At 37.3% G+C, this 72,089-nt stretch overlaps 3 protein-coding genes across 6 annotated transcripts; 1 reads left to right on the top strand and 2 right to left on the bottom strand.

Moving 5' to 3' along the window:
- Positions 1 to 9,288: 9,288 nt before the first annotated feature.
- LOC109048779 (geminin coiled-coil domain-containing protein 1-like) lies at positions 9,289 to 13,232 on the top strand. Its single transcript, XM_042771518.1, has 5 exons — positions 9,289 to 9,676; positions 10,790 to 10,961; positions 11,259 to 11,344; positions 11,454 to 11,570; positions 12,128 to 13,232. The coding sequence occupies exons 2-5, from the start codon at positions 10,796 to 10,798 to the stop codon at positions 12,926 to 12,928; spliced, it is 1,170 nt and encodes a 389-aa protein (XP_042627452.1). The 5' UTR covers positions 9,289 to 9,676; positions 10,790 to 10,795; the 3' UTR covers positions 12,929 to 13,232.
- A 5,304-nt stretch (positions 13,233 to 18,536) lies between these two features.
- si:dkey-23k10.5 (GTPase IMAP family member 8) lies at positions 18,537 to 25,630 on the bottom strand. Of its 2 annotated transcripts, XM_042771524.1 has the most exons (6): positions 23,345 to 25,630; positions 22,248 to 22,339; positions 21,072 to 21,737; positions 20,009 to 20,710; positions 19,265 to 19,933; positions 18,537 to 19,182 (listed from the first exon to the last, which is right to left on the bottom strand). In XM_042771524.1, the coding sequence occupies exons 2-6, from the start codon at positions 22,276 to 22,278 to the stop codon at positions 19,046 to 19,048; spliced, it is 2,205 nt and encodes a 734-aa protein (XP_042627458.1). In that variant the 5' UTR covers positions 22,279 to 22,339; positions 23,345 to 25,630; the 3' UTR covers positions 18,537 to 19,045. The 2 variants fall into 2 exon arrangements, with proteins under 2 accessions (XP_042627458.1, XP_042627457.1); XM_042771523.1 differs by lacking the exon at positions 23,345 to 25,630 and having other exon boundaries at positions 22,248 to 22,811.
- Positions 25,631 to 27,902: 2,272 nt separating this feature from the next.
- On the bottom strand, positions 27,903 to 36,939 carry LOC109048593 (NACHT, LRR and PYD domains-containing protein 12-like). 3 transcript variants are annotated; one of them, XM_042771520.1, is made up of 13 exons: positions 36,679 to 36,939; positions 35,644 to 35,733; positions 35,424 to 35,540; positions 35,034 to 35,270; positions 33,102 to 34,901; positions 32,378 to 32,551; positions 32,005 to 32,178; positions 31,010 to 31,183; positions 30,412 to 30,585; positions 30,184 to 30,336; positions 29,852 to 30,025; positions 29,303 to 29,476; positions 27,903 to 29,017 (listed from the first exon to the last, which is right to left on the bottom strand). In XM_042771520.1, exons 2-13 carry the CDS (start codon positions 35,685 to 35,687, stop codon positions 29,008 to 29,010), a joined length of 3,405 nt encoding a protein of 1,134 aa, XP_042627454.1. In that variant the 5' UTR covers positions 35,688 to 35,733; positions 36,679 to 36,939; the 3' UTR covers positions 27,903 to 29,007. The 3 variants fall into 3 exon arrangements, with proteins under 3 accessions (XP_042627454.1, XP_042627455.1, XP_042627453.1); XM_042771521.1 differs by lacking the exon at positions 36,679 to 36,939 and adding an exon at positions 36,121 to 36,652 and having other exon boundaries at positions 32,378 to 32,473; XM_042771519.1 differs by lacking the exon at positions 36,679 to 36,939 and adding an exon at positions 36,121 to 36,652.
- Positions 36,940 to 72,089: the final 35,150 nt, after the last annotated feature.

Consider the following 72,089-nt stretch of genomic DNA (forward strand, 5'->3'; position numbering starts at 1 on the left):
GTAAGTACATTTTCATATTTAAAGAATTTGCCAGTGATGATTCAAACATGAGTTCTGAGTACATCAGTGTAGAGTAGCGCTTGTTGTATGTCATTTCTCCGATCACAGATGCAGACATGGTTTTATGTATAACACAGCATGTAAAAAGACAGCATAAGTCATTATAATCAGTAATTATGTCCCCACTGGATGCTACAAATGCCTCGTTTGTAATGGGTTGTATTGGTTTTGTCTCGTCGCGCCGGAATACACAGCATTACAGTATGTTAAGGGCCGTAACATTTCCGTCACACACTTGAGGCATTCGGCCAATCACAACGCACTGGATAGCTGGCCAATCAGAGCACACCTCGCTTTTCAGAACGATGAGCTTTGTAAAAATCGATGTGTTTCAGAAGGCGGAGCATAGAGGAGAAACAATAATGTACAGTATGTAGAAAATAATGTGTTTTTTAACCTTAAACCACATAAACACATTTCTTTACACCAAATACACAAAATAATGTTCTTTTTTAACAACCTCATATGACCCCTTTAATGTCCTGAAAACCTCCCATTTAGGCACTTGTCAGCAACAACCTTTTCAAGAAAATTAAAAGCTTTAAAAAAAATCAAAAGGGGGTGTTACTGATGTATTTATGTCATGGAATAAAATGTGAAAATATTTCAAGCTTTTGTGAACCACATACCTTATTCCAGACAAAAAAAAAAAAAAAAAAAAAAACCTTCAGGAAGATTGAACCAGAAGTGCTAAAATGTGAACAGATTTCTGGGTTTTGGCCTGCAAAAATATATAACCACATATGTAACCACATTTCTGGGTTTTGGCCTGCAAAAATATGTAATTCCTGCTGCACTCTATTACAGCTTATTTTTGGTAAGAAGTGTCCGCTTTTTTATATGTTTTTACAATACTGGCATGGAAAAGATCATTAAATAATGGCGTGAACAGTTGACTTGCATCATAAAAAAGGAAATAAATGTGTATAGCATACTTTGCAATTTTAGGCAGCAAAGCATAATATACAATTCTGTTTAATGTTATTTAGTTTGTTTGATACTAAATGTAAAACTCTAAAGCCACTAACAAACTTTTGACAAATGTATTGGACACTCTCTCCCCAAAAGCACACATCAGCCTGTCAGGCCAGTACAAATGAGGCCTACAACATCTGCTAAACTGCAGTGTGTTTGCAGCTGAAGTGATATGAACTGAATGAATGATATCGCTCATTTTTCATACCAGTCAGTGTTCCTTTAGTGTTTTTTTTTAACAGTCAGAACATTATGCTCCTTCATTTAATTTAGTAGTATATCTTTGGCTAACCTACATCCACATATTTTTGACTAAATGCCCAGATGAATGACCCTAGAAGAGGAACACCATAACCCGAACACACGCATGCACACACACACACACACACTGGCACACACCCTCAGTAGTAGATTAAAGACAAAGACATCACTCTGGTCGTGCTCTGCTGCCTATCAAGTCATCCAGGAACTTTTCTATTCCTCACGCTCTGCTGCTCCTGTAGAACACTTTGTCTAGCAAAAATTTCAACCTGCAACCTTCTCTCTTATCTACATCATATGATCCGCCCGGCAGCCAATCAGAAGCCGAGGAGAGGATTAGGTCATGGTTAGGCGGCAGGCCCATTGTGTTCGAGGGGAACCGAGTGGGCGAGCGGAGGTGTTGTCGGGCGCTGGGTGTCACCTGAGATCAGGTGTGTTCTCTGTGAAGTTTATGTTGTAGGTGCCAGACTGGGGGAAGGTATTAGGCATTCCACCATAATCTGTCTTTTCACTGATCATCTAATAGTTTCATTAGAATAAAGAGAACAAATGAAACACAAGCACATAATCCAAGGCAGTGCACAGAGGTGGGTTGTGTTTCAGTAATGCTCACATTCCACACTTAAACACCCGGCCTACACACATCTATACCTGCCGGAAGCCAAGAGTGACTGAGTTATGCAACAAAGGTGAAGTGAGTTAATGAAAGTGGGTTAGAAATGCATTTTTTTGCATTTTGATTTTACACTGGGTCTAAAAACGTGCGACATGTCCTGTACATTACTATTCAAAAGTTTGTAAGATTTTTTTATGTTTTTAGAAAGAAAGAAGTCTTTTATGCTTACCAAGGCTGCATTTGTTTGATCAGAATGCAGGCAAAAAGGTTATACTGTGAAATATTATTATGATTTAAAATAACCGTTTTCTATTTAAATATATTTTAAATATATTTTATGATGATTTATTTTTCAAGAAACATTTCTTATTATTATCAATGTATTAAAAACTGTGCTGCTTAATATTTATTTATTTTGTTGTATACATTTTTTTTTCAGGTTTTTTTGATTAATATAAAAGTTTAAAAAAAAACAGCATTTATTTTAAATAATCTTTTGTAACATTATAAATGTCTTTAATGTCACTTTTTGAACTCTTTTCACTTGTTTTATAAAAGTATTAATTTCCTTAAAAAAAACAACAGAGAAAGAGAGAGAGAGACTGGTCCCAATCTTTTGAACGGTAGTGGTGTATCTTGTTTGAGATTAGTAATTTGACTCTTTAAGGCTAAATATGTTTAATTGGCAGACTTCAGCCTCATTGTCTGTATAATGTGTTTAACCTTTAATGAATGTATTGTAAAGTCAATATATATTATTTAGCACCAGCAAAACAAGTTTGTCTAATGATATGCATTACTCAGATAGATGAAATCTCAGATTCCAATTTATGAATCATTTTATTTCTGATGCTAAAAGGCTGTTATGGTGTGCACGTGACACATGGTTGCACAAGAGGCTTCAGTCTATACCCTCAGAAATGAGATCTACATTACTGAAGTAGCATATGTAATGTAAAAAACACATTACATATGCCATAATAACAACATAACAGCAGCATGATAACACTGTAGTGAAAAACTCCTTCCCTTGTTGTACTCTCACATCAAAATCTACCAGAATATGTTTAGAACTGTTTTGGACTGGTTTTGCTTGTAAATGGTGCTTGACTTCTTCTGATTTAGACAAGATGACTTTCACGAGAGAAGCAGTATTATGAATAAAGGACTCATATTTTAGTCAGACGTAACAGTTTGAAGTTGAAAAGGTCTTGATGCATTTGTTTATTACAAACATGCAGCTATTTACTCTCAAAAGATGTTATGTAATTCCTGAACTGGTGTTATGTGGATCACTTATGGATTATTTTGGATTATTACTTATGGATTATTTTTATCAACTATTTGGACTCTCGTTCTGACGGCACCCATTTACTGCAGAGGATCCATTGGTGAGCAAGTGATGTAATGCTAAATTTTTTGCCATAACTGTTCCTATTACCAAGCAAACTCATCTACTGTACCTCTTGGATGGCCTGAATGTGAGGAAATTTTCACCATTTTCAGATTTGTTAGCTCTGATGCAACATTTCATTTACTAAGAACCAGTAAATGTAGTGAATAAATAGAAAAATAGTAACTCAGGTATTGTGGTTTACATACAAAAAGTGACATATTACTTTACTTGTTGATTTAAAAAAATGTGATTATGCAAATTCTGTTTCTCCAGCACACAAGCAACACTGCACACAAGTACTTTAGCAACTTTTTGACTACAGACTATAACTCTCTAAACTGAGTTTTACATCACATGGGAGCTTTTATAAATCATGTTTTGGGTTAAAACAACTAAACTGGCAACAACTTCTAAAAACTAGAAGTACTTCAAAATGGAAGGAGTGGAAGCACCACGGATGAAGTCAGGCCTGGAAATGGGAAAAGAGGGTGTACCATAAAACGGATGTTAGCGGAGCAAAGGGACGCTGCGGCACAGACATGAGCGGTACTTTTATCTACACGACGTGTATATCCTGCTGAAACCAATATGGCTTTGCTCATGCCACACAAAAGGACCCCTGCTTATGGCTGCCCTACATGTCCTTGTAGTGAGGGAAGGGGTGTTCGAGTCGGGCCGGAACATGGGCAGCCGAGGCGGGCGGAGTGAGAGCCCTGGGCTTAATTGGCAGCGTGTGCTCGGCTGGAGACTATTGTTTAGGTAAAAGAGGCTTAGCATCGCAGCACGTTAACAGCGCACAGAGTCTGCTTTGACACGCGTATGGAGTTTAATCTCGATGGAAGGGGGGCAGCTTTCTCTGAGGGAGGGGGCAGGTAATAATGAGATAGGGTGAAGCGGGGAGGGGATGGAGGACCCCTGTGAAGAAGTCAGGGGCTCTGTTAACTTTGTTTTGACTTTATATTGATGTGTGATTCTCAGTTAATTGGCCCATCAGTGTTCCACAGGTCTGAGGACCCTTAGCTTAGAAGAAAGAAGCCACTGCTCTTACTTACTGTACAGTAAGTTTTATATCACAACTGTACTTTACAAACAAATTGATTTCCTGAACTCCATCACACTGGAAATCACAAATGAGGCCTCTTAAACATCGTAGTTATTTATTCTAGACAGCACTGATTTTAAATGGAGAGCAAATAGAGACTTTTAATCTGTTTCCCATTTCTTAGTTTCTTCTGTGGAAAAAAACTTGGTAATCTCAAATGTGTCTTATCTAGATGTTATCTCAATAATGTCATACAAACACAAGAAAAAACAAATTGGAAAATAGACTAAAACATTACATAATGACTAGTCCCAAAATCCCTATAAAAAGTTCTGAGTACAATAAAAGACCAACTTAAAGACATTTTAACTAAAAATGTAACATTCTAAAATAAACAGCTAAAATATTCACCAGTTCAAAGGTTTAGGCTTAGTACGATTTTTTTTTTTTTAAATTAATACTTTTATTCAGCAAGGATGCATTAAATTGATCAAACATGACAATCAAAAATATTTATAATGTTAAAAGAAAATTGTTTTTTATTTTTATTTTAAATAAACGCTGTATTTTAAACTTTTCATTCATCAAATAATCCTGAAAAGAGTATCACGGTTTCCACAAAAATATGGAGCAGCGCAACTGTTTTCAACATTGATAATAATAAAACAAAATTTTCCTGAGCAACAAATCAACATATTAGAATGATTTATGAAGGATGAAACTGAAGACTGGAGCAATGGCTGCCTAAAATTCAGCTTGGTATCACAGGAGTAAATTACATTTTACAATATATTAAAACAGAAAATAGTTATTTTGAATTGTAAACATATTTTAAACCGTTTTTACTGTATTTTTAATCAACTAAATGTGACCTTGATGAACATGTAAGTGACTTCTTTCAGAAACATTAAAAAGTGACAGAATGTGCTCAGATTAGCAAACATACCAAAGTCTGAAATCAAAAGTAATAGATCTCATTATTTCTATGAAATTTATCCAAGACAAGTATTAGGAAAATCATTTGAGCCAAAAAAAGATCTCATTAAACATTTCCTTTTGTATGATATTTTACTGTCTAGCATATTGTATATATAGGTAGTTTTATACTATGCTATTAACTTATGGTATCATGGTATTCTTCCCTTGCACATTGTTAATAGCTTTTAATATTTTGGTGAGTTTCAAAACTTAGCCTTCATGTATATGGGTCACAAAAAACTATCACACACAAGCATTTAGCCTAACTAGTTTAGCGACCACTTAACATTTCTAACAGGTTGCAAGCCCCATGAGTCCAGTTTGTTGGCCAACACATCCTGAGCAGCAGTGGCTGGTTATTAGAGCCCTCGGTGGGGAGCTGCACAAGAAAAAAGGGCCGGGACCCAGAGACAGCTGGGCCGGGGGCAGAGGGGTTAGAGGCCCAGGTATCTCCACCTGTACCGTCATCACTGATCCTGAGAGAAGGCAATTATTTCTCCAACTAGTGAAAGAGTGAGGGAGGGAGAGAACGGTGTGTATGGGGGTGGTGGTGGGGTGGGGGGTCAGATGGTGTATAAGTAAACAGAAAGGGCCTGAATTATTATATTCGAGAGTTTAAGGAAGTGAATTTCTATGCATGCATAAACTTAAGGGTCTTTAATGTGTTTGACTGAGCCAAAATTGGTTTTGTGTACTGGGCTAAAGTCACCGCCTGACCCTCCTCTTCACTCCCACTGTCTGCAGTGTGTCAGCAGGGGTCATACACACACACACACACACACACACACACACACACACACACACACACACACACACACACACACACACACACTCTTTGCTCCAATACATGCTCCTCTTATACAGTACATTAACATATATTCAGCAGACACTTTTATCCAAAGCTACATGCAAACGGGAAATGCAACAAACATTAATACAATCCATCATAAAATCAATACAAACTTCCATCATTGCACTCAAAAGTGCAAGCTAGTTAATCTGGAAGCTGCCATACCCATAAAAACTATTTTAAACATAATTTTGCATATTTTTATTGCAAAAAAAAAAAATATATACAATCTGTTCTCAAACTGTCATATTCACTCTCAGGTTAGCAAACAACCAAAAAACAATCTACAGAAACAGAGCTGTAAAATCAGACCTGCAAAAAAAAATAAAAAATAAAAAAAAAATCTGCTCTGCCAGCAGACAGATTGATAAACAGTCAGAGCAGCTGACAGCAAAGGACAGAGGCTGTTTAATAGAGGTAGGACGAGAGTGACAAACCGCCATTCATGTCATAATGAGGCACCTGACAACAGCTCCACTCTTAATTACCCAAGCTGCCACCTCTTTTTTTTTAGTTTAGTTACCACATAGAGGGGTGCACCAACACACACACTCATTTCACACTCCTCAAGAGTGGACTTTCTTCAATAGACTCCCATCTCCCACATATTCTACCATGCACTTTAACTAATATATTCTGTGGTTTGTATTAAAATTTTATATATGCATTGACAAGTGTTCTTTCCAAGTCATAGTATGTACATGAATGTTACTTCATAGGATGTTTGACAACCTAACAGTCCACGTCCTGAAGCAGCATTCACATGAAAGGGTGATCAAAATGCAGGTTCACAGCACTTACTGTATACCATTCAAAAGTTTGGGGTCTGTAAGATTTTTAATGGTTTTGAAAGTGTTATACTCACCAAGGCTGCATTTATATGATCAAAAATACAGTAATATTGTAAAATATTATAACAATTTAAAAATAACTGTTTTCTGTTTTAAAATAGTTTAAAATGTAATTTATTTTTATTATTAAAATAGAAATCCTTAACATTATAAATTGCTTTACTGTCACTTTTGATTAATTTAATGCATCCTTATACTGATTTGTTTGGAACTATAAATTCATTAACTGACCATAAAGTGTTCGCAGGTTTTGTAGGACTGTTTAGGAAAAGTTGTACATATAAGTTCCGACATCATTATTTGTGATCATGAGCACATTCTGTTTGTTTCTATAATCTTATTTATAATCACAAATACCCATAGCTCACATACAAAGATTAGTGCACACTTCTGCAGAATTTGAGCTACTGGTTTTCTGCCTCTCTGGTATCAGGACTATTAGAGAAAGACAGAGTGTGAATGAGGCTGGACAGAGGTTTCAGATGAAATGACAGAGCTTTTAGCCTGTTTAATTGGCAGTTACAGTTAGTGAATTAAACACTTTCACCATGTCCCTCCTCTCCTGCCTCCGCCTCTCAGCTCCTTTCTACACACAGGCAAAGCTGCTCACGAAACCTGCATAAAGTCATTCTAAAACCCTGCAATTAGTGCCCACAGACGCCTATACATCTAAATGGGGACATACCACAGACTTCTATTGTTTTTATATAAAGCTGATAACAATTATTATTATACACTAAACCTAATCCAAAAATCTACTTCTAAAAGAAAAAAAAAATGTATGAATCTTTTTTTTTTTTTTCAGTTAAACATACCAAAGGAAGTAGTTGAAAAACACAGTCAAAAAAATCAGTCAAAATATAACAGATTAGTTATATTGTACTCTTATAGAAGAGTAACAGATAAAAGGCTATGGCTTTCACTATCAAAGATGCAAAAAACTCATTATGACTATCCTGTAAATTAGCTCATAATCACAAAAACTAATGCATTCTACAAAAAGATATTTGATATCTGTCCCTGTAACATACACATGTGAAATACTGTTAAAGTGTGTTAGAAAAAAACTAAAAATACCCCTTTACCAAAAACAGGTAAAGAAAAAATACAATAAAAATCCCCCTAAAAATCAGTCGCAGGATGCAAATATCACCCCTTAATTAAGTTAATTTCGGACATGTGACAATTATACAGTTTAACATATAACTTGAATATTATAATATTGATTAATATTATCTTAATGTTTAAATAAATAAATAGCCTATATTTCATTTAGGAGTGATTTTTTGCATCCTGGAATTCCAGGATACATATAGGCCTATGTACACTCTAAACAAAAATAGTGCTAAATAGCACTAAAAGTGGTCCACTGGCTTGTAATCATAGGGCAATCACTTTAAGTGCTATACAGCACCAATGGTCGTCAAAGGGTGCTATATAGAACCATAAGAAGAACCCCATTCTCCTCCTTTGATTTAAGATATGCTACTCCACTCTCATATGTTTGCTATATGGGAACTTGCTGCAATGACAAAACCTGTTTTGAATCACTTTTATGCTTTCCTAGGTCAAAAAGTCTTGTGTGGGGGCCCTGGAATATTTCCTCGGGTAGAAGGGGGGCCTTGGGGGCAAAAAGGTTGAGAACCACTTTGTCTTCAGGAAATACACTGTATTTTAATGTAGTTTTTTAAATCCTTCCCCCAACTAAACTAAGAGTCTAAGACAGAGTTAGAGAACCTTTAAAGAACTATACAGGGGCTGAACTGGTTCCTTGTATGGCAGTGGTGCTATATAGCACCTCAACCAACCCAAAGTGGGGTATTACATATACAGTAGTCAACATTTGAAGTGGATCAAAAAAGTTCATCAAAGCTGTCCTAAGACAAGAACACATTTTGGTTTTAAGTTTTAGGACAACTTTGATGAAAGGTTTTGCTCCACATCAAATGTTGACTAGTTGTGTGCGTGTGTGTGTGTGTGTGTGTGTGTGTGTGTGTGTGTGTGTGTGTGTGTGTGTGTGTGTGTGTATCAATATACAGTTTAATCAGTAAATCTATTTTTCTAGCCATAGCTTAATTTGGTGATGTCTTCCAAATCAGGTGCAAAGTACAAAACCCACGTGAGCATTAAAATTATAATCTTTCTGTTCTTTGGAATAAAACAAAAAACAAAAACAAAGACTGACAGAAATGCTCAAAAGTATGTTAATGTGTCACTCTGTGGTATGCACCTTTCATTTAACTCTGTGAGAGGGGGTCATGAACATGTCCTTTAGCTCGTTTGGTTAAATTAATTCATCATGCTTCTAAACTATCAGTTGAGCAATTATACATTAACCCACTGGACAGCGCGCAGCACTCAGATGCGCAGAGGATCCATCTACCTCTCCATCCCAAAGCAATAAAACCTTGCGCGTGGTGCATTAGCACAATCACGCATCGCCTTCTGCTCGAGCACTCACTAATTGCACATCTGCGATCCAACAGTTGAACGCGTGACGTCATCAGCTTGACAGCTTCACACCGAATCAGGTTGCCGCTGCGCTCTGGAGAGAGTGTCAAAGCAATCTGAATGAAGTTTTGCGCGCTTGCTTCTCTAGGTCTTTGGAAAGCTCGCACCTACCCGTGCCGTCCTGCCCCAATAATTGGTAAGTGCTTCTGATTATTTATTCACCTGTTAATGTAAAACAATTGGTGGGCTGGCTTTACGCGCACCTGTGAGTTGGTTTTTAATTGGGTCTCCGAGTGCCATATACATGTATCTTGATGTTTACATGCGTCTGATACATTGACAGTTATTTGAGATGCATAATTATCGCACAAAAACAATGCCAACGCTAATAATAATCCAATACAAGGAGAGCTGGCTGCTGGAGTCAGTGCAACACGTGGGTACTGTAGGGGGCATAAACATGGAATGGATGTCAATTTTAATAAATCATTGAATAATAACTCTTCCTCTTTGTTAATTTGAGTTTTTGGAATGTCAATTTTATTTTATTTTTTTGCAGTTGCAGTTGCAGATGCACGTTTTTGTCAATATAACATCCTTTCCCTATTCATTTATCGTGACAGAATAATTTGTCATTTCTATTATGTTTAATTATTTTTAAAAATAAATTAAACTGTATTAATCAGATAGGCCTATTAAATAAACATATATATATAAAAAAGCAAAGAACTTTTCACTGCAGGTTGTAACTTTGGCACCATTTTGCAGATTGACGTTTATACAGTGTAAAAACAAATAGCCTAACCTATATGTGTTTCAGCAGCGTTTCAAACTACAGTTACAACAGTAAACACAAAATTTAGATTACTAGTCAGTCAAAGCGAACTAGAGGCACTATAAAGTCACGCAACAGTAGCTAGTGCACGTTGCTCGTTATTTTTCGGTGCACTGACAAAACAAAAAAATACTGTCACTGTTTATCACTTATGATTAATTTCACATCGCAAGTAATTAGGCTAATAACGCAAATGTAATTTTAAAAGTTTAGATAGCTGACGTTTAGGTGCCCAGGCGCCAAAAGACAAATCGGTTGTGCAAGACAAGCAGATGGAGAAATTGACAAAAAGTCCCTTAAAATGTCAACAGCCATGAAAGTCATCAAATAACGCGACGAGTTGAATATATAATTGAGTTTTTAAATGGTTTTGCAAAACGTAGGTAATGAAATTAGTTATGTCTCGTAATGCCTAGTTTGAATTACTTTTCGGTGTTTGTGTCCATTTTAAACCTCTTATGATGGATTTTGTAGAGAACCATGCTGTCCTGCCAAGACCTGAGCTTTGCAGGAGGGCAGCGCTACGACTACTCCACCTCGACGTCAGCTGACGGTAGTGTTGACGTTTCCACAGCAACGCTCGTCTCCCTCTGGGACGCCGGTCCCCTGGACAACGCTGCCCGCCAGCACGAGCCGCCGCGGCGGGGTAAGTCCTGCAATATGCCGGGACCAGCGGCGCGAGAGGCTTCCCGCCTTGACAAACTGGAATTTTTCCATCTGGGATTTTTTTCTTCATGTTTTGTTAGAGTAGAAATGGACTGTGGAGTATCTGGCTACATCCAAAGTGTTAGTTCTTTTGGGCTCTTTCTTTTGTTTTTAAATAGCCTATTTATTTCATTGATGCTTTTTTTTATTATATTTTTCTTATTTTCTTTATGTCACATTGCAAGACCACTGCTAATCAGGATAATGACCTGTGTTTCAAATTTACTGTTTGTTTTAGATTTACTGCCTGTGTCTGAGCATGGATTGGGTCACCGGTCCACCTGGCCTGACCAACTGTCACCTCAACTTCAACGAAACAAACAGGTATTTAAATAGATTGAAAACAGATTATAATATACTAATTACTTAACCAAAGCTGTTAACATATTGTTAATAACTGTGTTAAAAAAAAAAAAAAAAAATCCCCTTAAAGCTCCAAGATACCCTAATGCAAAGAGAAGAAGAGCTGGCCAGACTGCAAGAAGAGAACAACAAGCTCAAAGAGTTTTTAAACTCATCATATGTTAAATCTTTAGAGGAAAAAACAAAGGTAAGAAATCTCACAACTTATCAAATATCTTTACACTATTAAATAGTGTGTATCATGTTGTGTGTCAATTTTTTCTATAATGAAATACTCTTATTCCAACATAAAGTTTACAGAGAAGGATTATCTATAAAACTATACTGTATATATATATATATATATATATATAGGACAAGCAAAGATGGATGGATAAACATGGATGGATAGATACTTTTAAATGGCCATCATTTAAGGGCCATTTCACACCAAGGATGATAACTAAAACACTAACTAGTATAACGTTTTAATAATCTACTTCAAATTTTGTGAGAATATGGATGTCCACACCACTACTATAACGATAATGACACAGAGGAACAATATTGTTGGAATCACTTTTGGAATATTTTTTTTTTCCAGTTGATAAACAATTAAAAAACACAGACAGCCAATCAGAATCCATTATCGTGTGTTGGTGTGGACGGCCCTTTACTGTCGCTCCTGTCAGATCTTTCCTTAAAATACATTTTTAATCAACTCTTACATTCTTTTTCCCACTTTCTCCCTTCTTCAAATCACAGAGACTCCTTTCTAACTGCAAGGTTCCAGATGGTCCAAGACATCGAAAGAGAACTTATGATGATTTCCGGAACCTGAGCCAGTTGCTTCATAGCGGAGAGGGGAAGCAGACCTGCCGCAATCTCTCTTTGGAATTTTGCTCCACTGAAGAGTTGGCGGCCACCCCACCTCTAGACTCATGGATACTAGAAACTCTAGGCCTGCGAGACGAGAACACCGTTGACCCAGAACACAGTTTCAACACCCCTTCTTTCAGATGTCCCCTCCCTACAGAAGATCCTTACAGTACGACAAATGTGGACAAAGCAGTCGGCCCCAAACCTAAAGACAAGACACGATTACATCACAACAACATCGTAGACTCATCCAGAAACTGCAGTCTGGACACTTCCAGTGGCTACAGCACCTCCCAGAGCTTGGGTTCAGATTATTCAACCCTTGACCCCTCAACTCTATACACCATCACAACTACAGGTTCACTGGTCAGCTCTCCACCAGTGACGACCACCGCTCAACACTTCACACCACCACGAGCTGCCTCGACTCCGTTTCATCCCCAGGACGTAAGCCCTGGCCCATACTACAACACACCAAGCTGTGATTCCTCCAGTCCACCAGGGGGCAACAGTCAACTTTTCTCCACACCTCGTATGTCCCGTAGCAGGACAGACTTGGCATTTAGCATGTCACTTAGTCCACAAAACAGTGTGAAGACACACAGTTTCCCTCAAGGGCAAGCTTTCACACGCCGAGACGCACAAGGGGGATGGAACTTCACCTGGGTTCCTAAACAATGTTCTTAGAGACATTTTTGAGGATTGAAAAACTGCCTTTTTTTAAAGACATTTTTGAGGATTGATAAACCAACTTGCTCCATATTGACAAGAAACACAACAACTCTTCACTTTTACAGGTGATATATTATACATTTTGATAGCTTTGTGATATTATATCATGAATTTGTAGATAGTGTTTTTTATTCATCATGATTGAAAGGCTTTGATATTAGATGCAGGATTGTGACTGAATTTATTAAAATCACACCTTTTTTTCAAAGTAAATGTTTTTTTTTTTTTTTTTTACGTTTTTGGTACTTTCAAATCGTAAAAGAAAACATTACAATTCGTCCCATGAATTAACATTGTCACCACCCTTGATTTTACAACACTAACTAATACACAAATACAGCATATGTCACTAGCTTTAAGACACCTGGATCAAATACATTTCGCATATGTCTTCTATTGAAAATAATAGCTCACCGTAACAGAACAAATGTCTCTTTAATTGTGAACCGACGCATTACAAGTATCAAGGTTGTGAGTCTCAAATCTTCTCGTGCTACACTATTAGCCCTAACCTGTCATTCCCACAGCTGTCCCGCTTTCCTTCCCTCCTTCCCCTATCACTTTCCCTCCCTCTGTTACTCTCCGGTACGTCTTCTCCATTCTCCTGCCACTACGAGACAAAAGAGAGGGCCGGCTGGTCTCAAGGGAGACTTCCTCCCCGATCCGCCCCGCAAGTCTGAGACCCCCATGGGGGTCTAACACGGGATACTTACACCCCTATATCCCTCCCCTCTGCCCAGTCTCTTACTCTCTGCTCTGCCCTCGGGGAGCTGGAGACGGTAGGGAAAGTTTGGGCCTTGAGTTAGCCATGGAGAAGCCAGGGTGAGTGGTCTATCTCTAATGACATGGTTAAGCCCCCTGCAGATGGCCTCCAGATTGAGAGGTTGACTGGAAAGAGCACCTTGAGGAGCCTGGAAAATAACGTGTACAGGTGAAAGAACAAGGAAAAGGAGATGAGACATGGTTGGGGGTGAGGAAAAGGAAATTTGGCAGGATGTGTTCAATACATAACAGTTACCTAATTCAGAAATTGTCATTCTGCAATTCAATATTACACATAAAATGCAGATATACTTGCTTATACTGTATATTTCAACTCAGATTAAACAATATCCTGCTCACATTCAACCTCAAAGTTTTGGACATTCAATTCAATAGAAAATAGAGTGCTGCATATTAGATAGATAACGCATATTTGTAGACCAAAACCCATAAACTAGTTCACATTTTAGCACTTCTGGTTCCATCGTCCTGAAGTCAATTTGTTTTTTTGAATGGGTTTTTGGTTAAATGCCTGAAATAAAGCTGTTTTAGTCTACTGCATAAAATTCATCAGTAATGCTGACAAGTGGCTAAATTGGACTAGAGGTTGTTAGGGACAAAACAACAAAATGTGTAAGAATCATAAACATTGGTCACAGAGATTATTTTCTGTGAGAATTCAAAAGCCAGTGGAAAAATCATGTTGAGTTTTTGTTGAGGGAACCAGGGTGATGCTTACTTTTGGGTTTGCCTACAAAAATTTGTATCACTCTGTATACAGTACAATGGAAAGGACACTAAGCCAACCAGTACTGATTGCTTAGGGTCGTGGTACCTTCACAGTTTGTTTGCCAAGATGGGGTGGATAAAGGAGCGTTCAAAAGTGGAAACAATCATTCCAGCATCCAGAGATTGGAAACCAAAGGATGGACAAATTCCTAAAGAAAGCCTCTGGTTAACTAGGTAGACAAAGAGGTGTAACATTAACTGCAGGCCTCTATAAAATTCACACATAAATACAGAAGAACAGGTGTTAAAATAAAATATACCATGCCAAACCCAATACCTCAAAGTACTTTTGCATTTTTTTGAATAAAATAAACATTTATTTTATAAGTATATTTAGCCAACCTCTGGGGGTAATTCAAATAACCCCCAAATTATAGTTTGGTAAACCACACACATGATGGCTATTATCTGCAGGCTCTTGGCTGTTCCTTGCACCACTTCTATTATAACCAAGAACACCATTTACACTTTATCAGCCATAATACAAAAAGTACTCAATAATTGTACTTCAAATTATGCTGTCAAACTAATATGGGTTTCCCTGTGGCTAACAGAATAGAACGAAACTGTTTTAGAACTCCTGGGATCACAATTCACAGTTCAGAAGCTATTGTGAGGCATACTAATTCAGAAGTAGCAGCTATGCTTATATTTGAGTGTAAGCAAATAAATCATACCTGTAGTAAGTTGGTGTAGGTGTTAGACATTGGGAGAATACGCAACAGAGTTAAAGTTAATGTGTAAGCAGGCCGTGTGTGCCTCTCTAATTAAGGAAGCCCTGTTATCTTGATCTCTAGTAGGCCTAAAGTAATACATCATGTATAAGGTAGAGAGAGTATGCCGGAATGCTGTTCTGCCCGGTATAATAGTTAATGTGTTTCTATGGTTGTGAAGCTTGAGTAACTGTACACTGTAAACTATAGCTGCAGCTGTGAAATATCTTCAAATATTGCTGTGATTTATACTTTTTTAATTTTTCTTGCATTAACATGTGGAAACACCTGATCTATTTTGAATACATTTCAAAATTTCTTCAGTAGATATAGTTCACACACACGATATAACTGCTCAGATTTGTGTGTTTCTGAGGGTTTAGAAACTTTGCTATGTTTATAATGAAAAACAAGTTTACTTCTTTCTGAGTGCTGTGCAATAAACACTGTTCAGTATAGTGACTACTTTTGTTGAAGCATAGTCAGCCATAGTCACCAAACACTGGTGCAGTGGGACCCTTTCAGTGCAATGTGCTGTGATAGCTAATACACACTTTTTTCCATGCATTCACATTCTCCACACAATACTCATACTATATACTGCAAAAGTAGTAAAAGTATATTATGCTATTCTGAACAACTCCCTGCAAACTCTGAAATAAGGCGATCCTCATTTTACGAGCTACAGAATAAAACGTCACTTTGATTAATTCAGAGAGATGAGGAATTGTGAGAAAGTCATTGCGTTGGTGTCAGATGGAGGATTTTGGTGACGACACAGAACACACAGAGGTGTCGCTGTAATATAATGAAACGCGCAGAGAAAGCGTGACAGAGAGCAGTTAAACTATTGTGTGTGTTGGAGGGTGTGTAGTGTTCCGCTCCGAGGATCGTGTTGCTGCTGTCGCGTGGCGAGTGTGTCTGACTGGAATGCGACGGGACCACATGACTCGACCCCTCACGCAGCTGGAGAGCTGACATCGTCCCACATATAAGCAAATACAAAAATTATATTCTTACAAACACTGCTATTGCATGGATAAATAAAACATTAAATGAAAAAAGCAAGAAAGTGTCATTGTACAACAGAGGACTTCATCATTGTAGTCAATGATTGGCTGTTACAGAAAGACATTTGCAGCCTTGATCATCAGTCCTTAACCATTCAGCTGTCAATCAAATCGTTCATCCTTAACCGCCAGCAGAGTCTATATTGCATGGTGGCAGCTTAGTATCAACTATCAACCTTAAGCAAACATGGCACAGACCACACACTTACATAAATAAACATATATAGCCTATAAAGATATAGACTCAAATATGAAAAGATAAACTCACACTTGCACAAGCCCAAATGCACATTTGACCCTGCGCCAGTCCCTCAAAATAGCTATAAGACACGTTTACTTTCTACAGACATGCATCACAGGAGATCATTTAGTCTTTTCCCCCATGTTACGAACACATGTCATTTTTCACCACATCTCAAATCTCATTTGCGTTTTGTAGTAAAAATGAATCATTTTTGGATTAAAAAAACAAACAAAAACAAAACAAAACAAAAGACTGAATCCTTTGTTTTGCTAATGATAATTTCATAGATAGTATGTGTCCAGCATACACCGAACATACAGAGATGCGCATTCAAACCTTCAGTAAACATTTATAGATCGTGATTGGCATAGAGGAAGTGGAGGAGAGGAAACCGATGCAAACCAAGAGCCTCAGGAAAAAATTATTTTACTCAGCAAAGATAAGGCATTGATCTGAATGTGTATGATGAGTGTTTGTGTGACACTTCCCAGACTAACTTGACCAGGACTCATGCTGCTTACCTATTATAAACATTCTGCAACAACAAATATATCTTATTGCATTTTTTTTTTCATTTAGTTGCATTGAGTTATGCGAATTCCTTTGTACAGCTTTTTAAATACATTTTCATTCAAATTATAATATACTGAAAATTATCTATCTATCTATACACCGAATTATATCGATTACACCTAATGTAAACATGACCTCTAACCTTTACATTCCTCACACCTGCTTATGGCTGCCAACATATACAACTAACCTGCTCATCCTTAGCTATTTACATAGCTTATCATGCTATCCATTGCAACCAATAAACATCACTGTCAAAGTTAGTGTGTCACCAGTCATGTATAACATTACACCTAGGTTCAAATAACTCCATAATTCACTAAATTCTATACCTAAATATCAGCATCATAAAAACAGATAAATGATTACTAATTGTAGAGAACTGTTTTTAGAGTGAGGTTGTTCTCATGTAAGAAATTGAACAAAAAATTTGTACAACTCTTACAGATTGATGAACATCTCCCTCTAGTGGAATTATTTGGAATTGTCTACACTAAAAAACAATGGGTGTAGAAACAATTAGAAAACAAAAATTGCTAGTAAATTAAACAAATAATTTAAAGTAACAGTGAATTTGACGTCAAAAATTGAAGTGGAATGACTAAATTAGTATTTTCTTTTAAAACATACTCCAATAATCTTTGTTTTATTTACAACATATATATATATATATATATATATATATATATATATATATATATATATATATATATATATATATATATATATATAATGTTTGTATGCACTCACACTATTATCATCTTAAACTTATTAATCACTTAGGCTACCCCCATGTCGTTCGTCTTTGGAACACAATTTAAGATATTTTGGATGAAAATCGGGAGGCTTGTGACTGTTCCATTAACTGGCAAGTAAATTACACTGTCAAGGGTCCAGGAAAGTATGAAAAGCATTGTCAGAAAAGTCCATCTGCCATCAGTGATTCAACCGTAACGTTATGAAGCAATGAGGATATGTGAATTTTTGTATGTGAAGAAAACAAACTAACGACTTTATTCAACAATTCATCTCCCTTGACTCTCTGCATCACCGTAGTGCCATTTTGGAGAATATCTGCTGAATCCATAATATCGGTTTTATGGTGGCGTTAATGTGCATTCAACTCGTCAATACGATCTTTACACATGACTTGAACGCACCAGTAGAGCGGCACATTCCACAAGCAGTCATTTTGGTGCACTGGCTTCAATATAAGCTTTTAGACTAATGAGAAAGTTTTGATTTCTGAAATTTATAGGATGTTTTTACAGTAAAGTGACCTCTTATATGTCAAAATATCAAGGGAATTTTGGTTTCTCAGTTCATCACCCCTTTAAAAATAAAAGCTAAATGCTAAGTTGTACAGCAATTTTTACAGTCGTGATAATAAGAAAACATGTTTAGTCACACGGTTATCAACAATTCTTTTTTTACTGTTGATATTGCTATGTACAGTACAAAACATAAAGTAAAGACCAGTCTTGTCGGTCTAGGTGAAGTGTGCAATTGCAAAAGCTGTTTGTTGTTGGAGCAGCCAATCACAGTGACACCATGCGTTCAGTCATATAATAGTCTGGTGAGCTTATTCAAAAACATAGATCCATAAACCCATTTAAAGTTGGATTTTCAAAATTTGAAATCATATTTAACTGAAGAACTGTATACAGTGCACGGCTTATAAATGACATATTCACAAAAATGAAGCCTGTAGATTTTAAAAAAATAAGAAATGCTCAAAAAATAAACTCAATAAAGATTTGATTGTTGATAGGTTACCGATTACTGAACATAAGTAACCTTTTCGTTACTTCTCTGTCCTCTATGTACAGATCTAAACAGGTAATAAAAATGTATAAGCTAATTAAATGAAGGAAACAAGACAATGTTAGAGTGCATGTGTATCTTAATCTGAATCCAGGCTTCAGTCAAACTCAGGAATAGAGCTAAGCGACTCCACTCCAGAGCTTTTTTCTGAACTTGACTCTTCAGGTGCTCCTTGGGATCTCAGGGACACACATGCTGAACCTATCCCTGATGAAAAACTGTGTTTTCCAGCAACTAAAAAGAAAAGAATTAATATCAGAATCAGACAAACCTTTTAAATATTGCACAATATGCAAACAACTTAAGAACAACTTACAACTTGATGGATCATCCATACTCTGTGATCTTCTAATGGGTACAGCTACTGTTCTTTCAATCCAGTCTAAAGTACCTTCATCTAGTCTAAAAGGACATCCTCCATTTCCTGCCACCATCTCTCCGATCTTCTCCAGGAGAACTGTGACCTGAGATCCATCACTCCAGTTCTTAGTGTTGAGAACATGATACCTGTTCCCACATTTCTCAATGAGCCACTGCAGAGTGTCACCTTCACTTGCAATAAATAACTCTATGGGAGTTTCTCCTAGTTCATCTCCAGCAGTGAAGAGAACCAATATGTGATTCCAGATTCCTTCACCGAAAGGCTCCATGATTTTCTTTAATGCACCTTTCTCTTCCTCTGCAAAGGAACAGTCAACACTCTGGACTAAAATGAAAGCATGCGTTCCAGAAGACTGTTCTGCTACACTTTTCAGAAGGTTTCGTTTAACATCCTCAAGTCTTTTTCCAATAAGGAAATCTTTCTCAAAACCTGGTGTACAAACCACAGTGAGCTTCCTCCCGGCCACTTCCCCATTATTACTTAGATTCTCTTCGATTCTTCTGTCAAATACTTGCCTTCCCAAAATTGTGTTCCCTGTTGAACTTATGCCAGAATAGTGAGGTCCAAGCAACACCAACCTCATTTCAAAAAGTTCAGCATCTCCTAAAAAGACAGAGCACAGACTGTAAATATTGTCAGTAACTTCACATTAAAACCGTGTTTTCAGTGTTTACTCACCTGATGTTGAATGTCTCAATTCATTTCTTTTTTGAACTTCAGCCTTCATCTGTTTTGCTAATTTCTCAACTTCCATCCTTTTGAACTGTACCTCTTGCAAATTCCGATGCTGTATTATAAAACAGCTTCCTCTGTTTGCAACCATCTCTTCTATCTTTTCAAACAGCTCTGTCACTTGATTGCGATCTTCTGTGTTTCTGTTGTTGAAGACATGATATCTGTTCCCGCATTTGTCTATTATCCACTGAAGAGCTTCTCCTTCACTCTCAATGAACAGCTCAATGCTTGTGTCTTGCAACCAGTCACCAAAGGTAAAGAGAACAATCATGTGGTCCCAGATATTGAGACCAAGAAGAGCAACATGTTCCTCTACTGCCTTTCTGTACACTTCAGTGAAAGAAACGTCCACTCTTATGACAAGCAGAAAGGCATGTGGTCCTGGAGGACAGTGAGATGAACTCAACACAATCTCATCTTTATACAGTCTGGGGGTGTATTTTGAGTGGTAATTTCTTCTTCGGCCTGGAGTGTTGACCATAGTGATGTGTCTTCCTGCAACATTTCCTTCTCGTACTGCAGATGTAAGGGATCTTTTGGAATCAAATGCAGATTTGCCCAGGATGGTGTTTCCTGCTGAACTCTTCCCAGATCCATTATAACCCAGGAGCACCATCCTCAGCTCTGAGAAGGGATGCTTATTTTCTGCAGGCAGACATAAATATTTTATTATGGTAGGTCTTTGAACTCAGTTTTTTAATTACCTCCAGTAATATGAAGGTATCTCTGTGGAGAAGGAAGATTGTTGTGTTATAAAATAGAGCAGGCTATATAATTACAGGTTAAAGTCCTTAAAGTCAAATTAGTCCACTATATAAGTAATGTTTTCAGGCAGCCTATGCAGGCATCTAAGCAAAGCAGCTATTTACTTAAACAGCAAAAGACTGAAATCTTTTTTTGTGTTACAATTTCTCTTATTTATTATATAAAGGGCCTGATTCTTTCTCCCCTTAAACTGTTTCTGGTTAAACATAAAATCAATATAGAGAGTTATAAAAAAGCTCACCGGTTGTTTTTGTCTCATCTTTCAGTTGCTGATTTCTGATCCTTCTTTCGTTTGCTCTCTTTTCCTGTTCTCTCCTCTTCTCCTCCACCTGCTGCAAAGTCTCTCTGTTTATTTCATAATGTCTGTCTCCGTTTCCTTCCACCATCACCTGTATTTTCTTAAGCAGTTCCGTGACTTGAGATCCATCGCCCCAGTTTTCAGTATCAAGCTCATGAAATCTGTTCCCACATTTCTTAATGAGCCACTGGAGATTTTCATTCTCAATAAACTGTTGAGCGGTTGTATGATGATCTTCACAGGTGAACAGCACCATAGTGTGCCTCCACACTTCATGACCAAAACATTTCATGTTACCACATAGAATGTCTTTTTCGTTTTCTTTAAACGGTGTGTCTACATTTAAGACCAGCAGCAGCACATGAGGTCCTGGAGGACATTTTGTCACACTCAGGATAATTTCCTGTTTGTACAGTTCAGGGTTTTCTTCAAAGGGTAAATTTCTCCACCAGCCTGGAGTATCAACCACAGTGATCTTTGTGCCAGCTCTTTCAATGTTTCCCTTCATACATTGCAAAGTCTTCAATCCAAACTCCTTTTTGCCCAGGATAGTGTTTCCTACTGAACTTTTCTCCGCAAGTTTTGGACCCAAAAGGAGAATCCTCAGCTCTGTTAAGAGAAAATCGAAGCAGAGGTATGTGAGTATGTACTTTATTAAATAAAAGGTCTAGATAGAACACCAAGCTGTTTATGGCATTTCTAGTAAGGCTACACAATTAGTAGTTACAATAAACAATAATGCCTGCCGTGATGAATTAATCATGCTTCAGTGGTTTCTATTTAGTTTCAGTTCTAGCTGAACTGAAATGACTCACGGCATAAGTTACTGATAATGTGATACAGAAAGCGTTATTTATAAACTTTCTGTATATAATTTATACAGTTTGTTTTTCATGCTGCTTAGATGACATTAAGTCTTGATATGCTAATGCATTAAACAGGAATAAACGAAAGCATGTTTTGGATGTACTCTATATATAAAAAATATGGAATCCAAAAAGCACTTAAATGTAAATAAACCAGCATTATTAATCATGATAACAAAACCATGGGCAATGATAAATATTGTGCAGCTCTTATTTCTAGAGTAAAGTAAGTTCAAATATTTATCACACTAACCTGAGAAACTATGTGAACTGCTTGGATTCATGATGAAACTGAAATTCTTCTTCCAAAGTTCTTCTTTAATGGGTAAAATGGCTGGTTCTGTCCTTTAAAATAATGCATTAACTTCAGTTATATACAGTTAATGGTACAAGTATTTTTCAGAGACGTTTTTGCGTTGCCCAGTATAACTTGTTTACAGAGAACAGCTGAACTTTGTTCCCTTATGGCTGCTGTTTTATTGAGTCATATATTTTACAACGGTCAAAGAACAGTCAGATGTGCTGATTCCAAAAGAACTGATCCATTCCGCAATGAGCCACAATTACATTTATTATATGAATGAATGAGTAAATTTTATAGATATATGGTAAACTAAAGGTGCACAAATAAAAGGAGAAAGTGCAAAAATTTTAAAGGTGTGCTTTAAACTCATAAATTAAAGGCCAAGATTTTAAATATGTTGACAAGCCATAGTTGTACACAGATTAGAAGTCCACCCTATGTTAGCAAGGTCCACTCATTTGCAGATTTATGCCCTCCCCACTGGTAAAGACAGAGAACTGATCAGATGATTCTTATATTTAGCCTACATTTATTCATTTGGCAGACACTTTATCTACCATAAGATGGCAATAAACACAAGAAGTGCCCGTTATACAAGGTTTCTTTCAGTCATCATTCAACGTAGTAAAAGCTAGGACGGGAAGGGATAAAGGGTAATAAGTGAATAGAAAAGTGAAGGTATATATATATATATATATATATATATATATATATATATATATATATATATATATATATATATATATATATATATATTTTTTTTTTTTTTTTTATTTATTTATTTTTATGAGGAGGCAGTTAGATGCTCATGGAATAGATGAGTTTTCAGTTGTTTCAGCTGATTCTCAAATTACTATTAGTGTTGGTCTTCATTAAGGTATGTTGCCTTCTGTTGGTACAGCAGATCCAGTTCTCTCAGGTGTGAGGGATTTGATTTCAAAGCTGAACCCAGAGCAGCACAGCCCTCATTAGTGACGTCACAACTGTGTAACCTGCTGAGAGAATGACATTAATTTCTGTCCCTAGCTTTGAAATAGAGGACTTACTTGACAAATGTGGTGAGTGGTGATCTTGCTTAAGTATCTCAAGATTACAGTCAGAATTCTCCAGATCAACATATAAACTCCATAATCATGTGTCTCCAAATGTATTTAAAGACAGATCCAGTTCTCTCAGGTGTGAGGGGTTTGATCTCCGAGCTAAAGCTAGAACTGCACAACTTTCATAACTGATGCCACAATCCCTCAGCCTGCAGAAAATAAACACCATACAGTATTGATTAGGCCTAATTGTGTTTGTGTGTGTCAGTTATGATTATCTATGCATTTATTATTATGATCTCAGATCAGTTTTATGACTTTGTAGACTTTTTAATGAGACTTGTGTGTAATTTAAAGAATGAGTAGTATTTAATAGCCTCTTACAGGCCTGTTTTTTAGACAAGCTCTCCATAAAACAAACAAAACAAGCTAATTAATAATAATTATTAAAAACATATTATACAGACACTTCATATTTAATTGTATTTTATTATTTCAGTTGCATTTAATGTATTATACTTTCAAGAGAACATTTGCAATGGGTTTGTAAAAGCTATTTTTATTTATGCTTTGGCCTGAGTTTTTGTTGCATTCACACAGTTTTGACCAGCAGGCATCATTAGCGTGTGGTGTTTTTCGAGCGCTTCAAACTATTTATAATTTTGCTAAGCAATAAGTTAAATTGATTCGAAGCTTCGAAAAGGTTCATTTCTCCCATCACTACACGACATTCAATTTAGACAAACGATACAATGACAATAAAATACAATACTAACAAAATTATGAAATTAGCACACATACACAGAAATACGTTTAAATTGTAAAGTCATGAAAAGGGTGTTAGTGAGATTAAAGAAAAGCTAATAAATCATAAAGGGGTACTTTCAAGTAAACATATAAGGTGAAAGAGATTCAGATGACAAAAAAGTTGCCTGCATTACATGTAAATAAGAAATAACCTGAATTTGTGCATTTTAATTCATTTGAAAGTCAAAAGCCCTCCAAAGACAGTAATACATGGTTAAATAACCTACTGAATGATAATTCAAATAAAAATGTAATCAGTTACTACTCAGCTCTGTCTGTAAGAATGACATTTCTACTTTTCTTTATAACATATAACATTTTAGTACACCTTTGGTAGGTGCATATAATTATGATCATAAATTTACTGAATTAAGCTAAAATGCAATTTTGGCTTGTTGACCTACAACTTAATACATGAATTTTAATGTGATCACATTGCACATATATTTGCAGCTTACAAAAGAAAAACAGTAAACTAAAATGAATTGTAATAAACAGTAAAGTGCAATAGCATCTAGCTAGCTGTGAGGACTTAAATACAACTCATATAGGCTGTTATCCATGTTTCACATCCATCTCATGATTTCTTTGTTGCTTATGTCCATGTGGCACAAAGAAGAGTGTGGAAAACTGACAGTGGTTAGTCTGAACAAGAGTCAGTGGAGAAAGTTAGGGGTGATGATCAGAGTGAAGTCAACTTATCAGTCATACAAAATTAAAGGCTTCAAGAAGCTATAGTGAAACATCTCATAATCTCTTTACATTTTCTGTAAGGATCATTTTAGTACAGAAGAGGGTTCCCACTCTTTCATGAACACCAGATTGAAGGACTTTCAAGGACTTTTTAAAGCACCATTTATTTTATATCAAGCGCCTATCAAATCCACATGCCAGCATGTGTAGCATTATGAAAGACCTCTTACAGTACTTAACATTTTACTTACACTTAACATTTACATTAAAAATTTCAGAGTAATGAGGTTTTTAATGTGTAGGTTTCATAAATTTAGACCATTTTGAGCAGTTGTGTTCAAAGGAATTTTATTAAATCCACTGAAGTCAATGGAGTTCACACTGGTATTATTCAAATATAATTTCTCAAATATTGATGAAAACACATTCTTACATCAAACTGGTTTTTGCTGTAATTTTTGTAAGAGATTTAAATTTGAAATAATTTCTCAATTTTTAAGTTAATAAAAAGTGGTTAAACAGGGCTCTACGCTTACTTTTCTTAAACAAAAAATAATAATAATAAAAATTAGGAGCACAGTCAAAAAGTTCTGGAGCACCTTTTAATCAATAATCAAAAATTCTGATCAAATATTAGCCTTCCCATTACAAAATGATATTTGACTCCTTAAAGTGATTTACAGGGAATTTTGTTTGTATACCTTTGTAATGGCATTTTTCTAACTTTAATAAAAGTATGTTATCTTCTATGTCAAATTAAAAAAATTATATTTATAAGCTTTTTCAAATTTCTTATTAAAACAACAGAATAAAAACATGTAGAATAAGAATGTTACCATTCAAATGAAATCAGTATAAAAATAATTTGTACTACAGAAGAAGGTGGCACAGAAGAACATAAAAGTGGCTTGTATGTTTATTTTCAGATCTTTAATGAGTCTCAGAAGTGGCATGAGTGCAATTAAATTCATAAATTAATGTTGAGGTTAATGCTTTAAATATAAAATTTTGAATATAGAAATATTAAAATGAACTACTGTAAATAACAATTATTAAATTGGGAATCAAGCAATTAACTGTCTTTATGAATGGGTGATTGAATCAGATTAGTTTAAAAACGCACATTAATTCATAAACAAAACACCTCTGAGTTTGCTTGGAGATGTGCAGCAGCTCAGCTGTGAGTTTGTTTGGAACTATTTATGTTGATGAAATAAAGCAAAATCAGGCAATGCAAGTCACTTAATGTTAATTTCTTGTTTATCGCAATCTAATAATAAATCGATATCACATTTGCAAACTCCCTCAATATCCAACAAAATCCGTCACTATAATCAACTAATCTCTATCCAACAAACATCCATTAAAATTGACAAAGCTCCATACACTGCACAATGAATCTCTTATTTACACCTTATCTACATCAGTATGTGGGAAGATTTGCATAACGCCGCCCAGATGTTCACTCAAAGAAAAAAGGCGCACCTTTTATTCTCGTTGTAGTATTGTTGTTGCCGCCACCATGTCATATAAACGCTGTGTGTTTCACTGTGAAAATGAAACTACTTTGTTTTGCCTTCCAAAAGAGGACGATATCCACTTCGCTGATCCATGCTGGTCACTGAGGACATACATCAACTGTGCACTGTGGATCGCAGAATGGGCTTTCACCGTGGACGAAGTAGAGTCCAGCCCGGGGTCGTCACATGTGGTTGCCCCAAGCACAAGGTACGCTCCTTCGTAGAATCCACCTCAAGCCGCCTGCCTCTGCTCACTCAAGCCGGCCACGGTTCACTCTAGACCGCAGCTCACTCTAGGCCTCCGGCCTCTGCTAACTCAAGGCCGCGGTGTGTGACACTGTTTCATTGAGAAAGCGAAACTACTTTGTTTTTGCCTTCCAAAAGAAGACATGACTAGAAAGCATGTTTATATCACGTTTATAATGGGTTTTATGTTTATGTTTCATTGCTCCGGCCGGACAAAGCATCACAATATGTTAAGAGGCGGAACATTTCCGTTACGCGCTTGAGGCATTCAGCCAATCACAATGCGCTGGATAGCTGGACAATCACAGCACACCTCACTTTTCAGAGCCATGAGCTTTGTAAAAATCGACGCATTTCAGAAGGTGGGGCATAGAGGAGAAACTATAATGTACATTATATGGAAAATAATGTGGTTTTTTTTTAACCTTAAACCGCATAAACACATTTAATTATACCGAATACACAGTTCTTTTTAGCAGCATCATATGACCCCTTTAAAAAAAAATTTGCAGTCCACTGAATATATATAAAATACATTTACATAGTATTTATATAGTTGCTGTTTTAAATATCATTCAAAACTGAAAAATTGTTCTTCAACACATTTCTTATCACTCTGTGATTACAACAGAAAGAATAGATAGGAAGCTTAAAGTAAACATGACACGCTGCCCACAAGGCAATCAGCGCCAATGTATAACAATTTAAGACTAACAACACTGTTCTGTGTTCTCGTTTTTAACCTAATTCACAGTTTACTAATGGTTTTGTATAATTATTAATTACATGCTGTTCTGGTCATTAAAACAGAATTGCAACTTTGCTGAGCAAACCCTAAACGTAGTCCATTCTCTGCTAAATTTGGTTTGTTTCCATTTCTCATTAAGGAGAGTTGACTTGGAGAGTGATAACAGAAGATTTCAAAAGTCCAAAAATAAGGGCCACCCTAAAATCACATTCTAGGTTTAAATTATTCCATAATACTGGAATTTAAATTACAGACATATTGTAAAGCTAAAGAGAACATCATAAAATCTAATAAATGATTACTAGTTGTATAGGACTGTTGTGTGAGGTTGCGCTTATGTAACATAGTAGTAAAACTCTTAAAATTTGATAAATATCTCCCTCTAGTGGACAATTATATCAGTGACCAGAAAGTTACTAAGCTTGTTCCTTCCTCTGATTCACATCTGCAGTAGTGTGTTAGTCAAAGCATAACATTTTTCTGTTCTTCAGATTACTTGGCTAGATAAATAGAAATACACAAAATATTACATGAGGCTATACCACATTCACAATGTTAACACCAATAACTTTATTCTTGACAACATATCAATTTAATCACAGTACTACTCAGGTTGCTTAAAATGCAATAATTTTTTTGCTGTCAATTATACCATTCTACACATATTAGTGTAGCAATTTAACATAGGTTTTAGATTTAAATGTAATATACAGAGACAGAAAAGCATCAATAAATTATGAGAAATGGAAGCCAGACCCATAAAATTTACAAATGGCCGGACCCAGTTTTACAACAAGAAAAAGGTGGATAATTCTCTTGCAGAACAGACAATGACATTCATATGTAACATGAAAAATCAGTAAACTATTCAGTCTGACCTGAAATGTTACAGTATACACAAGGAAATTGAATATAAAATATAGTTTTCTGTTTTCACAAAAATAAATAAAACAAAAGATCAGTGATGAAATGTTAGACTCCACTTCTTGAAAGTGCAACTAATATGTATTTAAGTAAATCCTACATTTTAAAAACATGGTTTGTTGTCATGTTTTCTAGTCATGTAATTTGTCGATAGGTGTGCTTTTATGTATAACCTTAGTTACAGCATGTTACATCGCTTTTGGTGAGACCAGTACATGTCCTTGGGAGCAACAGTGTGCTGATATATTTTGGTTGTGCACAACATTTTCGGTATTATTTGGATGTACATGCTTTCTTTAATTGTTCAATCATTCTATGTAAACAAATCAATGAAAACTGAAAATCCTTAAACTTATTCCACAGTTTAAGATGAATGATATCTTAAACTAAGAAAAAAAAAACTAACAAAGAAAAAAGAAATAACTCTTATTAACACCCAGATGTATGTTATTCATATAAAACACTACTTTACTTGGTTTGATTATGACCAACAACAGTTAAAATTATAGTAACACAAATAATAATAATGGATAATAATATGGTGTACAATTCATAAAATATTTTGTAGCATGATGATTCACGGAAAAAAAAAAAATCCCTGAAAAACAAAGATGAGTGACAGATGTGCTAAGCATGAGCAGGTGGGTTATCATGCTTCAGTTGTGTTCAGACATTCAGATGTGTGTAGAAGTATCAATCACAGCAACTCTTCAGTTCTTAAAGGACCGCATCTAGTATAAACTAATAAACAGTAAATTAGAGATACTCTTAAAGACAACTAAATAATTAGAATTACCTATTGACAGATTAGAGAGATTTGAGCAAAAAATACTGGCATTACACTTGTAAGTACACACAAAACATAGTGGTCATCCTACTGGTCAAATTTAGTCAGGACACTAAATCTAGCTTACAAGTCCTTAATATTTAGTTTGTGCTGAACTACAGCTGAGATATTACAGCACTTGTGACTACGTTACATTGTAAATATTAGTTAAAGTTGTATTTGATGGTATAAATACTCACTCAAAATTCTCTAATTTGTTTTGTGGGTCATCGCTTAGGGCAGAGAGCAGCTTCACCGCAGAGTACCCAAGTTTATTCCCAAATAGATAAAGATTTCTCAAATGTGAGGGGTTTGATGTCAGAGCTGCAGCCAGAGCAGCACAACCTTCATCAGTAATACCACAATCCCACAGCCTGCAGAAAGAACAAAGAGAAACTCCCTCCTGTTCATTGATTTCTTAAATGCCATGTATAATTTTGTTCAACTGTTTAAAAAATAAACCATATTTGCAATTCAAAACAATTTAAATTTGTCAAGGAATAGTAAAATAGTAGAAACAGGTGACCAGCTTTGAAATGTTGTTAATTTCATGAGTTCACTAAAAGAATAAACCTGTGCATTGCAATGATTTTCCCACTGGTAAAGGGTGTTTTAGGCACAGTCTTGTACATAACAATTAGGTACATCTTGTTTTCTCTGACTTGCATAAGATCAGCACAGGAGGCAACATTTTGTGAAAGACTCTTTTAGCCAAATTTGCTAGGTGTCAGTGAGAGGGGTAATCTTACTTTAATGTCTCCAGTTTACAGTGAGGGTGCTCCAGAGCAGCAGAGAGTACCTTCACTCCTGAATCACTGAGCTCATTCCTATCAAGATAAAGCTCTTTCAGGTCTGTTGAATTTAATTTCATAACTGAAGCCAGAGCAGCACAACCTTCATCTGTGACACCACAATTCATCAGCCTGTAGACAAACATGAAAAGTACTTTAGCAGCAAATTGATACTAAAACAAATGTAATGATACTAGTCATTCTATAGTGTCATTCTCAATTCAGTGTACTTCTATTACTAATATGTGTCTGAGTGGGGACAAGGAAAAGTCTGACTTTCACATTCTTACTTTAGTATCTCAATATTACAGAAAAGTCCAGCCGAAAGCTGCTTTACACCCGAATCTCCTAGTTTATTCCCAGACAGATCCAGATCTATGAAGTGTAAACAGGTTGATCTCAGAGCTGCACAACCTTCTTGAGTGATGCCACAATGCATCAGTCTGCAGTGGAACAAAGAATATTCAATTAACTCTCATCTCATATTATTAGGAGCATCAGACCATAGTGAATCTTACCTCAGTGTTTTCAGTTTGCAGAGAGGATTTGCAAGTCCACCAGAGAGCTTCTTCACTCCTGAGTCTCCAAGTTTATTCTCTGATATATCCAGTTCTCTTAAGTGTGAGGGGTTTGATGTCAAAGCTGATGCCAGAGCAGAGCAACCTTTATTGGTCACACCACATCTGATCATACTGACGAGAGAACAATGAAATTCTCTTCACTCTTTATGCTCAGCATATATAAAATAAGCTTAGAAGGAACATTTTATATAATACTGTGAAAATATTAAGTCATAACATAATTACCACAAACAAAAATAATTCACAGTGTAAGACAAACACTGAGTAAATTATGACAATTATATTTTTGGGGGTAAACTATTCATTTAATTCCTCAACATTACTTTTATGCATTTAGCAGACGTTTTTATCCAAAGCGACTCACAGTGCATTCAGGCTACACATTAAAAAAAAATTTTTTACCAGTATGTGTGTTCCCTGGGAATTGAATCCACGACCTTTTGCGCTGCTAATGAAATGCTCTACCACTGAGCCACAGGAACTCATAAAAAGATTTTTTTTAGATATATCAGAGCTTTAGGTGAGATTATTTTACCTCAGTACCTCCAGTTTACAGCATGGATTCTTCAACACATCCGAGAGCAGATTAATTCCTTTGTCTCCAAGTTTATTTCTATCCAGATAAACTTCCCTCAGGTGGAAAGGGTTAGAATTCAAAGCTGAGGCCAGGGCAATACAACCTTCATCAGTAAAGCCACAATTCCATAGCCTGATAAACAAAAAAAATAGTCCAGTATTTTTCCTTACTTCCTTGCTTATATATATATATATATATATATATATATATATATATATATATATATATATATATATATAAATAAAAAAGAATAAGTGCTAAAATTAACAACCCCACAACCAATGCAATACATTTTTTCAGTTTAACGCATTTAAAATATTTAACACAATTAACACAGAGGCGGAGCTAGGGTTGGCCACCCCACTCACAACTGCTGCTTCTGTCTCTTTTTTCTTGACAAGAATTGTGTTTATTTTGACGCAGAACATCTTTATGACCACATCAAATGGGAGACTTTCAGACGTGCACTCCAACTTCACCTCAGTACCAGGCGCTAGTCCAACGAGTGTGGAAAAGGTACAGGTGACGAGGGAGCTTCATAAGAACAACAGTGAAATGTGGTCAGATGAGATGTTGTCAGGCCATATGTCAGTAAAAAAACATTTTTCCTGTCCTGTCGGTACTGTGCTCATAGTGCGTGCTCTTCAATTGCACGCACAAATGCGACAGCATGCACTGTAGTCTGTATGTGATACCTGGCTTCAGTCATAAAAAAGTTGACATCAAACAAATATTAAAAATATACTGTTCTTTATGTTGTTTCTAATTTAATTTGAAGATTGAATGTGAAATTATTGCAATATAAAAGCATATTTAAAAACTTTAATGTTAGGTGGGATTAATTGCAATTAATTTCAGAAAACAAATATGCGATTAATTAGTTAATATTTTTTAATCGATTGACAGCACTAATATATATGCAATTGTGTGTGTGTTTGTATACATGATCTTACTTAAATATCTCCAGTTTACAGTATGAATTCTGTAATCCAGCAGCAAGCTGCTTTAGTCCTGTGTCCTGCAGGTTATTGCAATTCAGGCTGAGCTCTTTCAAGCTCAAGAATTTTGTTTTAAGCGCTACAGCCATATCAGAACAACTTTTGTCTGTCAGTTTACAGTTTGCAAGCCTGTGGGGGAAACAAATGATGTACTGATGAGCATTTTATCATATGATAAATTATACTAACAATAAAATGACAAGTAGTGTAAACATACAAAATAAATAAACACACAAACTTCCCACTCCATTTCAGCTCCATTACAAATGACTGCTTGTGAGGGTGTCCCTGTATCATGTTTAGTAGTTGCAACCTTGCATATACTTACCTCAGTACCTCCAGTTTACAATGTGGACCCTCTAGACCAGAAAAGAAGTCCATCGCTCCTTCATCCTTAAGTCCATTTCCATTTAAGTTCAGCTCCCTAAGACAGGAGTTCTTTGAACTGACAGCTGAGGCTAAAGCTTTACAACACTTCTCTGACAGTATACAATAATGAAGACTGTACAAGAAAAAAGATGATGAAATTACAGTAAATGGGATTAAAGTAAATCTCCAGATGCAGTGTAGAGTTTGTTTTAACCTGCATTAGACTAAGCATAAACATTAGACTTTGCACTTTCAAGAAAAAAGTAGCTTGGTTTGTGGACTATAAACTACTTTCACAAGTTTGACATTTCAGTTTCATTTGGACTACTGGTAATTTAGACTATCTGGCAAAACATGAACCAAGTTTCACTCTTACAAGGAGTAGGAAAGGTAAATCATACATACTAGAATTGTAACAAATACACACCAGGAGAAGATTCTAAAGTTTTGCTCTATAGAATTAAAAAAAATATTTAAACTAACAGATTGCTATCTAAATTTGAAAACTGAGACTTTCAAAACAGAGGGTTTGTTGAATTAATGTGTTTTAACAAATAAGTGATTAACCTTCACCAGTGATTAATTTTTGTTGTCCATGCTGATGAAGGAACATGTAATTTTCTACTCTTGTTATTGACTAGAAAGATTGTTGCCATATTAAAACAATCAGAAGTGGTACTTACTGGGCTGTTTTAGAAGCTTCAATTACAGGCAGCAGCCTCACAAGAACTTCATCAATGTCACTGCACATTCTGGCATACTTGCTCATGTGAAACACATCCAGCTCTTCTGAGGTCAGCAACACAAAGGCAACAGCTGACCACTGCGAGGGTGAAAGTCTTGTTCCTCTTATTGTTCCAGAATTAAGAAAATGCTGAACTGCCTTGATAAGAGAATGGTCACCCAGTTCATTCAGACAGTGGAACAGGTTGATGGACTTCTCTGGAGAGGGATTCCCCATTATCTTGTTTTTGATGTACTTAATAGTTTTTTCTGTGCAACCGGAGCTACTTCCTGGTTGTTTAAGAAGGCCTTTTAAGAGAGCCTGATTGGACTCCAATGAGAGGCCCAGAAAAAAACGAAGGAATACATCCAGATGCCCACTTGCACTGGCCAGGGCTTTATCAACAGCAATTTTAAGCAGGTCAGATAGAAAAATTCCTGGATTTGAGAACACAGATGGTGTGGTATATTGATCTGGTGTGATATTGAACACATTTATCTTATTGTTGATAAAGGAAAGGTACACATACAGGGCTGCAAGATGTTCCTGCATAGTCAGATGAACAAAGCAGTAGACTCTTCTCTGACACAGTACAAACTCCTCTCTGAAGATCTGAGTGCACAATCCTGAGTACACTGATGCTTCTGTCACATCAATGGCACACTCTCTCAAATCTTCTTCATAAAAGATCAGATTTCCTTCCATAAGCTGCTGAAAAGCCAGTTTGCTCAGTTTGTAGATCATATCTTCATCATTCACTTTCTTCTCATAGTCTTTCTCATTGTTGATTTTGGTCTGAAGGACCAGGAAGTGTGTGTACATTTGAGTGAGAGTCTTGGGAATTTCTCCACTCTCTGCTTCACCCAACATCTTCTCTAAAACAGTGGCTGAGATCCAGCAGAACACTGGGATGTGGCACATGATGTAGAGGCTCCTTGAGGACTTCAGGTGTGAGATGATTCTCTCGGCCATGATCTGATCTCTGATTCTCTTTCTGAAGTATTCCTCCTTCAGAGGGTCACTGAACCCTCGTACCTCTGTCACTCGATGGACACACTCAGAGGGAATGAGATCAGCTGCTGCTGGTCTGGAGGTGATCCAGATGAGAGCAGAGGGAAGCAGATTCCCTGCAATGAGGTTTGTTAGCAGCACGTCCACTGAAGCAGATTCAGTCACATCACACAACCTCACGCTGTTCTGAAAATCCAGAGACAGACGACACTCATCCAAACCATCCAAAATTATGAAAACTTTATATTCATCACTGTTTATTTCCAATTCCTTTGCTCCTATGAAAAATGTATTAAAAAGTCCCAGGAGACTGAGACTTTGATTCTTCATAAAATTGAGCTCTCTGAAAGGAAGTGGAAATATGAGGTGGACGTCTTGATTTGCTTTCCCTTCAGCCCAGTCCAGAATGAACTTCTGCACAGAGACTGTTTTTCCAATGCCAGCGACTCCTTTAGTCAGAACAGTTCTGATGGGGTTGTCTTGTCCCGGTAAGGGTTTGAAGATGTCATTCAGATTGACTGGTGTATCTTCTGTTCTTGCTCTCCTAAATATTTCAATTTGTCTGATCTCATGTTCATTATTGATTTCTCCACCTCCATCCTCTGTGATGTAGACTTTTGTGTAGATGTCATTGAGGTTTGTCAAAGTTCCCTGATTTGCTGTTCCTTCATGCAAACACTGAAATTTTTCTTGCATGTTTGATTTGAATTTCTCAAAAACAGCTGAACCATCATGTTCAGATTCAAAGCTGATGAAACAACAATAATAATTAGTTATATTATTTTCATTCATTTTGTTATTCAGTATGCATTGCCACAAGCTTGGAGCTGGTGGAAATTGTTAAACAAATACACTTATTACTGGAATAGAAATGACAGACCTTTGTTGTAGTACCATGTCTCCCTCTTTCTCAATGTTAGATGTATCTCTAGACCAGTTATTTCTGATGGACAGCATGCTGGTTATAAAAGAGTTTGAGCTCTCTCCAGGTGATACTGTGTCATCTTTTAAGTTGGGTGGATCAACAATAGACTTATTGCTTTTCATAGTCAGATAGCTGGGTGCTGTAGAGACTGATCTTGATCTTATTCCTGATCTTATGGTGTTTAGTCTGCCACTATTAAATCCGAAATATGAAAGCAATTACACAAGTTCAAATGATTACTGAAAAATGACTAGTGAACAGAACAACTAATATTGACAATCATTAATTACACATTTCATTTGTACGATGCTGGTGGTATGATTGCTTGATTGATGCACATCTTACCTGCTTTCAGGTGAAATTCTGCCATCTTTTAAATTTGGTGGATCAACAATAGATTTGTGGCTTTTCATAGACAGGAAGGTGGACTCCGAAGAGACTGATCTTGATCGCTTTCTTGATCTTAACAGTAAATAACAGTATAAATTTGATGCTGTGTAGCTTTTTTTTAAATGGGTTTTTATGTCATTGTGATGTTTAATTTGCTGTTATAAAAGAAACATACCTTGGAGAAAACTCTCGATCTTTTAACCCTTCTGCTTTGTCCATTGTTTACTGGAACTTCAATAACTTCTTCTTAGTGATTAATACAGAACTGCCCAAAATATTATACATTTTTTGTTATGCATCTATATTCCAAAGTTTATAGACAGTTATAGAAGTATTTAAACATGGCTCCTGTTTTTTTTTCTCCTTCTCAGTGGATTCAACTCACTGAGAGAAGAAAATTCAGTTTTTACTTTCAGGTTTACAAACTGATATGACCATTGCATATTATTGCCAATGTACCGTCTGATATGGCTCCTAACAAAAAGTGTGCAGTGTTGCTATAGGCCCATTCCCAGTTAAATGGGTAAAACATAGCAAAGGCTATACTTTCAGATCATACGCAGTTTTGGTACAAAATAACAGACATGTATAAACAAGAAGCTTGTCTGCAGTCGGATGACGAGCACTTACAATTTTTACTGTCAGTACTTACAATTTTGTAGACCTATTTACATGTCCCAAATTTGATCCAGCATGCAACAAAACAGGCCATAAGGTAATCGCATTTCTTGACGTACTTTCACTTTTGATTTCATTAGCACTTGTTATGAGAGAGAGAGAGAGAGAGAGAGAGAGAGAGAGAGAGCCTCGGGCTTTGAGGCGGGGCCTCCATAACCCTAACATCCTATATACGCGAGTCAACCAGGCAGCACATATCTATAACGGATAAACCAAATTCAATCAAATGCTGAACCAAACAAACTTCTCTCAAAAAGACAACAACCGCTTTATTCATCCTTGATGCAGACACAATATTATGAGCATCAACTTAACTACTAATTTCAATTAGACAGTCCTCGACTGTTATGGATTCATCAGGTAAACATTTGCACCCATGCTTAGTGGTTAAAGGAGCACAGCCATTTGAGTCTGTCCCCAATTTTCACCACCATTGGGTGATAAAATCGACAACAGTTAAATCTACACTACACCAAAATATCTAAACAAAACGAAGGAAAAGGGAAAAAAGTCTAAAAAAAAAAAAACTCACTCAAACACACTGCAACTCGCTCAGACGCTCACACGTTCATCTGACGCCCGCATATGCACACAGCAAAAGAGAGAGCAAGTGTGCCTGATGATTTACGGGTTGCCAACTAATTTTCAGGGGGAGTTCTTCTTCTTTTCAGTTTAACCGTGGTTGGCATCCAGCTTATTGGTGCATTACCGCCCCCTTCTGCTCCGGAGTGTGGATCAGATAATGGGTTAAAATAAAACTTAATATATTCCCTTTTCCCTACTAACACTTATATAACACTCACATAGGTCCCACACATAAAACACACACACACACACACACACACACACACACACACACACACACACACACACACACACACACACACCACACTTTAATTATCCATCAAATTCTGTTTAAGACTTCTGCTTCTCTTAAAATTGTCATCAGATCTGCCATCATGTTACATTAACATTAATTTTTCCTTCTATATTGGCAGGAAATAGAATTGCATTACATACGTTTGCACTGGAATGTCTGTTTGAAACACTGTCTGGAGAAGTGCATTAATATGTGTACATACTTTAGGGTGTCACATCCTCCCCGACAAAATGAAATAGGCTCCTATTACAAAAACTCACACATTTCAATACTTTCCTTTTTTCTTTTTTCTTTTCTTTTTTTTAACACATCACACTGAACACTTTTGTTCAATATACTGGCATTGTTGATGTGAAAGGTCTGAATGTGTTTATGTCAGTGTAAGGTGAAATCTGAAATGAATGTGGCACAGAATAAGGTGTTGTCCACACAGGTAAGTATGGTAGTGTATAAGCTGCTACACTGTTGAGTGTGGTCTGTGGTTGTATTGAGGGTTGACCCAATGTCTTATATGTGAACATGTCTTATTATTACTGGATCTTCTTCCGCTGGGTATTCCCTTGCATCATTCATCCGTAGACGCTCGATGGTAAGGATATGGAGCGGTGAACAGTTTCATCCACTGACTAACTGCTGCTGCTTTGGGTATCTCCCCCTTGTAGTGACACTTGTATTTGATCTTGCTCTCCACTTGCAGGTACTGGTGGCGCTATTTCTACCAGAGGATTCTCCTGACTTGGTTCTGGACTTGGCAGGTAAGTATTCTCTATTCTAGGTTCGGCCCAACTTGAAGGAATCCTCAGCCAAAACTCTCCACTGTCATCCAAATCCAAATCTGTCTTTTCTCCTGCATGGTAAGCAAGCTCCTTGCTCTGTGTCTCTCTGTCCTTTTGTCTGTTTTGCTTCTGCTTCACAGGTTTCCCAGGATCCGATGGAGTTTCTACAGGTAAATCATTTACCAACAACAGCAGGTCACTATCAATATTACCACATACATTCTTACCTCCAATCATGGTCTCACCTTATACACTACATCCACACCCACTTACACTTCTAACAAATACACTGTCTCCCTCCCATAACACTACAACTTTCCCATCCCCGGGTCTTAGCACTACACCTCTGACTTTATGGTCGTACTGGGCTTTGCCTCGTGCAATTGCCTGCTTGCTGTTCTCACTTGCTATTTGGTATGCCTCACCCATTCTTCTAGCCCACTGCAGACAAGTTCCATTGGCGAGCTGGAAGTTATACTCCCCATGGGTGCTCGAACATGAGTCACTGTTTTTTTTTTTTTGCTTTGATGCATGGACACTTTTTGGTAATGTACTCCTCTACTTCTCTCTTCATATGTGGCCAGTAGAACCTCTCCCTCATTAAGTGGATTACTCTTTCTTGGCCTACATGTCCCATCCTATCACGCAGGTGCTCCAAAGCAAGTTGTCTATACTTGGTTGGAAGAACAACCTGTTTTCTTCCATCCACGTGCCGATACAGGCATCCATCTTCCAAAGATAGTTTGCTCCACTCTCTTAAGAGTTTCCTGGCTGGACCCCTCACACTTCTCCTACTGTCTTCATCCGGCACCTCATCTGTGTCTTTCATCTCCATTATCCTAGAGATCACTGGATCATCCCTTTGAGCTTTGGCAAATTCAACCTTGCTTACAGGCGGCAACAAGAGGGCAGGGGAGGATTGGTCCATGTTTGTGTTTGTTTTGTGAATTTCTTGCTCTTTCATATGGACAATGTCTTATGAGGGTTTCAAACTTGCAGAACAGGTTTTAGAACAACTTTAAAGAAAGGTTTGATCCACTTCAAATGTTGACTACTGTATAGCGCAATAAAGTTTATTAGTTATTATAACTTAATTTCAGAGGAAGTTGCCTTAACTAAAAAAAAAAACTGTTGCATTAGAGCTGGGGGATGGCCTAAAAAAAATCCCCGATTTTTTTTCACAAAAAAATCAGATTTACGTTTTAAATCGATTTTTTTGCCTCCCTACTTAAAATCAATATTCAAATGACAAATAAATTGTTCAAAACAAGTTTTAATATAATTCTTTATCATTTACCAGTCAAATTTATAACTGAGACAGGATGATTAATAAAAAACAGTAATGTTATTACCTTAATGCTGGAAAGACCTTTATTTTATTTATTAATTTTTTAATACTAGCCCATCATGCATCTAACCATCCACTCGGCATTAAGAGCTGTTCAGATTAAAACTGGCAACTCTGCAGTGAGTCAGTGTCATGGACGTAGGACAGACCAAGTGTAAATAAATTTTCTAGTCTATATTTTGATCTCGTTATGCCGCACGTTTAGGTTATGTATTTATTTTTATTTCTTATATAAATTATTTGTAAATATAGCAGACACTGTCTAACCGTGTCTACACCGGACGGTCTTGTTCATTTTGTAGGGCAAAACATCTCTCTCTCTCAGCAGCAGAGTATGTGAGAGTGGAGCAGCAACAATTTCCCCTCCACACTCCAAGCATTTAATAATCACTTCGCTCCGCGCTCACTGATACCAGAAACACCGCTCCGCCTTCACTCTGTGGCTAAAATTGAAATGTTATGCTCATAACATAGCCTATAAAAATAAAATAAAAAGTAAATAAATAAATAAAATAACAAGAGAGTTTCAAAGGGGATTAGGCTATTGTGTGCAAACTTTTTTCCTACCAAACGCCAAACTAATAACATCGTCAGCATTAAAAGTTATAAGTGCTGCTTTCTGCTGTGCAAATTTTGTTTGTGATGAAAATAACAGTAATTTTCATCAGTTATTTTATCTACAGATCAATGCATTTCTTACAGATTTCAAAATCAGTTACAGATGAAGTAGCACTGTAAGATTACATTTGTTTGAATGCATTATTGCGACAGCGATTGTGTGTAAATGTGCTGTATCTGTTTAAATCATGCTTTAACCCGAAAAGAATCAGTAAAAGGAAGACAAACTCCTTGAGAACTAGCCTGTAACGCTCGACTATTGCTGTCATTATAACTTTCTGATCGGAGAGATTATGTGTATCAAGCTATAGCTAAATATGTTTATCATGTGAATTCTTGCTAAATATGCAGTTATATTACGGGCTGTTGGCATGAATTGTACTCGTGATGGAGCGGTTCTGGAGCGAGTGAAAACCACGACGCTCCGACTTTTAAAAAACCTGCTCCTCACTCCAGTCAGAACACCACTGCACTGCTCATACTCTGCTCGGCAGCATGTCTCAAACGCGCGGGGGAGGGTTGAGCCCAATCAGAACTACAGGAGCCCTGAGTGGCGCGTCGGCGGTTTTATTTTGTTGCGTCCATACAATATTTTTTAGAGTGTGAAATATAAATTTTCACAGAATGTAGCCTATTCATGAACAATATGAAGTTATTCTAATATTGAAGTTTTTCTAAATCCCGAACAGAGTCCAGACATCAGTAAAGTATCCGTTTATGAACATGTTTTATAGGCTTTTTTTACAGATGTGACAAAAAACACAAGAGTTTTTATATATTTTGTAGAGTTTATATATATTTTTATATATTTTTTATATATATTTTTATAAAATATATATATTTTTTATATATTTTGTATATTTTATATATAAATATATTTTATATATTTGTGATTTAAAATGCACAAACCAGAAGCACAATATCTCCAGAGAAGGGCTGGCCATTCTCAAAACATAAATTTTACTTAAATTTTCGTTTTTGTGTTTCAGAGGAAAAATCAGTGTTAAGACATCTCTCCATTACAGACCGTTCTAAAAGAAGAATTTATGCAAACGCGTATAAAATGCTTTAAAAACTTTAACAGAGATGTCTAGAGGGTATTTAATAGATCTGCCTCTCACGTAAGATTTTTCTAGTTACTAGTCGTTCATTTGTCATTATTAATAATTGCAGGTTTATATTAAATTTACATCTATAATCCATAATGAGCCTTAATATATTCCACGCTCAAGCACATGCATTAAGTTTGCCCCAAAGCACAGGCAGAAGTAGCCCAATAATTGTGTAAAAGGAGACATTTTAATTATTTATTAATAAACAAATGTTTTCTTGTTGGCCAAAATAAAAAACACACAGCTCACACTCTCCACACAGAAAAACAAAACCCACAAAATACAAAATAATTCCTTCTTTAATAAATTATTTTTATAAAGGACATTTCATGCTTTCTGTAGATATATTTCTCATGTATGTGAGACACCCCAATTTTCAGTTATTTCATTATTAGGAAAAAAATCACGTGACCGGGAGGGCGCCTCCCTGTCATGCATGCGTAATAATGTACGCACAAACACTTGAATATGAATAATAATTCACATTTTGCATATGCATTACAAAGCAAATATTTTTTTACATGCAATTATCCAAAATAAAACCAAACAAGATTTGTAATGAAGATAAAATATGTAGACAAATAAGAATAAATGCTGCGAGCACTCAGCATCATGCGCTGAGCAAATCTTGCACTGATATTTTACGGAATATTATACAAACCTGCATTTAAATGCGGCTACAATTTATTTATTTTTTTATTTTTTTATTTTTTTTACTTAAATTACATGAAAGCAAGTAAAGAAGACTGAAGCTGTCAATTAATGAAGCTATTTTTTACATCATGTGTGTTTCGTTGACTATAATGAGGACGATTTATTGATCAGTCCATTCTTTAGAGTTTCAATGATTTAATTAAATTTGTGCAGGTTTAATTTATTCGTTTCTTGTTTTAATAAGGCCTAAATAATGTGAGCGAAATTATTCATGGCCTCACGTTTTACTAAAATAAAGAAAATAATTTATAAAACATGCAAGCCTAGCTCACAATAGGCTACCACTTTTAATGCTCCGATGCAAAGTAAACCACAATTTCTTTTGAATAATATAACACATAATTCATATTATATAAATAATACTGCACACTATTTAAATGTGTCAAATCTAAAATATGGTGTAGAGAAAATATAATCACAGGCTCATAGGCTTGATATTTATCCTGCTTGAATTCGTTCTAAGAAACGCACATATCTTCATAAGGACTAAACTTTCATCTGTGAATATTAAATACTTTTTCTTTCATTTTCCCCGACTGCAGTCAAATATAACACTTCAGTGAGGCAAAGCTGATGGCTATTTGCGAAAATGTGCTTTGATGCGCATGTATGAAAACTTGTGATTAAAGCGCCACTCAGCGGTCAAAAGCTGCAAATGCACTTTGCAGACACGGCTGCGGCAGTACGTGCGGCGGTAGAACCAATCCAAGAATCCAAGGAGTCTCCGCACCTCTCCCACCCACTGTCTGGGGTCTGTGACTCTTGAGTGCTATCACTGCTTCAAGATCACAAGGGTCTATTCTCACTCCTTTGGTTGGCACTAGGCGACCCACATACTGGACTTCCTGGTGGAAGAGTTCACACTTCTCATACCTAAGTTTTACTCCGTGACGCCTAACAGTATGAAGAACTTTTCGGATTACTCCTACATGTTCCTCAAACAACCGGGCATAACACAAAACATCATCAAGGTATGGGGCACAGCACTCATCCCTGAGATCATCCAGCATCTCCTCCATGCTGCGCTGGCACGCCGCAGGGGTATTCGACAGGCCGAATGGAATTCTCACCCACTCATATAGCCCCCAAGGAGGGATAAAGGCGGTCATGTGTCTCGAACCCTCGGCTATGAAGCCCTGGTGCTAAGCTTTTCCCTGGTCGATGATGTTAAACCAGGAATACCCTCCCAGGGTGTCAATCAGGTCTTGAATCCTCGGCAAAGGGTGCCTGTCTGGTACGGTCTTCCTATTGAGGAGGCGATAATCCACACACAAACGCAGTGAGCCATCCTTTTTTCAAACACAGACTACTGGGGCTGAGTAAGGGGACTTAGATTTTACAATCCACCCTTTTGCTAGAAGGTCTTGAATATAATCCTTTACCTCTTTGAACAAAGGTTTGGGTACTGAGGAATAGGCACGTTGTACTGGTATGTCATCTTTGAGGTTGATGGATAATTGGAGACTCGGGACGCAGCCATCATCATTTCCATCTCGGACAAAGGATGCAGACTCCTCATGCAGAATTTGCCTAACCACTGCTTACTGATCCTCATTCAGATGGTTGAGATCGACAGGTGGGTGCCACAAGGTTGAGCTTCCATCCACCGATGCACCATGAACCTTCCCACTGGCCTTTGTTTCCTTGGGCCTGTCTGCTTTCAACACTGTCTCAACGAGGTGGACGCACCCTAGGATACTGTTGCGAGGCAGGGTAATGTCGCATGTAGAGTGGTTGCCGTTAGGGACCGCAACGTATGAGCTCTGGACTTCCAAAAGTCGATTGGGATGTGGCTCACCAGAAAAGGAACATTAATTGAGAGGTCGGGGTTGTCGTTTCCTTGAAGGTTGACGGTAATGACAGCCCACCCATTAAAGGGTATTAGATCTCCATTGATGGCATAAACTTCTATCTTCTCTGTCATTCCCATTAGCTCCTCAAGAGGCCTTACTTCTACAGTGGGTAAGTACAACTCGGTCACTGGTCATCCCTTGGCAGTGGCTGTTTCCCATTTCCCTGCAGTCTTTGCTTCCGGAGACGTCCTCGAGCTCGGTGCCCCTCTTCGCCACAGAGAAAACAATGAGTGCAGTTCTGTTGTCGAGCTTCGACACACCTGGGGCAACCCTGGAGTTTTGCTCCTCACTGTGGGGGGGTGATCTCTTACAAAACATTGACAGGTGTGTTCAGGTTGTGGTCTCAGTGTTGATTGGCGGATGGAATCTACCATACTGGTAAGTGCATCAGTGCGAGCAGTAAGTTGTATTATTGGATCGGTTTTAATTTTCTGACCAGGTGCCTCTTTTACTCCTCTGTCAGGTTCACTTTCAAGTTGGGCAGAGCTTGCGTTGCTTTGCTTGGGACGGGTTATTGGACCCAACCTTCACGCTCGCTCGTTGAGGGACTAGACATAATCTCAGAAAAATAGTTGCAGGAATCTCATTTTTCATGGTATCTTCTTCAGATTTGAAATAAAAACTCATGAGACATTGGGCTTTTAACCCATTACTTTTCTAGATTGCTCCAGGACTGATTTAATGTATTTTTATATTAAAAAAAAAACATGGAAGAAAAAAAAAATCAGTGTGGTAAAAATTTTTTCAAGGCACTTCAGTGTCTATAACTTTTAATATTTTTGAGCATTATCAACTCTGGTTGATAAAAAGTACAGCCCAAAGAGTCTTCTTTCCAAAGACACCAAAATTATGTGTGTAATTTGATGATAAATAGCCTCTCCCAGCACTGTCTCTGTGTGTTTACTTCTGCGTGTTGGTGCTGTGACTCAGACAAACTCTGATTCGTCCTTCGCCTTGTCAATCTTTTGTGTCTCATAACAAGACAACGTGTCATCGTGTCACATGCTCCTTTCACTCTTCTGCGTTGATATCTGACCACAACAACACAGAGAAACCTCTGTACCCACGAAATATCCAAATAATAAAAACACGATTACAATAGTGTGACCACCCTACATATAGTTTGGGTCACAAATTACATTATATATATATATATATATATATATATATATATATATATATATATATATATATATATATATCCTTTTTATTTTTACATATGTTCATTTCTATTTACATGTATATATACATTTTATTTTAATTTCTTATATATATGATGAGTTTGCACTGAATAGTTCAGGTGCATTTTCTGAATTCTGGGTGGCAGTTGAGAGAGTAGAGTAGAGTTACCATGACGATTGCACCGCATCCTCAGACAACAAAGAGGACTGTTAAAACAACTAACTCTTGTCTCTCTCTCTCATTTAATGTCAAGGTTAGTTAAATTTACATGTAATTTACATGTTTTGATGTCCAAATAATTTGTTTCAATTGATTATTTATTTTATTAATAATTTTAAGACACTTACAGTATGTCATAGAAAAGTTTACTCAGGTATCCACTTACCTGAAATAAGTTACTCACTTGAGATGTTTGCTTAAGATACTTAAAATTACCTGAATTCAGGCCAGTTGTAAGAATTAGGGCATTCCTGTACATTTGGTTAAGGTTGATATCATTTATTTATTTATTTATTGTTTATTTGATCTATACAGTGTGTATTATTTTTTACCAACATGTTTATGAATCATTTTGTGATTCAAAGTGTCTTACTGACTCTGAAATACAAATGTGTATGTGTATTAAAAGACAACAAAGAAGACCGTTAAGGAAACAACTAACTTTTGTCTCTCTCTCTCATTTAATGTCAAGTTGATTACTGCTTACAGTCTTCCCGACTGCCCGGGACCTTTAACAGATTTTGGGGGCTCGTCCGGGATCAGCGCTACCCTGAAGACGCCTGGTCCAGTGATTTTGAACCTAGGGACAGCAAAGCACATTCTTCAGGAAGGGAGCAACGTGTGTGTGAGAGGATAAGGGGAGCAGGTGACCAGCATCATCCTGACCAGGAGCATCACCACATAACCAGATCTTCCTGGAAGTGCATTATGTCTGACGAAGAAAGAAAGAGACTTGTCTGGAACATCAAGAAGAAAGTCTACACTTTGAACACAGGTGAACTCTTCCATCTGGCAAAAGACATTCACCCAGCATAAGATGCGGATGTTACCCAATTAAAGAATGGCGATGAATAGAGCTACATTAATTATATTGTCACTTACATGAACAGCTGTGAATTGTCTAGGCTACCTGATCAAGGGATGACTTGATGTGTTATTGAATTTAAATGATTGTATTGATGAAATCGTAGAGCAACGTGCTACTAGGACGGAAAAGGTTACCCAGTCATCTATTGCACCTCATCAGACAGACACATCAGAGAATGAGTACCAGAGAATGTTATCAAACTATCAGAATTTAGGTTGAAAACTTTTAGCCTGTAGAACTGTACCTACCACACTACCTACAACCACAGTCACATCACACACACATCTTCCAAACAGTAATAATCCTGCATATTCCAGCATTCCATGGCATGAATTCACTAATCACAGTACATCTCATTCTGCACCTGAGACCGGTGAATTCAGACATCAAATATGATGATCATACAGTTCAGAGTGTGTTTCTCCATACTGTTTCACAAGGCATCGGCCTAAAGCACAGTGACATTCGGCGAGGGTTGAGACCTTTCCTCTCAGACCACAATGTTTCTGATGAAACCCTGCTGAGGCATGTAATAAGAAATACAAGTGATGAAAGTGAGAGGCAACGCTGGCTGGGTCAGTCTACTCGCCATACGGTGGTGCATGCACACAGTGCACAATTTGAGTCTTACAGTGGGGCTAAAGAAATGGTGGGAGTGGCTAAGACGGCAAAAGATAAGACCATTCAGCAACTGAGGGTACAAATAGAAGCTTTAACTACTGCAGTGAATTCCCTGAAACAGTCTGGAATGCCAAAATCTTCTAATTCGTGGTACGAGTACAACGAGACACAACCTCAAAGACATCAGCAACTACAGCAACCACCCCAACAGCCCGCTTTCGACTTTCAGCATCAGACACTGTTCACACCATCTGCCATGCCATTGTACAACCCAGATACACAGGTGCAGTCTCAGACCCAGTATCAATCACAACGTCAATACAGATCAAGACCCAAAACACAATTCTTTTCAAGTAGAGGTCCTCTTCAAAGACATAGGTTGACCATATGCGCCATTCATACGGGACACATCCCGGCCAGGATTTTAATATTGCCTAAAACATCCAAAGCAGTTTGACCAATAACATGCAGGTATTATACATAATCGACCAATCATGGGGCTGCGCGTGAGAAGGTGAGATCTACAATCAAAGCGATGCAAATATGCGCACGTGTTTGTTCGTTCGTTTGACTTGAAGCATCGCTGCTCAAAAAAAAAAAAGACAGCAAAGTAGGTTCGAGAGCGATCCGAAAGCATAAGGAGCTGTCTGCTCTGCTCTCTAGCTCTCATGAATGTCGCACAACGATCGACCTGCAAACAGCCAAAACCTGGATATTTTAGGCAATATTAAAATCCTGGACGGGACGTGTCCCGTATGAACGGCGCATACGGTCACCCTACAAAGACAACAACAGTCAAGATGCCACGAATGCACAGATAAAAATTTGACTACTTGCAGCCATTGTTTTATATGCTGTGCAGAGGGACACAGAGCTGTAGGTTGCCTTAGGAAGCCAAAAGAGCAGGGAAATGGGGAACGATCACTGCAGAGGGACAACCAGTGATCGAAGTAAAGTGTTCGTCCTAGTATGAAATGTTTCAAGCTCCTACAACCACTTCAACTTTGTCAAAACAAATCCGTAACATCACATCTCCATACTTACCACACCAGTCCAATTAAATGAGAGTTGCTCAGCTTGTAGGAGAAAAGTGTCTGTTGAAATGTAGTATGAATGGTTATACTGTCAGTGTTTTAATAGACACAGGAGCTCAGGTGAGCATTATGGATTATAATTGGAAAGAAATTTACTTACCTCACGTAAAGCTTCGCCCACTCACAGAGATTATTGACCCACAGGAACTGGAGGTCAGAGATGTAAAAAAGGACCTAATACCCTTCCATGGTTGGGTGGAGACTTCTCTTAACTTTCTAGGGAGTGAAGACCCTAGACTGGCTTTACAGGTTCCTTTTCTAGTATGCAGGATTGGGTTAGATAGACCCATTCTGGGCTTTAATGTTGTCCAAGAGATTATAAGAGCTGGAGAAAGTAGATCACAAGCCTTGTTCACCCTAGCCAACCTCCTCAGCACAGCAATGGAAATTGAAGACAATAAGGCCAATGCTTTTGTCAATCTCATTCAATATCAGGAAAGGTCAAATGAGCTAGATTTGGATTTCCAGGTCTCAATTAATGTTGGACCGCAGCATATTGTTATCCACACAGGTTGTGTCACTCATGTTGTGTCGTGTTCCAAACAACTTCAATCTCACCAGCCCAGTGGTGCTGTTTGAACCTGTCATGGGGTAGCCACAGTTTGACCAATTGATTGTTGGTGAGGGACTGTTGATAATTCAAAATCCACAGAATCCATATGTTCAAATACCTATTGGAAATCAAACTATGCACAGCATCACACTGCCCCGGAAGACCACACTTGAGAGCATTCAGGCAGTCAGAAAAGTAATTGAAACTGATCAAGCAGATTTTCAACCTTTATATATGGAAGTAAACAGCTTGGACTCCCTGGCTGGTACCAAGGATGAAGGAAGAAATCCTCCAACACTTTGGCATCTTCCAGTTGATCTTAGCCACCTCAGTAAAGAACAGCAAGAACAAGGGAAAGAACTGCTTTATGAAGAGTCAGCATCTTTTGCACGTGACGATGATGACAGGATGCATTCCTAGTCTGCAGATGGCTATTACATTGAAGGATGACATACCTGTGCAAAGAACATATGCCTCTGTACCTAAACCACTCTATCAGAAAGTCAAGGAGTACATTCAAGACTTGTTGGCTTGAGGTTGGATTGTTAAGTCCAAGTCACCATACTCTGCTCCTGTTTTATGCATAAGAAAGAAAGATGGTTCACTTAGACTTTGCACTGACTACTGTTCACTTAATAAGAAGACAGTACCAGACAGACATCCTTTGCCTCATATACAAGATATTACAGATACTTTAGGGGGTTACAGCTGGTTTTCCATCCTTGACCAAGGAAAGGCATACCACCAAGGGTTTATGGCTGAGGGATCCAGACATCTGACGGCTTTCATTACACCATGGTTATTATATGAGTGGTTAAGAATTCCTTTTAGGCTGACCAACGCACCTGCTGCATTCCAGAGAAGCATGGAAGAGATGCTGGACTCCCTTCAAGATGATTGTTGCATACCTTACCTGGATGACATACTCTGTTATGCAAAGACTTTTGAAGACCACCTTGAAAGACTTAGAAGGGTCTTAAAAGCACTACAAAAGCATGAGGTGAAACTCAGACCAAAAAAATGTGAGTTCTTCAAAAGAGAGGTTGGCTATGTGGGACGACTCATCTCTGCTGAAGTTGTCCGCATTGACCCCAAAGACCTCAACGCCATTTTGTCACTGGGAGAAAAGTCACCAAAAGTCAGATTGCTGGGATTCTTGAGCTATTACAGAACATACATCCAGGACTTCTCTAGAATTGCCAAACCCATCTATGATCTTCTGCAAGTAAAGAACAATAATACAGACAGACTGATGGAAAGAAACAACAAAACCAAAGGGAAAGGTAACCAGCTTCCTTCTAAAACACCAGTGGTCTGGACTGAAGAACACAAGAAAACCCTGGGAACACTGACTGACATTCTTACCCACCCACCTGTGCTGGCTTATCCCGATTTCAACTCTCCCATCACTCTCCATACTGATGCATCTCAGAAGGGTTTGGGGTGCAGTTCTCTATCAATGGCAGAACGGAAAGTTAAGGGTCATTGCTTATGGATTGAGAACTCTTTCCCCAGCAGAGAAAAATTACAATCTTCACTCTGGCAAGCTTGAATTCCTAGCTTTGAAGTGGGCTATATGTGAGAAATTCCAGGATTATCTGTTTTATGCGCCTCACTTCACTGTGTACACTGATAATAACCTCCTGACCTATCTGATGAGCACCGCCAAGCTCAATGCTGTGGGCCACCGTTGGGTGGGAGAATTGTCCGATTTCCATATAGATGAGGATACATTCATACCAGAGAGCATCCATGAAAATGGAGGCATTCCTGTTGTCCAAACTAACTCTCACACAACTACACAAAATCCCCCTTCAATACAACCCAGAAGATCTACAAGACATCAAAGACCAGCAACAGAGACTCACCTACCATCATTACAGACACACACAGCAGTTAACACTTTAGGGTTTTATGGGACACCAGCCATGCCAGCAAGCAGTTATTCACAATACTACACTTCTTCAACACCAATATACATACCATCATTTTACATAACTGCTCCTTTCATACCATACCAGACAATGACACCATTATATGCCTCAAATTAAATTATATGTCACAAATTAAATTATATATATATATATATATATATATATATATATATATTTATATATATATATATATATATATATATATATATATATGAAGAGTTTGGTTCCAAAACGCTATAAATCCAAAATTGTTAAATTGAGAAATAAAGGCATTTTCTTTCCCAAAAGACTGTTTGTATGAAAACTGTTATTTTCTGTTTCAAAACTGTAATATATCATTATGAGTTTGTAATAACATAAAAAAAATCAAATCCATATTTTGATTTTAAACATTTATTAAACAAAGACATTTTTTTTTTCTCCAAAATGCAATATATCCATAACACGTTTTTCCCCAAAATGCTACAAATCCATTTCATCAACAAAAACTCACTTTCTGTATGAAGTAGAGAGTGTCGAAGTTTTTTACAAGATCGTCAGCTGTCAGTTTGTCGGCATGACAAAAGTTTTTTGATTCACTGTGAGAACAAGCAATCGCCGGTATTTTGTCACCGCCTGAGTTTCTGACTCTCTTTCTGACTTCCCTTTCGTGGTTGTCTTTTGACGGCTTCCGCTTCTTTCCCACAGACGACACGACCACTGGCTCCTCAATACCATCAAAGTTATTCATTTTAGTAGCCTATATAAAAACTTAAAAGCCTGAGGCGAGTGTTTACCGGCGTCTACTGACAGGGTGCCGCCATGACAGATTGCGTCATGGAATGGTACGCGGTGATTGGTCGAATGGAACTGTAGGGCTTTGCGGAAAAACAGGACTGGCGTTTGTCTCTGTTTGAGAAAAAAGGGAAGAAACAGGGCAGCGAAACACGGCGGATATCGCATTTTGTTAAAAACTGATTATCGAACTTTGAATAGAGAGTCAATGGGGAGCTTGTTTTGGCGGTAACTCGTTTTTTTCAAAATTGGCGTTTATCGCGTTTTGGAACCAAACTCTTCATATATATATATCCTTTTTATTTTTACATATGTTAATTTCTATTTACATCTATATGTAAGTTTTATTTTAATTACTTAAATATATGAAGAGTTTTCACTGAATAGTTCAGCTGCATTTTCTGAATTCCGGTGTGGCAGTTGAGAGAGTAGAGTTACCATGACGATTGCAGCGTATCCTCAGACAACAAAGAGGACCGTTAAGGAAACAACTAACTCTTGTCTCTCTCTCTTATTTAATGTCAAGGTTAGTTAAATTAATTAAATTTTATACCAAACTGTAATTTACATGTTTTAATGTCCAAATAATTTGTTTCAATTGATTACTTATTTTATTAATAATTTTAAGACACTTACAGTATATCATAGAAAAGTTTACTCATGTATCCACTTACCTGAAATAAGTTACTCACTTGAGTTGTTTACTTCAGATACTTAACATTACCTGAATTCAGGACAGTTGTAAGAATTAGGGCATTCCTGTCCATTTGGTTAAGGTTGATATCATTTATTTATTGTTTATTTGATCTATTCAGTGTGTATTTTTTTTTTTTTTTACCAACATGTTTATGAATCATTTTGTGATTCAAAGTGTCTTACTGACTCTGAAATACAAATGTGTATGTGTATTAAAAGACAACATAGAGGACCGTAAAGGAAACAACTAACTCTTGTCTCTCTCTCTCATTTAATGTCAAGTTGATTACTGCTTACAGTCTTCCCGACTGCCCGGGACCTGTAACAATAGTATATGGGTTGTATGTGATTTTCTTGAGATTTGGGGCATTTTTTATATAAAAAAAATAGTATTATGCATATCTGTAATGCTAATTTGTGCAGCGATATAAAAGGCTATAAATAGCATATTTTAACAACAGTAAACGACCAAATTCCACATGTGATCGCAAAAGGGAGTTATTACAAACACTCGTTGGTGGTTTAAAGCGAGTTTTGAGTAAAAGTGTACTAATAATTCCATAAATTGTCTTATGTAGCTTGATGCTATTGTTAGCGCTAATGCAGCTACATAACAGGTGCGGTTCTTCTTCATAATGCATTTTGTCATAATAATTTACGTAAGGTCGTAAATAAATGTTTTGTTGTAATTTTATAGTAAGATTTTTGATAATAGTTGGGTAAATGTATACTGGGATTGAAGCGATGTGCCTTGGTAAACCTTGAAATACCACAACAAAGGCTAATAATGGCTGAATAAAAACAAAAGAATAATGATAAAAGAATAATGGGGATAATGTCTCATACCTGGTCGATGTGTGAAAGGTTTCTTTCGTGAGAACAATAGAATCATGAATGAGGCAGTTTGTGGAGCCAAACATATGGAGACAGCACACAGGAGAGCTTACAGGAGATCACAGGGGCCATAAATCAATTTTTTTTTAGCCTTTTATTAGCCTTCTCTAAAAACACACATGACATGGCCTTAGAAAATGTTTCATAAAATTCACAGTTTTACAGATTATATTATGAAATTTCCAATGAAGCATTAGTAGACTTCTGGCTTTAGCTTCATTATGTTTCTAAAATCATATCCTACATCAACAATTTTTTTTTTATACATTTAAAAAACATTTTTTAATATTTTTATTTTTGTTTTCATGTTTGAGCTCATATATCTTCGTCATCGCAACAGTCTGAGTAATTCTGATTGTTGAACAGTACACTTTCAAGTGTCAGCTTTGTGAACATATGTTGATTATGTATCTAGTCAGAAAGACTCAAGAAAGGTAACAGGATGTTGTAAATCAAGTCAGAAGCAAGTCCACTAACCAACCAACTCTTTCACAGAACAGTTTTCAACATTAACACCATTAGAACAATTATTGACAATTTCAATTCGGAAAAGAGATTGTCAAATTTGGGGCAAGTAATCAAGATTGATGGTCAAAGAGATGCACAGCCTGACCATCACATGTAAACCCATGAGAGTAAACAAGATCGTTGGATTGACTTCCCCCCACCTAGCAGAACCAAACTGAAATTCTTAAGGGGACCTTTTAACCTCTGGTCTCCACAGAATTTCCTTATGTCAAAGAAAAGCAGAGAAATTGTCTTTTACAGATGAACACAAAAAGACTTCTAAAGGAATATCAGTCCATTGCTTAACTCTAACATATCATTTATGAAACCCACACATTTGACTATCATGTTTCTAATCACTTATTGTGTATGTCTTTTTAATAACTATTGAATAGCTTAAGTATTCATATTCATGTTTAGTATGTGTGTGTTCGAATCTTCTTGCTTGAAACGTTTCTGACAATCAGTTATTTGTCAAATGTATCATATTCTTATCATAGGAATCATGTCCAAAATTATACCCTGCAAGAGCGAGAAAATTCGGACCACGTGATTGATAAGATAAAATATGATTTATGAATGGGTGGGACAAACATCGCAACACCCTGAGCAAAGACAATATCTAATTGGTCAAGACAACATTTGAGGTGTGGCCAAAAGGCCAGTTTAAATACTCAGGACACCATAAAATTTTGCTTTTAGCTTTGGCTTTTCAGCTGCTGCTTTTAGCGTTCTTCCAGCGCCGTTCCAGCGTGCTTCGGCCTGCACGCCTGCTGCTACTTAGCCATGATGAGAAGAAACACCACCTAGTCTCGTCAAACTTTACTTCTATTCTTTTACTTTAGTTTCTTTTCTTTTCCATTTAAGAGTTTCGTGTTCTGAGTTAAGTTTTGTAATGCTGTGTCTCAGAGTCTGACCTCGAGTGCCCGTTCAACTTCAACCAGCCCACAACTCCGCATCGTCAGCCAACGCTCAACCATGGGCTTCCCAAGACATTACTTCAATGACTACTGAACTTCCAGCCAAACAACAACCTTGGGAAACCCCCTTTTCAATGACAACAAAGGGAACCCCCTTAACACAGGCAACGCAAGTAACTACCCCCAGTCTCACATCTGTACTGGTGTATCTAATATTATTTTAACCTCATTGAGGAACTCAATGCGAGGGTTAATTAAGTGATTGATGGTTGTTCATATCTATGCAATTTCACGTATTGCTGTAAACTTGGGATTTCACATTTTCATTCTCTTAAACTGATTCTTTCCTAAATTTCTATCTTCCTGCAACTTGTGTGAATGTGTGAGTGCGTGTGCTTATGTGTTAGATTAGTTTATATGTCTTAGATTTATCTAATAAAGACTTATTCATATTGAAAAGAGAAGTATCTTGTGTTTTGTGCTTACAAGTTAATGTCTTAAACTGCCGATCTTGTTACTGTGCTAGTTAATAATGTTTTCACTATATTTTGGATATCAATATTCATTTCAGAGTTGATGTTATACGGCTCGTTCAACGAATCGCTGGCCGTCTCAGGGATCAGCCATGAAACAGTGATTCTGTTCAAATTCCCTTTAAAATCTTAAATGATTCCCTTTGAGCTAAATTGACCTGTTTCCCTTACAATGCTGTGATTCACACCTGAGAAGACAAAAGCCAGCATAAAGAGCTGCATAATGACCCTTTCAGTCAGGTGTGTGACTGAGAGAAGAGTTACAAGAAAGACTCTGAGGACAAAATAATTTTTTTTTAAACTACATTATTAACATTATTGTGATGGTCACTGATACTAGTACACATTTATAGAAAAAAAGAACACAATTACCACATAGCACACACATTATCAGTGATATTTACAGCTTACTTGATACACTTACACCTCAGAGGATCCCGGGTATAACACATTCAAAATACTTACACCAGAGTAGATATTTATGAACAGAAGCTTAGCAATAAACACAACTATGCTTTGTATGTAGGCCTATACAATATATATAATTATAAACATATTTGGCTATATTCGTGAACAGAGAATAGCCTATCTCAGTAAAGTTTTGTCTAAACATTCTTACTGACATTAGGCTAGCAACAATATATATATATATTTTTTATAGCGTATTGCTGTTAATGTTATATAACATAAATAAATAAATAAATAAATAAACATCCTGGCATGGTGAGACATTTAGATGCTGTGAATGAAACTTTATAATGTTTCACTTGATTATACATTTAGTCAGGAATTATAGTTTGAAAAAAGTCTAACTAGTAAAATGTGTACAGGTCATGTGAAAACTAATACAAGTAGGATAATAATAATAATAAAAAAAACGTACTCATGTGTAGGATCTCTGCTTGATCAAGCCGGTGCATCAATAATCCAAAGCTTCTTGAGGTGAATTCTTTCTTATTTGTCTTTTCTGCGGTGAATTCAGTCTCATTATTCTCAGCGCAAAGTGCAAAGTAAAATGTAAAAAACTCACTGCTTTGATGGTGGTTATGGGGCGTTTACCTGCAGCGACCATTATAATGCCAATAGCGCGCTCGGCGCATGGTCGCATTAAATATAATGAAGGGAGACGTGAAAGACTGGACATCGCGTTGGTTTCATATGGATTACTTTATCACAGAATATTTGTTTTTGGTAGCACTTGCTCAGTTTAAAAGTAGACATGTCAAGCTTTCTACAGATATATCTCTCATGTCTCTTTGTTGAGTATTCACTGAGTTACAGTTCATTTTAATGACGCATTTCTAAATGAAGATCACCGCAGACCAAGGCTGCAGACAGCGCACTCTGTTTGTTTTCTTTATTTTATAAATGCACAAAGTTTTGTTGTTATCATGTGTGTAAACAAATAAAAGTAGACCCTTTACAGATTCGATTGATGTATCTGAAAGATCAAAACTGAAAGTGTCATTTAAGTTCTTTTCGAGGTTATCAGAAGAAAATGCCCCAAAACGCATATTTGCATTAGTCGGTCCCAGAGGGTTAAAGTATTAGCTTATAAAGTAGAGGAGATGGGTCGCGATAGGCTGGACAGTGATAGAGGCCACAACAGGCTGGACAGTGATACAGGCCACGACAGGCCGGACAGTGATACAGGCCACGACAGACCAAGTATTGATACAGGCCACGACAGGCCAGGTATTGATAGAGACCAAGATAGGCCAAGTATTGATAGAGGCCAAGACAGGCCAGGTATTGATAGAGGCCACGATAGGCCAGGTATTGATAGAGGCCAAGATAGGCCGGATAGTGATAGAGGCCAAGAAAGGCCGGATATTGATAGAGGCCACGATAGGCCAAATAGAGCCATGATAGGCTGGATAGAGGCCGGATAGGCCATACTGAGAGTTAGGCCATGATAGAAAGGCCCCGGCGGGCCACAGAAGATGGAACGGCCCCGATAGGCCTTAAAGAAAAACCACAATGGCTGTGGAGAAAAAGCCTAGCTAGGCCACAGATGGAGATGCCCAGATGCGCCTTAGTATGAAAGCCAAGAGGCCGCAGAATGAAATGCCTCAGTAGGCACAGTGAGGAAAGCCATGTAAATAGACCACGGTGGGAAACGCCACGAGATGGGTAACAGAGGGGAAGGCCATGAAAGACAGGCCACAGAAAGAAAGGCCAAGTTAAGCCGCAATAAACCATAGAGGTTGTTGGGAGTAATATGAATAGGTATTGTACCACCACCAGTAATTGCATATAGATTACCTTGAGGACAGCTTGATATTCTTTGAGATGGTTTGTGGTTCAGGTCTAATGTAGGATTTGAATGCGGAGGATGTCCGTCTTCCCAGTGGCTTGATAGCTGATGTTTGAACTCCAAGTTCAACAGCAGTAGTGGCCGGTGTATAGAAGTGGTGACAGACCACAGCTTCTAAAGGTGACTAAAGAGCTGAACCAGCCGCAGAAAGAATGGTCTTGATAGGCCATGAGAGAAAGGCTACAAGAGGCCGTAGAGAGTAAAGCCGCTAAGGCCGTGATGGAAGGCCGCGAGAGGCGGTGAAAGAGTAGATGTGACACCACCACCACCACCACCAGTATTTGCTTAATTTACCTTAAACTTACAGCATTACATTTCAGCAAATGCATACATATTACAAGTGAATGACTGTATGAGCTATCTTAAGACAGACCGCATTATGCCATTTAAAACAAGGACAGCATAGTTCATGTAATGAGAAAAACCGTCACAGGCCAATTTTGCGAAGGACAATAATAGACAATTTTACCAGAAAGACTCATGAGGTGAAGATGAAATGCAGAAGTATTTTTTTACAAAACCAATACAAAAAGAACTAAATTATTTTGGCGTAGGCCCCATCTGTAGCTTCAATCAGACGTTGTAGATTCCAGCTATTCCTGCCGAAGACTAAGGCAGGGCGGAGCATATCTAATTAATGTGACGTGGCATTAAGTCTTCCTAGTAGAACTTGCGCTGACGCTCCCATTTACGTAAACAATAATAGTCACTTACCTGAAGGTCACAATAGGCCAAAATGAGCAAAGCCGCCATAGGGTGAGTAATGTGAAGCCTCGTTAGGCCATGTAAAGCGAAGGCCCGACGGGCTGCAATTACATTGATAGCTTGCGTATGTTTCTATAAACTATGTGATGTGAAAGCCTTGTGTGTAGATGACCACGATAGGCCATCGTTTGTGAAAACCGTGATAGACTGGACATGAGGAGCATGTGAGAAAGAACCACCACCAGTAGTTTGCTGTAGTAGTATTATACTGTACCTTGAGTTTTATGTGAAATAGTTTAGAGTCTAATCTTGATGGAAATCCAATGAGGATGATCATGTACATAGCAATTTGATGGTGGATTACGGGAACTTTAAACCACCGCATTGAGTAAGAGAGGCCATTAGTTTAGGTTAAATGATAGAGGTAGAATTAGGGTTCTAGCAGCCACTTAAGAGCATGTACACAGATGCATAAAATATTTAGGCTAGACTCCTGCACACACTTGATAGAACTCCATCTAACTACCAGAACCCACAGAGGAAACATATTCCCCCCAAAAAATAAAAAATGAGCCAGATCAGCATGAGATACTCAATGTTAAGTGAAGTCCCTGATAGCTGTGATATGTGAAGGCCATGACAGGCCGAACTTCATAAACAGTAATGGACAAATTTACCTGATGACCACCATAGCAGAGTTATGCAAAGTGCCACAATAGTCCATGTAATGTGAAGGCCGCAACAGCCAAGTAAGACATAAGTCAATAGGTATGAGGAAATGGAAAAAACCAACACCAGTAGATGCACAAAATAAACAAGCCTTGATTATATCTTAAAGTCTGCATGAAATCCAAATTGACTTGACTCTACTAGCACACATTGCTAGTCTTGATAATAATAATAATAATGCATTTTATTTCATGGCGCCTTTCAGAACACCCAAGGTCACCTTAGAAGCAATATACAGGTCACTGCATAAGACGAAACAAACAACAAACAAACAGCATATACATATAAAGTGCATTAAAGTCTCAATAAAACATGTTATAAAAAAGCCTGTATAAAAAGATATGTCTTAAGATGCGTTTTAAAAGTCAACAACGCTCGCTATTGCGAACATCGAGGGTAGGAGAGTTCCATAGGCGGGGGGCAACATAACTAAAAGATCTGGCACCCATAGTAGTAAGTCGAATCCGAGGTACCACAAGAGAAATTGAAGATGAAGATCTAAGTGCACATGAAGGAGTGTAAACCGTGAGAAGTTGAGTAAGGTATTGTGGTTCAAGATTATGAAGTGCCTTATAAGTGAGTAGCAAGATTTTGAATTCAATTCTATATTTTAATGGAAGCCAGTGCAAATGCTGGAGAAACGGAGAAATGTGATCAGTATAAGGTGTTCTAGAGAGAAGCTGTAGGATTCTGAGCTGTAGAATTCTGAACCAATTGAAGCTTATTCAGCAATTTGGAGGGAATACCTGTGAGAAGAGCATTGCAGTAGTCTATACGTGAGGTGACTAGTGCGTGAATGAGAACTGCAGTATTATTATTTGAAAGAAATGGACGGAGACGATTAATATTGCGCAAATGGAAGTATGCAATCCATGTGATATTATTAATCTGAGCTTTAAAAGATAGTGTGCTATCCATGTTGACACCCAAACTTTTAACCTGAGAGAAAGGACAGATTGCAGTACTGTCAATGTGTAAAGAGAAACAATTAGATGTAGACACAACAGATCTAGTGCCAACAAGCAGAGCCTCAGTTTTATTGCCATTTACCTTCAAGAAGTTCGCTGAAAGCCAGTCTTTAATTTCAGCTAAACAGCTTGACAAAGATGGCGGAGGAAAAGAACCGGTGGGTATGGCACACAGGTAAAGTTGGGTGTCATCCACATAACAGTGAAAATTAATACCATATTTCCTTAAAATATCACCAAGAGGGAGCATATATATATAATGAAAAGAAGCGGGCCCAAAACAGAACCCTGGGGAATACCAGTGGTGACTGTAGATATTCTTGAACTAAAACCTTTTAATTGAATACGCTGACTGCGTCCAGATAGATATGACCTAAACCAAGACAGAGCAGTGCCAGTAATACCAATGGAAACTAATCTGTCAAGAAGAATGTTATGTTAGACAGTATCAAAGGCAGCGCTCAAGTCAAGAAGGACAAGTATAGTTAAAAGCCCAGAGTCAGCTGCCAACAGTAGATCATTGGTTATTCTGACAAGAGCAGTCTCAGTGCTGTGGTGGGGACGAAAACCAGATTGGAATTGTTCATACAAGTTATTGTTGGACAGATGTTCATGAATTTGAATTGCAATACACTTTTCAACTACCTTAGAGATAAATGGTAAATTTGAAATTGGACAAAAATTTTCAAAATCAAATGGATCAACCCCTGGTTTCTTAAGTATGGGTGTAACAATAGCAGATTTAAGAGATGGAGATACAAAACCAGAACCAAGTGAAGCATGAACAATTTTAGTAATCAACGGCAAAAGGGCTGTTAAACAAGCTTTTACTAAAGGAGTTGGTAGAGGGTTTAACTGACAAGTCGAAGATTTAGATTTACCTATCAGACCCACTATCTCTGAAATAGTTGGTAGTTTAAAAGTTATAGAAAACAGAGTGGGGAGGTGTGTGAGTGATAGACTGACAGGAGTCATTGTGAAGAGTACCAGTAAGTAATTGCCGATGTACATTTTCAACCTTAGATGTAAAAAAAGTCAAAAAGCGATCACATAAGTCAGTGGAATACATATCAAATGGCAAAGAATCAGGTATTTTCAGAATATTGTTTACCACCAAGAAAAGAGACCTAGAGTTCCCATTGCTAACTCCAATTACGTTGGAGTAGTAATCGGATTTAGCTTTAGTCAGTGCATTTTTATAATTTTGAATATGTTCAGCATACATTTCTTTATGAACAGTAAGGCCAGACCTGACATACAGCCGCTCTAACCTACGGCCTTTAGTTTTAAGTTCACGCAGTTCAGGTTTAAACCAAAGAGCTGAATGTACAAATGAAACAGTTCGAGTTTTCACAGGTGCGAATTCATCTAAAATCATGTTCAGTCCATCATCGTAATATTTTACCAGTTCATCAACAGTAGTGAAATCAGATTTACTGGAAAAGATGGCAAGTTCATCAGCAAAAGTAGGCAAATCAATGTTCTTAATATTCCAAAATGTAATCGGGCGACACAGGTTTACCTTAAAAATAGCCAGTTTGGCACAAAATGACACAAGGAAGTGATCTGATATGGATAGATCAGAAACAGTACAATTAAAAGGTGTTATACCAGAGCAGCAAACAAGATCAAGAGTATGCCCCTTAGTATGAGTGGGCAGTGTGTTAAATTGTTGTATACCAAAGCAATCCAAACATGATAAAAATTTGCTTGTAAATGCATTATTGACATTATCTGTATGAATGTTAAAATCACCCAGAAGGATAACATTTGAAGATATGGAACATAGATAAGTCAAGAGTTCAGATAATTCAGTTAAAAAAGCATTATTGCTCTTTGGAGGGTGGTAGATAATTATGAGGATGGTTGAAATCGCACCATTGATTTTTATGGCAATTGACTCAAAAGAAGAATATGTAGACAAAGTTATCTGAGATACTTTCAATTTCTTTTTATAAAGTATTGCTAGCCCCCCTCCCCTTCCCGTATTACGAGATTTACAAACATAACTACATCCTGGGGGAACAGACTCGTTTAGATGGAAAAAGTAATCTGGTTTCTGCCATGTCTCTGTTAGACAGAAAAAGTCAAACTCAAGGTCAGACAGTAGATCGTACACCAGGGGTCCTTTAGTGGAAAGCGATCGTATATTAAGTAATCCAAAGGAAAAATAGTTTTTACCAGAATCGTTGCCAACCGATCTGGCCGGGTTGTTTAATACACTGCGATTGACAGTCCGTGTAAGCCTCCTAGGCGGGCGTGGTTTAGATGACCAAAAGGACCGTATTTGACATGAGCCATCAATGTTATAACTCCGCCGAGACACGCGATGTATATATTTCCAACGTGGAATGTACACAGTATCCAAGGGAAGATGTGGAGCTGACAGAAGATTAAAAGGACGCAAATGGAGCTGAGTAAGTTCCGCCGCCGAATACTGGAGCATCGTCCATGCTACCGAGTGGTATACTGCAGAAAGGTCGACCCAGATGTAGTTCATCCACACCAGTAGCTCAGTGATCTTCATAGTTGAACTGCGTGCCAGAGGAACCGCAAAGAACAGTCAGTAACCGGCAGTCAAATCGGCAACTGCAGAGAGCATCAACAGTCATAGGTACGCAGGTAGATCAACCAGCGTACAAACCCGCCGAATCAGCATGGATACAGAGGTCAGACTCCTTAAAATGATTTAAATCAGTTCATAGATGCATCCATGCATTTATAAGTGCAGGACGATTTTGAAGCGCTAAAAGTTTTAAAATTCCCTCCCTTATTAAAATCTTTATACAAACAGACACTCAAAGTACTTGATAAGAAACCAAAACTTTTTCACCACTGTGCCATTTTATTAAAATACAATATTTTAAGTTGGGAAAATCTAATCAAGTTCACAAATTGCTGTCAGGTCTACAAAATCTTACACGGGATGGCCCCGCCACCCCTCGGTGATTTTATTTATCTTAGAACAACCACAAACAGAATCACCAGAGGAGTGTCAAGAGGTGACTGTATTATTCCACTTAGAAAAAATGTTTTTAGTAAATCCGCCTTCTCCGTTAGGGCTTCTCAGGAGTGGAACACCATTCCGTCATCAATCAGAGATATCAACACATATGGCCTTTTTCAAACACATCTGAAACGTTGGCTTATTAGTAATCAGACTTGTCAACATTAAAGTTTTGCTGTTGCCCGTTTGTGTTACAGTCGTGAATGTGTGTCTTTTTTTTTTTCGTTTTTGTTTGATGTTAACCGCAATTACTGTATTATTGTAAGACCCTGTTAATGATGTTAAAACTTATTTTTATACTCATCTAACAAATGTTTTTTAACCTGTTGTACTGACAGTGCATGCTACATGACGCTAATGCCTGTGTGTACAATTATGCTGTTTTTTAGAATTTATTGTAGTGAGATTTTACATTTTCACAATTTTCGGCTACTGCAGCTATGCTGTAGCAGACAAATATAGCTGTATGTACATGCAAACTTTTAAAATTGTACTTTCCTTAGGATGCCAATGTACAACTGGCAAACAGGACTACAGATGAAAATTAGCCATTGGCTAACTCTGGCATGTTACAGGCATACTGTTGTTAATATGCATTGTCCTGATAAATAAATAAATAATAATAATTATAAAAATAATACAATAAAAATCTAAAATAAATAAATAAAAAATAAAACTAATATGCAAAAAAAAACAAACAAACAAACAAACTATCTATCTTTGTGTTTTGTGTAAAGTATATATATATATATATATATATATATATATATATATATTCATTAATATGATAGAATCACAATGAATTTATGACATTATGTATTTATACTGTTTCATGTACTCGCTGGTTGCCGTATACGTATTCAAGAGAAATGTATAAACTCAATTGTTTTAATTAATCTAAAGCTTTTAGTCTGTAATTACAAATATCTTAGAGAAAAATATTTCATACATTCTATTTTCATTTGTCTAAGGATTTGAGTGTGTACATTAAAGCAAAAACGATTACATTTTAAACAATTTGAACAGTAATATTGAACTTTACACATATTATAGTTAACATCTTAACACATCTGTATCAGTAAGATATTTATATCATCACAAGCCATCAGACAAATCAGGTGGGGGTGATAAGTTTGACTTATTGATTATCTTATTATTTCTTAGCAATTATTTGATCAAAGCTTAGTAATATAATACTGTACAGACCCTCTTGTTTTTATTTTAATAAAATAAAACATTATAATGTGAAAAAAGGATTTGAGTGTGGACATTAAAGCAAAAAAGATTACATTTTAAACAATTTGAACAGTAATATTGAACTTTACACATATTATAGTTAACATCTTAACACGTCTGTATCAGTAAGATATTTATATCATCACAAGCCATCAGACAAATCAGGTGGGGGTGATAAGTTTGACTTATTGATTATCTGATTATTTCTTAGCAATTATTTGATCAAAGCTTAGTAATATAATACTGTATAGACCCTCTTTTTTTATTTTAATAAAATAAAACATTATAATGTGAAAATAAATATGGTGCATTTAAACATCATTGTTAACGATACCATTTTTAGTGAGAAAGAAAGTGTAATCTGTAAATCTGTAAAGATTCTGTGAGACATTCGTAGCGCCTTTCTAAAAGTTCTTTTGCTGAAAATAAACTTATGACAACTGATTTTCAGTCTAGGTCTAATTCAAAAGAAAACTCTCTGTAAGCACCTTGCATTCATCAGAGGCTCATTTGACTACTTCTAACCCCCTGCATTAGCGCATCATGGTTTTAGGTTTGAAAAATGTGCAAAATTTAATTTATTTGTTAAAACAAAATTTATGTCATTGTTTGTGTGCTTATTCTTATTTTTAATAATCATACTGCTTTTCATCATCTTGTAGAGATACACGGTGTGATGGTAAACATTTATATTTGTAAAAGGTTTGTATGAAACACCTTAAAAGTTTCAATGTGATTACTTCCACATGGGTAAACATAGCATTCTGTTTAAAAACAGAGCCTGAAGTCTGTGAAAATAACCAGGACTGTGTATTTTACAACCATGTCGTCACGGTTAAATCCGAAACATGCTCTAAGCTACCTTGATGTTATTTAAACAAGCTTCTGAAAACAGAGTGTAAGTTTACGGTGGTAAAGATAGCTGCATGAGATCTGTCAGTAAACATTCCAACAATGTTCTCTGGACCACTTTTCTGAAAATTAGATATACTGTATAGGACGAGCCGTGTCTGCACCATAGCTAAAAACACTGTGAATAAACGGACCCAACGCCAAATTCCGAGAATAAAAGCTGATTAATATTTAAATTAGATGTAATTTTAGCTAAACAATTAAAGAGGTTTTGAACAATGTTTGATACGGAATTAGATACGATGAACAAAACTATCTATTGCTCCACATTCTAGAATCTAGATCATGTAAGAATTCCATGATTAAAATAAGAAACTTAGTTAAAATATAAACAAGAACCGCCAGACAACAGCGGTAAAGGGAGTATGTTTATTTCAACATTAAAGTAATATCGCTCTTTGAGATAGATGAAGTGCATTTAGTGCAGACTTTCTCTCGCGAAAATAATGTAAGGGGAACTTTTATTTTTTTATTGATTTATTATCAGTTTATTAATATGTTGAGAATCTTTTTATTACGCAGTCATAATAAATGCAAACACACACACACACACACACACACCTACACAAACATTGTGATACGATCTCATGATGTGTTAAAATTATTTATTCTTCATCAACACGTCCTTGTTTTTATCACAGCCCCCATAGAGAGAGCGGGCGAGAGAGAGAGAGAGAGAGAGAGAGAGAGAGAGAGAGAGAGAGAGCGCACGCGGGCATTACGGAATGCTACCTGATACCTCGGTCACATACCACACACACAGACGCGTCCACAGATGAGTCCGGATATGAGAATGTGTATAAGATCTATAAACACATTTTTCAGGGATCTCATTCATCACTTGGTCACTGAACAAACAACACATTTCAGCCCCGGAGCTCAAAGGATGACGGATGGATTTCACGCGCACCGGGTTCCACATGTGGAAATTATTATAATATCAAAGGGCACATCTGGACATCATTAATATGTCAAAGGTCAAACTCATCAATCAATTATGACGTTTGCTGGCGGATATTAACTACTACCGTAGTACAATTTTGTAGAATATGAGCTGAACTCAAACTGCGTATGCTCTTCTGTGTGGGGGTAAGTGATTAATGACAATTTTCATTTTGGGGTGGAGTATCCCTTTAAGTTAGATCCTTCCTTTTTAACAAAAGAATAACAGCAACAAGAAAAAATATTAATAATTGAATCACACAAACCTTGCACCTGTTTATAATGTACATTATTAATCAGTGTGAGTGTGTGTGTAGGGTGGGGTGGGGTGGGTTGAGAGGTGATTTGAGTGAGTGTGATTTATTAATATTTGTGAGTGAATGTGTGTGCACTTGTATGTGTGCATGGTTGTGCTTGCAAGTTGTTTTTTTTGTATGCATGGTTGGGTTTGAAACTGTATGATTTTTTTCTTCTTTTATGCATTCCCATAAATTATCCATAGGCTTTTCACTCAAAGTCTAACGCTGAAGACCAATTATTAGCCAATGTACTGTACACATGCTACTGCCAAAAAAGCTGACATTTCTTTATAAACAGTGAATAACCATTTACAAAGCATTCCACTTGCAAAAAATACATTTCATACTGTTCACACACTGTTTTCACTGGTATATTTTTCTGTTTCTGTTGTAAGACTAAGGGATGGATATGAAATAGACACTGAAAGTGGCCCATTAAGACTACCAGCTCTCCATTAGATGTTAATCTGCACAAAAATCCTGATTCAAAATCACGATGTCGTCTAATGAAATCAAATACACATAGGATAAAGACAATGACTGTGCTGTGATTTTGGCTATATTTGAATATAAAATACAGCTAGAAATGACAGAATATCTTGTTTAACCTAAAGCGCTGCTCTTCTCAGCCGCTTGCTGAACAGATCAGTCGCAGAGAAAGACAGGTGTGCACGCGCTGGGAAAGAGAGATCTCACACTCGTGCAGCAGTACCGGCGGGTCTCAGAAACGAAATAAGGTTTGTCCAAGAAGTCGCTAGATTTGTCGCTAGGAGCTTTTTTTTGGAAAAAAAAAAGTAGCTAAATCTATGACAAAGTCGATGGCAACACTGTGCATGCTCTGCTTGACTGCTGTATCACTTGGTTAGGTCTCAGTGCGTTCAAAAACAAACAGATATTTATTGAAGAAAGACGATAAGACAATAAATACGTTAAATAACTTGAAGTTATTTCAAGTCATTTAACTCAAGTACGAGTCAAGTCTCAAGTCATGATTATCAAGTCAAAGTCAAGTCAAGTCTTTTATGAATATTTGTCAAGCAAGTCTCAAGTCCTAAAATTTGCGACTTAAGTCTGACTCGAGTCAAGTCATCTGACTCGAGTCCCCCACCTCTGGAGTCAGCATACAGTTGTGGCCAAAAGTTTTGAGAATTACATAAATATTAGTTTTCAAAAAGTTTGCTGCTAAACTGCTTTTAGATCTTTGTTTCAGTTGTTTCTGTGATGTACTGAAATATAATTACAAGCACTTCATATGTTTCAAAGGCTTTTATCGACAATTACATGAAATTTATGCAAAGAGTTGCAGTGTTGGCCCTTCTTTTTCAGGACCTCTGCAATTCGACTGGGCATGCTCTCAATCAACTTCTGGGCCAAATCCTGACTGATAGCAACCCATTCTTTCATAATAACTTCTTGGAGTTTGTCAGAATTAGTGGGTTTTTGTTTGTCCACCCGCCTCTTGAGGATTGACCACAAGTTCTCAATGGGATTAAGATCTGGGGAGTTTCCAGGCCATGGACCCAAAATTTCAACATTCTGGTCCCCAAGCCACTTAGTTATCACTTTTGCCTTATGGCACGGTGCTCCATCGTGCTGGAAAATGCATTGTTCTTCACCAAACTGTTGTTGGGTTGTTGGAAGAAGTTGCTGTTGGAGGGTGTTTTGGTATCATTCTTTATTCATGGCTGTGTTTTTGGGCAGAATTGTGAGTGAGCCCACTCCCTTGGATGAGAAGCAACCCCACACTTGAATGGTGTCAGGATGCTTTACTGTTGGCATGACACAGGACTGATGGTAGCGCTCACCTTTTCTTCTCCGGACAAGCCTTTTTCCAGATGCCCCAAACAATCGGAAAGGGGCTTCATCGGAGAATATGACTTTGCCCCAGTCCTCAGCAGTCCATTCACTATACTTTCTGCAGAAGATCAATCTGTCCCTGATGTCTTTTTTGGAGAGAAGTGCCTTCTTTGCTGCCCTTCTTGACACCAGGCCATCTTCCAAAAGTCTTCGCCTCACTGTGCGTGCAGATGCGCTCACACCTTCCTGCTGCCATTCCTGAGCAAGCTCTGCACTGGTGGCACTCCGATCCCGCAGCTGAATCCTCTATAGGAGACGATCCTGGCACTTGCTGGACTTTCTTGGACGCCCTGAAGCCTTCTTTAAGAATTGAACCTCTTTCCTTGAAGTTCTTGATGAACCTATAAATTGTTGATTTAGGTGCAATCTTAGTAGCCACAATAACCTGACATAATGATCTCCAGCCTTGTGCTCGTCAACATTCTCACCTGAGTTAACAAGATGATTACTGAAATGATCTCAGCAGGTCCTTTAATGACAGCAATGAAATGCAGTGGAAAGGTTTTTTTTGGGATTAAGTTAATTTTCATGGCAAAGAAGGACTATGCAATTCATCTGATCACTCTTCATAACATTCTGGAGTATATGCAAATTGCTATTATAAAAACTTAAGCAGCAACTTTTCCAATTTCCAATATTTATGTAATTCTCAAAACTTTTGGCCACGACTGTACACTGTCCAGGACATTAAAGTCACTGGGCACAAACTAAATGAATAGAATAGTAGTAATTATAGCCTCCAAGTCCAAACATTGACGAAGTTTACGAGGAAATCCAGAGAGGAAGTCATCAATAGATAGGAAGTACATAAAAACATCAGACTATAGAAGGCCTTGACAAGTTCAAGTTCCAAGATAGAATACTTGGTTGCACTTTATTTTACAGTATGTGTACTTACATGTACTTATAGTGTAATTACAATGTATTTATCTAAGAAAGTTCTGGTAATACAAGGTAACTACATGGGGTAGGGTTAGGTTTAGGGGTAGGTTCAGGGTTAGTACCTAGTTATTACATAGTTATTGTAATTACTATAATAAGTACATAGTATGTACATGAGGAACAGGACTGTAAAATAAAGTGCTACCGAATATTTTAATGCTCACTGTAGAGAAGAGCTACCTGATACTGTTAGGGCTAGCTTGAATCACAGTGAACCAGGTGTGTCGGTCAGAACACCCCAGAGGGAAGTATCAGTTTGAACAGGTTTATTTTACAGATATGATATGATCCACTCAGAGGGGGAGTCAGCCTTTACGTGTGCATCAGTCCATGTCTACTAAAAAGATGTGGACCAAGAAGCTTGAGTATTGCCGCGGACACCAAGTGGATAAGGGGTTGTGACAAGGATGGACTCTAGGACCACTGCAGATGAGCATACACGGGTTGCTGAGAATGACAGGAGGCATGAGCCAGTTAGAGGAGAAACTTAAGCACAGTTTTTAAAGAATCTGGTCTCCTTGAGAGAGCTGGGTGCTTATCAGTTGAAGCATGAAATATATGATTGCGGTGGAGGGTGTGGTTTCTCTGAAAGAAATAAAGCAATGTGTATAATGAAACCACCATTGCAAGTATTATTATTCATACACAACTATAGGTTGCTCCCCCTTTTACAGTAACATAATGATTTATAAACACTTTGTATGACAGTGCATCCATGGTCATTATTCATCCACATGACTCATAACATTATAAACATTATAAATCCAAACTTTGCAAATAAACATATGTGCAATAATAGCTGTAGATAATAGCATTATCACACAGTATCGGACAGCTAATAATTACGTCATCATTGATAAACAATCATCAATCAGTTAACGATTATTTGTACTCATTAGTATAGGACGCACACAACACAAGATACATTCAAACTAAGGCTTATATGGACTATGATGCACGTCTCCAGCACTTGTTTATGCAGAAAACCCAATCACTAGCAGCAGCAGAGGCGGTCTGCCGATCTCCGAGTAATGAACAGTGTCTCTTCGGGCTAGTGCTGGGCGGTTTGACCTAAAATTTATATCACGGTTTTTTTCTAAATTATGCCGGTTTATGACGTTTTTTTTTTTTTTTTTTTTTTTATGCATAATCAGGTGTACAATGCATTTTCTGCTGGTTGATACTCCAAGACGTGCTTTTAGCCCGACAGCACTTGCATAAAATGGTTGTTTGATCGACGTCGGATTTTTGGAAACCAAAAACCCTCCAAACAACAGACCAGGCTCCTCTTTTTGGCACAAGTTCTTCTGTGTCATGTTCTACTAGTTCTGCAGCATCCATCTTCCCTGTAACGCCTGTTTCACACATACTCCGTCTGCAGTGCATATGCAGTCCGCTACTGATCCGCGGCTGTTTAGTCCACAAACACAACATTTGTTCATTGTTTTGATTTCATATCATGTAAAAAAAACACACATATATATATTTTTTTTTTCAGCATTGTGAGTCTTTTATCACAGAACAGTAACAATCTTTCATAGTTATAGACATTAGTTTAAACTCAGTAAATATAAACAACGCATTATTCATGCATTTTACTTCTAGGTTTGTATAATAAGCTGCTCAAGCAAGCGGCAAAACATTTAAACACAACAATTAGCCTACTTTTCTTGTTAAAATATTTCAAATTAAAACACCACAGACAGAAACAGTCTCGTGCCTTTTGCATTTAAATCTTTATCACAAGCAATCCCACGGGTGTTAATGAACTTTGTTTTTCTGCCTCCATAAAAGTGAATATATATATTGTTTTCCTTGTTTATCTAAAAGCGCACTTTTTCTTGTTTTAAACCTAGCCAAAAACCCATGTGTTGTGTGTGAAACAGCTTTAATTAGTATACATTTATTGTGAAATGACTGCATTTCCGCGTCAATCCATGTTCATTTTTCCCACGAACAATGCGCTTTCACTTTAATTCAGCGCGTGCAGCACAGCAAAAATAGACTCAGTACGTAAACGTTCGCTAAAAATACGCAAACCAAACGCACCTCAAACGCACTAATTGACCGCAACCTTGTGCAGTATGAACGCTGGAATCCGTTAACATGGGTGCGTAAAAAAAAATACGCAACGCATACGCACTGCAGACGGAGTATGTGTGAAACAGGCTTTATAACATAACACCAGAACACTACTGTGTTTACCGCTGTCGCTGCTTAGAAGTGCAACATTGTAAAGGGTCCGTCTGAAGCAGTGTGCCGCGGCCGCGGCGCAGCATAACGTTCCGAACGTTGAGTAATTAAATACATCGGTATGGCGGTATATAAAAATTAATATCGTAACGAAAATATACACCGGTTTTCGGTGTAAACCGGTATACCGCCCAGCACTACTTCGGGCTACCCGCGATACGCGCGTTTCATAATAAAAGTCCCCATTCTGACTAGTGCAACTGCACTCTGACACTCTCTCTATCGCCTTTTTTCACACTCACCACACAGAAAAAGCGCCAGCTAGTTATTTAATAGAGCAAACTAATGCCACATAGCTAAGCTAGAACTAATTGCCTTAAATATGTCCTGAGAATAGTAAAAGAATAACAGATTAGATGAAAGTATGATGAAATGCTTAGTTAGTCAATTTATTGTAAATTAGGAAAACTTTAATGTTTGAGTATAGCAAGAAAACGTGTCCATTTGTGTTCATGCTCTTATTCAGAGGACGCTCGTGCAGAAATAGACAGAGAGGACCTCTTTGCAGAAATGGTCTATGCAACAGGAGAGACTTAAGTCGTAATACTTACCCCATTCTAGTACGAGGCATTCAAGAATTGTTGTAGATAGACGAAAATGAAACAATGACTGAATAAACAAAGACAAAAGCATATGATTAATACAACAAATCCCTTACAGTGGATTTGTTGATCCCTTATTACCACAAGTGCATAAAACAAAAATTTTATTTATAATGGTGTAGGCTGAAGAAGTGATAAAGACGAGATGCCAAAGAAGACCGGCAGCCTTGTTTCCGACTGCAGGCCGGAGAGACTTTATGCGTGCAGGTTCACGTGAGCGTACCGATGAAATATTTTGTTGATAGAGACCCAAGCAGCGCCGACGCGACAGCTCTGAGAGCACCGGCGTTGCCGAGTCCACGTTTTTCCGGCGAATTGGGCTATTTTAACACTGTTGCTGCGGGTTGCTTTTCATGTCTGCGGGTTGAAGCGACCCCAATAATGTGATATTTAGCACCTGGAATGGGAAACTCCACTCGAAACAGGATTGGGCTAGTTTTGAGTAGCAATTGGCAACCCTGGAAAGCACTTGGAACTCCCCCAATGTTTCAAATCCTTTGCCGAAAAAACTCTGAAGCCTGTATATAATCCAACACTACCAAACGACCACAAACATTCACCGCAATACCAGAGCAATACCAGCGATCTAGTGTGCATCTTGAGAGGAATGCCAAACTCACAATAGTTTGCAGGAGATGAATTTAACTATATGCAAGTAACCCAGGGAAAGTCAGGCAATAAGTCAAGGGACAGTTTGAGCAAGAAATGTCGCGGCAGTATCTGCAAACGAAGGGTGAGTAGAGGGCTGTTATATTCTTCGTTTTGAGTGCCGATTTGCTAGATCTAATTGTAATACGTGTCGAGGCATTAAGTCTTCCTAGTAGAACTTGCGCTGACGCTTCCATTTCCACACAGGGCCGTACCCACCATTGAGGTCCCCGAGTTCCGGACCTCTGTATTTTTCCAATAACAGAAGCTGTAAAATAATTACCTTATATTAATTATGCTTTGGTGTTGCAGGGATAAAAAGCCAAGATAATAGATCTTCTCATCTGAGATGCCTCAGCGGTAGGGGTGTGGGATATCATCTGTGATAATATCATAATTGTTGTTTTAACGATGTGCGATTTGACATTGT

This window comes from Cyprinus carpio, chromosome A15 (assembly GCF_018340385.1).
Source record: "Cyprinus carpio isolate SPL01 chromosome A15, ASM1834038v1, whole genome shotgun sequence".
In the NCBI taxonomy this organism is placed as follows: domain Eukaryota; kingdom Metazoa; phylum Chordata; class Actinopteri; order Cypriniformes; family Cyprinidae; genus Cyprinus; species Cyprinus carpio.

Excerpts from the sequence above, each read along its gene's own strand:
- LOC109048779 (XM_042771518.1), top strand. The coding sequence starts at position 10,796 with ATGCTGTCCTGCCAAGACCTGAGCTTTGCAGGAGGGCAGCGCTACGAC. Across the intron at positions 11,345-11,453 it reads AACTTCAACGAAACAAACAG|CTCCAAGATACCCTAATGCA; the intron begins GTATTTAAATAG and ends ATCCCCTTAAAG. Across the intron at positions 11,571-12,127 it reads CTTTAGAGGAAAAAACAAAG|AGACTCCTTTCTAACTGCAA; the intron begins GTAAGAAATCTC and ends TTCAAATCACAG.
- si:dkey-23k10.5 (XM_042771524.1), bottom strand. The coding sequence starts at position 22,278 with ATGAATCCAAGCAGTTCACATAGTTTCTCAG. Across the intron at positions 21,738-22,247 it reads CAGTTCACATAGTTTCTCAG|AGCTGAGGATTCTCCTTTTG; the intron begins GTTAGTGTGATA and ends TTCTCTTAACAG. Across the intron at positions 19,183-19,264 it reads TATGGATGATCCATCAAGTT|TTGCTGGAAAACACAGTTTT; the intron begins GTAAGTTGTTCT and ends TTTTCTTTTTAG.
- LOC109048593 (XM_042771520.1), bottom strand. The coding sequence starts at position 35,687 with ATGGACAAAGCAGAAGGGTTAAAAGATCGAGAGTTTTCTCCAAG. Across the intron at positions 35,541-35,643 it reads GATCGAGAGTTTTCTCCAAG|ATCAAGAAAGCGATCAAGAT; the intron begins GTATGTTTCTTT and ends TTTACTGTTAAG. Across the intron at positions 34,902-35,033 it reads GACATGGTACTACAACAAAG|CTTTGAATCTGAACATGATG; the intron begins GTCTGTCATTTC and ends TTGTTTCATCAG.